Source organism: Pseudophryne corroboree, chromosome 6 (assembly GCF_028390025.1).
Source record: "Pseudophryne corroboree isolate aPseCor3 chromosome 6, aPseCor3.hap2, whole genome shotgun sequence".
NCBI lineage: Eukaryota > Metazoa > Chordata > Amphibia > Anura > Myobatrachidae > Pseudophryne > Pseudophryne corroboree.
In genome coordinates, this window is record NC_086449.1 from 685768653 (window position 1) to 685840741 (window position 72089).

Below are 72089 nucleotides of genomic sequence, written 5' to 3' on the forward strand. Positions count from 1 at the left end.
GCTATGGGGCCCAGAGCTGAGAGGGGCCCATGTTCTCTGTCAAAGTTACATGTTTTATATACATTTTTCACCATTGGGAGGTACATAGGGGGCCTTACAAACTGTTGCCTTGGGCTCCTACAATATATATAGGTATGCCCCTGGACTTGCTCATTGTAATATAAAATGAACTGGAATGGATTATAATGTTACATAATGTGCACTTGGGCACTGTAATGTTGCACAATATAAAGTGGAGGCACTATAGTGTGGCATAATATGAACTGTGTTGCATAATGTGTACAAATGTAACATAATTTGACATATGTCACTACTATGCTTCATAAAATAAACTAGGGCACTACCATGGGGCATAAGATTAACTTAGGCACTACTAAGGTTTAATAAATGAGCTAGAACACTATCATGGGGTATAAAATGTACAACTGCTGCAGAGAGGTGTCTCTCTAGAAGCATTGGGACACGGAGGGGCCTGCTTCAAAATGTTGCTATGGTGCCCACAAAGTTCTGGCTACACCCCTGACCGCAACTATATCATAGTCACTGGCACTGTATGTGTGACAGGAGAAAGTGAGACAGGCTAAGCAGACACTGAATAACATCTCTTAATCCTTAACATAATGGTCTAAGTGAGAGGGACAGTAAGGGTTAATAGCTCAGACAAGATTTGACCCTCATTGCAAGTAATGTTCTTCATGTGCACCAACGTAAATGAGCTCAGCTGAACTGTATTGTATGGACAACTTGGGGTTTATTATCAGATATATATAAAAATTTGTTTATTATCTTTGTGTGCATTTCATTGTCAGAACTGAAGGTGTACATCTTATACTGTTTAAACTAATTGATGTTTGTTCTTACAACATTGATTGTTAAATGTTCTTTATTAAATTACAACTTGAAATGAAGATCGAAAAATAGTTCACTTGCATATGAAATTATATTGGGGGTAATTCCAAGTTGATCGCAGCAGGAGTTTTGTTAGCAATTGGGCAAAACCATGTACACTGCAGGGGAGGCAGATATAACATGTGCAGAGAGAGTTAGATTTGGGTGTGGTGTGTTCAATCTGCAATCTAAATTGCAGTGTAAAAATAAAGCAGCCAGTATTTACCCTGCACAGAAATAAAATAACCCACCCAAATCTAACTCTTTCTGCACATGTTATATCTGCCTCCCTGCAGTGCACATGGTTTTGACCAATTGCTATCAAAAATCCTGCTGCGATCAACTTGGAATTACCCCCATTGCTCAGGCCTCTGTGAAGAGCCAAAAAGAAGATCGTGCTACAAGAGAAAATAAAAGGTAACAATAGAGATACTTACCTGTTCCCTAACTGTGATATTTACCTGGGACATCACATTACAGACTTCCAGGTTTATGTCCCGTCATCCAGCGCTTGCGTGAGCAGTGGAAGACACTGAGAGGATCCTATTGGATCCTTCTCAGGGAAAAATGTGTAAAGAATCCAATAGGTGTTGCCTATCGGAAACAAGTTTTCTGGAGCTTTGTGCATATGGGAAATGTATACAAGAGAAAGGTCGCACTAGTCATCTAATATTATAGAACAAGGCCCCCTCAAATTCCAGATAATGTATAAATATGAATATTCTGTGTAGGGGTGCTACCTAGGCAAAATAAAGGTCAGTTACACATACAGAGAGAGAGAAATTTGCCTTATAGTGGTGCACATTGTTACCTATGAAACATAACTTTTCTTTTATATGGTGTATAAAAACTTGCGAAATATAGGATAAAAGATACATATAAGTGAAAAGATTAGGGAAAGTGTTTAAAATATGACTCCCCGTACACAGGGTGTCCGCTAAGTGCAGAAACAGTGGTATATTAGGTACAGTATATCACCATGTAAATACAGGTTGAGTATCCCTTATCCAAAATGCTTGGGACCAGAGGAATTTTGGATATCGGATTTTTCTGTATTTTGGAATAATTGCATACCATAACGAGATATTATGGTGATGGGACCTAAATCTAAGCACAGGATGCATTTATGTTACAAATACACCTTATACACCCAGCCTGAAGGTAATTTTAGCCAATATTTTTTATAACTTTGTGCATTAAACAAAGTGTGTGTACATTCACACAATTCATTTATGTTTCATATACACCTTTTGCACACAGCCTGAAGGTCATTTAATACAATATTTTTTAATAACTTTGAGTATTAAACAAAGTTTGTGTACATTGAGCCATCAAAAAACAAAGGTTTCACTATCTCAGTCTCACTCAAAAAAGTCTGTATTTCGGAATATTCCGTATTTCAGAATATTTGGATATGGGATACTCAACCTGTACCTGTATATGTTAAATAACAATAAATGCCATGCAGTATCAACCTTATTTGTGTTTGTCTTTATTCTACTGTATTGCCACGCTGGCCCTTAATAGACACATAAAAAGCAGCAATGTGTATTTCGTTTGATATCTGTCTGATTATATTTATATCTCTCACAATGCACTATGTGTGTCTTATTAATTATCATCAAAGGACAGAATAGTATACTATGAAATAATCCTACACTGCCTCCTCCTTTGGTATAGCTGTCACTCTATATCGTTCGAGTAGGTGGGGGAAAAGAACACTGATGTTAATATCCTATATGAGGTTCCTACAGTGAGTGTATAGCATTGTGCATATTGGCTTTAGAGCCGTGTCCCTATATATGTTTGTCCGACCTATCAATATATTGCTTTCCGTGTAAAACCACTTCTATAATTTTATGAGGATTTATACTGTCACGGATTAAACTCGGCTCGGCACAGAGATGGGGGAGAGCCGCGGGCAGACGGGGGAGAGCAGCGGCTATATAGCTGCTGCTGTAGCACTGCTCTCCCCCGTTTGCCCGCGCTCTCCCCCGTCTAAGCTCTTGCATCTCAGTTCGACTTTTTTTAAAATAGCCCAGGTCGGATCCATTCCGACAAATGAATGTCAGAATGGATCCGACTTCAATTGAATATACCCCTATATCTGAAACAAAGTGTGCTCAATGTGAAATCATATCGTGAACAGGTTGGGTTAACATCTGGCATGGTAACAGTGTTCAGTTACCAATACTTATGTATGAATTACAGAGAAGTGACCTAACAACGCTGCAGATAAGACACACTAATATATTGTGATAACATATCCCTGGATTGGGGGTTTTAGGTGATATATACACAGTTACAGATATATAAATAAGTGTTTGATATTGGGCACATTTGTGTATCCCTGATTATATCCAGTATATTGTTTAAAGTGGGGGAATACCGGGAAGCTACAGAGTATTATCCATTTAACAGTCCAGTATACTGGCGACATATTGAGGTATATAGACCATTATATAAGACCGTGATTAGTGATATTACATATACTGACTCACCATCTCTTTAGAAAGTATTGAATCAATATGAGCCGAGTTTAATCCGTGACAGACATCAGTATAAAAAATCATAAAATTATAGAAGTGGTTTACACAGAAAGCAATATATTCATAGGTCGGACAAACATATATGGGGACACGGATCTAAAACCAATACGTGCAATGCTATACACTCACTGTAGGAACCTCATATAGGATAATAACATCAGTATTCTTTTCCCCCACCTACTCGAACGATATAGAGTGACAGCTATACCAAAGCAGGAGGCGGTGTAGGATTATTTCATAGCATACTATTCTGTCCTTTGATGATAATTAATAAGACACACATAGTGCATTGTGAGGGATATGAATATCATCAGACAGATATCAAACGAAATACACATTGCTGCTTTTTATGTGTCTATTAAGGGCCAGCGTGGCAATACAGTAGAATAAAGACAAACACAAATAAGATTGATACTGCATGGCATTTATTGTTATGAAACATATACAGGTATTTACATGGTGATATACCATACCTAATATACCACTGTTTCTGCACTTAGCGGACACCCTGTGTGCGGGGAGTCATATTTTAAACACTTTTCTTAATCTTTTCACTTATATGTATATTTTTAAAATATATATTTTATAGGGATGTGCACTTGAAATTTTTCGGGTTTTGTGTTTTGGTTTTGGGTTCGGTTCCGCGGCCGTGTTTTGGGTTCGACCGCGTTTTGGCAAAACCTCACCGAATTTTTTTTGTCGGATTCGGGTGTGTTTTGGATTCGGGTGTTTTTTTCAAAAAACCCTAAAAAACAGCTTAAATCATAGAATTTGGGGGTCATTTTGATCCCAAAGTATTATTAACCTCAAAAACCATAATTTCCACTCATTTTCAGTCTATTCTGAATACCTCACACCTCACAATATTATTTTTAGTCCTAAAATTTGCACCGAGGTCGCTGGATGACTAAGCTAAGCGACCCTAGGGGCCGACACAAACACCTGGCCCATCTAGGAGTGGCACTGCAGTGTCACGCAGGATTGCCCTTCCAAAAAACACTCCCCAAACAGCACATGACGCAAAGAAGAAAAAAAGAGGCGCAATGAGGTAGCTGTGTGAGTAAGCTAAGCGACCCTAGTGGCCGACACAAACACCTGGCCCATCTAGGAGTGGCACTGCAGTGTCACGCAGGATGGCCCTTCCAAAAAACACTCCCCAAACAGCACATGACGCAAAGAAGAAAAAAAGAGGCGCAATGAGGTAGCTGTGTGAGTAAGCTAAGCGACCCTAGTGGCCGACACAAACACCTGGCCCATCTAGGAGTGGCACTGCAGTGTCACGCAGGATGGCCCTTCCAAAAAACATTCCCCAAACAGCACATGACGCAAAGAAGAAAAAAAGAGGCGCAATGAGGTAGCTGTGTGAGTAAGATAAGCGACCCTAGTGGCCGACACAAACACCTGGCCCATCTAGGAGTGGCACTGCAGTGTCACGCAGGATGGCCCTTCCAAAAAACACTCCCCAAACAGCACATGACGCAAAGAAGAAGAAAAGAGGCGCAATGAGGTAGCTGTGTGAGTAAGATAAGCGACCCTAGTGGCCGACACAAACACCTGGCCCATCTAGGAGTGGCACTGCAGTGTCACGCAGGATGGCCCTTCCAAAAAACACTCCCCAAACAGCACATGACGCAAAGAAGAAAAAAAGAGGCGCAATGAGGTAGCTGTGTGAGTAAGCTAAGCGACCCTAGTGGCCGACACAAACACCTGGCCCATCTAGGAGTGGCACTGCAGTGTCACGCAGGATGGCCCTTCCAAAAAACACTCCCCAAACAGCACATGACGCAAAGAAGAAAAAAAGAGGCGCAATGAGGTAGCTGTGTGAGTAAGCTAAGCGACCCTAGTGGCCGACACAAACACCTGGCCCATCTAGGAGTGGCACTGCAGTGTCACGCAGGATGGCCCTTCCAAAAAACACTCCCCAAACAGCACATGACGCAAAGAAGAAAAAAAGAGGCGCAATGAGGTAGCTGTGTGAGTAAGCTAAGCGACCCTAGTGGCCGACACAAACACCTGGCCCATCTAGGAGTGGCACTGCAGTGTCACGCAGAATGGCCCTTCCAAAAAACACTCCCCAAACAGCACATGACGCAAAGAAGAAAAAAAGAGGCGCAATGAGGTAGCTGTGTGAGTAAGCTAAGCGACCCTAGTGGCCGACACAAACACCTGGCCCATCTAGGAGTGGCACTGCAGTGTCACGCAGGATGGCCCTTCCAAAAAACACTCCCCAAACAGCACATGACGCAAATAAAAATGAAAGAAAAAAGAGGTGCAAGATGGAATTGTCCTTGGGCCCTCCCACCCACCCTTATGTTGTATAAACAGGACATGCACACTTTAACCAACCCATCATTTCAGTGACAGGGTCTGCCACACGACTGTGACTGAAATGACGGGTTGGTTTGGACCCCCACCGAAAAAGAAGCAATTAATCTCTCCTTGCACAAACTGGCTCTACAGAGGCAAGATGTCCACCTCATCATCATCCTCCGATATATCACCGTGTACATCCCGCTCCTCACAGATTATCAATTCGTCCCCACTGGAATCCACCATCTCAGCTCCCTGTGTACTTTGTGGAGGCAATTGCTGCTGGTCAATGTCTCCACGGAGGAATTGATTATAATTCATTTTAATGAACATCATCTTCTCCACATTTTCTGGAAGTAACCTCGTACGCAGATTGCTGACAAGGTGAGCGGCGGCACTAAACACTCTTTCGGAGTACACACTTGTGGGAGGGCAACTTAGGTAGAATAAAGCCAGTTTGTGCAAGGGCCTCCAAATTGCCTCTTTTTCCTGCCAGTATAAGTACGGACTGTCTGACGTGCCTACTTGGATGCGGTCACTCATATAATCCTCCACCATTCTTTCAATGGTGAGAGAATCATATGCAGTGACAGTAGACGACATGTCCGTAATCGTTGTCAGGTCCTTCAGTCCGGACCAGATGTCAGCATCAGCAGTCGCTCCAGACTGCCCTGCATCACCGCCAGCGGGTGGGCTCGGAATTCTGAGCCTTTTCCTCGCACCCCCAGTTGCGGGAGAATGTGAAGGAGGAGATGTTGACAGGTCGCGTTCCGCTTGACTTGACAATTTTCTCACCAGCAGGTCTTTGAACCCCAGCAGACTTGTGTCTGCCGGAAAGAGAGATCCAAGGTAGGTTTTAAATCTAGGATCGAGCACGGTGGCCAAAATGTAGTGCTCTGATTTCAACAGATTGACCACCCGTGAATCCTTGTTAAGCGAATTAAGGGCTCCATCCACAAGTCCCACATGCCTAGCGGAATCGCTCCCTTTTAGCTCCTCCTTCAATGCCTCCAGCTTCTTCTGCAAAAGCCTGATGAGGGGAATGACCTGACTCAGGCTGGCAGTGTCTGAACTGACTTCACGTGTGGCAAGTTCAAAAGGTTGCAGAACCTTGCACAACGTTGAAATCATTCTCCACTGCGCTTGAGACAGGTACATTCCACCTCCTATATCGTGCTCAATTGTATAGGCTTGAATGGCCTTTTGCTGCTCCTCCAACCTCTGAAGCATATAGAGGGTTGAATTCCACCTCGTTACCACTTCTTGCTTCAGATGATGGCAGGGCAGGTTCAGGCGTTTTTGGTGGTGCTCCAGTCTTCTGTACGTGGTGCCTGTACGCCGAAAGTGTCCCGCAATTCTTCTGGCCACCGACAGCATCTCTTGCACGCCCCTGTCGTTTTTAAAAAAATTCTGCACCACCAAATTCAAGGTATGTGCAAAACATGGGACGTGCTGGAATTTGCCCATATTTAATGCACACACAATATTGCTGGCGTTGTCCGATGCCACAAATCCACAGGAGAGTCCAATTGGGGTAAGCCATTCCGCGATGATCTTCCTCAGTTGCCGTAAGAGGTTTTCAGCTGTGTGCGTATTCTGGAAACCGGTGATACAAAGCGTAGCCTGCCTAGGAAAGAGTTGGCGTTTGCGAGATGCTGCTACTGGTGCCGCCGCTGCTGTTCTTGCGGCGGGAGTCCATACATCTACCCAGTGGGCTGTCACAGTCATATAGTCCTGACCCTGCCCTGCTCCACTTGTCCACATGTCCGTGGTTAAGTGGACATTGGGTACAACTGCATTTTTTAGGACACTGGTGAGTCTTTTTCTGACGTCCGTGTACATTCTCGGTATCGCCTGCCTAGAGAAGTGGAACCTAGATGGTATTTGGTAACGGGGGCACACTGCCTCAAGAAATTGTCTAGTTCCCTGTGAACTAACGGCGGATACCGGACGCACGTCTAACACCAACATAGTTGTCAAGGCCTCAGTTATCCGCTTTGCAACAGGATGACTGCTGTGATATTTCATCTTCCTCGCAAAGGACTGTTGGACAGTCAATTGCTTGGTGGAAGTAGTAAAAGTGGGCTTACGACTTCCCCTCTGGGATGACCATCGACTCCCAGCAGCAACAACAGCAGCACCAGCAGCAGTAGGCGTTACACGCAAGGATGCATCGGAGGAATCCCAGGCAGGAGAGGACTCGTCAGAATTGCCAGTGACATGGCATGCAGGACTATTGCCATTCCTGGGGAAGGAGGAAATTGACACTGAGGGAGTTGGTGGGGTGGTTTGCGTGAGCTTGGTTACAAGAGGAAGGGATTTACTGGTCAGTGGACTGCTTCCGCTGTCGCCCAAAGTTTTTGAACTTGTCACTGACTTATTATGAATGCGCTGCAGGTGACGTATAAGGGAGGATGTTCCGAGGTGGTTATCGTCCTTACCCCTACTTATTACAGCTTGACAAAGGCAACACACGGCTTGACAAATGTTGTCCGCATTTCTGGTGAAATACTTCCACACCGAAGAGCTGATTTTTTTGGTATTTTCACCAGGCATGTCAACGGCCCTATTCCTCCCACGGACAACAGGTGTCTCCCCGGGTGCCTGACTTAAACAAACCACCTCACCATCAGAATCCTCCTTGTCAATTTCCTCCCCAGCACCAGCAACACCCATATCCTCCTCATCCTGGTGTACTTCAACACTGACATCTTCAATCTGACTATCAGGAACTGGACTGCGGGTGCTCCTTCCAGCACTTGCAGGGGGCGTGCAAATGGTGGAAGGCGCATGCTCTTCACGTCCAGTGTTGGGAAGGTCAGGCATCGCAACCGACACAATTGGACTCTCCTTGTGGATTTGGGATTTCGAAGAACGCACAGTTCTTTGCGGTGCTTTTGCCAGCTTGAGTCTTTTCAGTTTTCTAGCGAGAGGCTGAGTGCTTCCATCCTCATGTGAAGCTGAACCACTAGCCATGAACATAGGCCAGGGCCTCAGCCGTTCCTTGCCACTCCGTGTGGTAAATGGCATATTGGCAAGTTTACGCTTCTCCTCCGACAATTTTATTTTAGATTTTGGAGTCCTTTTTTTACTGATATTTGGTGTTTTGGATTTTACATGCTCTGTACTATGACATTGGGCATCGGCCTTGGCAGACGACGTTGCTGGCATTTCATCGTCTCGGCCATGACTAGTGGCAGCAGCTTCAGCACGAGGTGGAAGTGGATCTTGATCTTTCCCTAATTTTGGAACCTCAACATTTTTGTTCTCCATATTTTAATAGGCACAACTAAAAGGCACCTCAGGTAAACAATGGAGATGGATGGATACTAGTATACTTATGGATGGACTGCCGAGTGCCGACACAGAGGTAGCTACAGCCGTGGACTACCGTACTGTGTCTGCTGCTAATATAGACTGGATGATAATGAGATGAAATCAATATATATATATATATAATATCACTAGTACTGCAGCCGGACAGGTAGATATATTTATTATGTAATGACTGATGACGGACCTGCTGGACACTGTCAGCTCAGCAGCACCGCAGACTGCTACAGTAAGCTACTATAGTAGTATGTATAAAGAAGAAAGAAAAAAAAAAAACACGGGTAGGTGGTATACAATTATGGATGGACCAGCGACTGCCGACACAGAGGTAGCTACAGCCGTGGACTACCGTACTGTGTCTGCTGCTAATATAGACTGGATGATAATGAGATGAAATCAATATATATATATATAATATCACTAGTACTGCAGCCGGACAGGTAGATATATTTATTATGTAATGACTGATGACGGACCTGCTGGACACTGTCAGCTCAGCAGCACCGCAGACTGCTACAGTAAGCTACTATAGTAGTATGTATAAAGAAGAAAGAAAAAAAAAAACCACGGGTAGGTGGTATACAATTATGGATGGACCAGCGACTGCCAACACAGAGGTAGCTACAGCCGTGGACTACCATACTGTGTCTGCTGCTAATATAGACTGGATGATAATGAGATGAAATCAATATATATATATATAATATCACTAGTACTGCAGCCGGACAGGTAGATATATTTATTATGTAATGACTGATGACGGACCTGCTGGACACTGTCAGCTCAGCAGCACCGCAGACTGCTACAGTAAGCTACTATAGTAGTATGTATAAAGAAGAAAGAAAAAAAAAAAAACCACGGGTAGGTGGTATACAATTATGGATGGACCAGCGACTGCCGACACAGAGGTAGCTACAGCCGTGGACTACCGTACTGTGTCTGCTGCTAATATAGACTGGATGATAATGAGATGAAATCAATATATATATATATATAATATCACTAGTACTGCAGCCGGACAGGTAGATATATTTATTATGTAATGACTGATGACGGACCTGCTGGACACTGTCAGCTCAGCAGCACCGCAGACTGCTACAGTAAGCTACTATAGTAGTATGTATAAAGAAGAAAGAAAAGAAAAAAACCACGGGTAGGTGGTATACAATTATGGATGGACCAGCGACTGCCGACACAGAGGTAGCTACAGCCGTGGACTACCGTACTGTGTCTGCTGCTAATATAGACTGGATGATAATGAGATGAAATCAATATATATATATATATATATATATATATAATATCACTAGTACTGCAGCCGGACAGGTAGATATATTTATTATGTAATGACTGATGACGGACCTGCTGGACAGTGTCAGCTCAGCAGCACCGCAGACTGCTACAGTAAGCTACTATAGTAGTATGTATAAAGAAGAAAGAAAAAAAAAAAAACACGGGTAGGTGGTATACAATTATGGATGGACCAGCGACTGCCGACACAGAGGTAGCTACAGCCGTGGACTACCGTACTGTGTCTGCTGCTAATATAGACTGGATGATAATGAGATGAAATCAATATATATATATATATAATATCACTAGTACTGCAGCCGGACAGGTAGATATATTTATTATGTAATGACTGATGACGGACCTGCTGGACACTGTCAGCTCAGCAGCACCGCAGACTGCTACAGTAAGCTACTATAGTAGTATGTATAAAGAAGAAAGAAAAAAAAAAAACACGGGTAGGTGGTATACAATTATGGATGGACCAGCGACTGCCGACACAGAGGTAGCTACAGCCGTGGACTACCGTACTGTGTCTGCTGCTAATATAGACTGGATGATAATGAGATGAAATCAATATATATATATATATATATATAATATCACTAGTACTGCAGCCAGACAGGTAGATATATTTATTATGTAATGACTGATGACGGACCTGCTGGACACTGTCAGCTCAGCAGCACCGCAGACTGCTACAGTAAGCTACTATAGTAGTATGTATAAAGAAGAAAGAAAAAAAAAAAAAAACCACGGGTAGGTGGTATACAATATTATATATATATTATATACAATTATATATATATATATATATATATATATTAAACTGGTGGTGACTGGTGGTCAGGTCACTGGTCACACTATCAGCAACTTGCAAATAGTACTCCTAAGCAGACAATAACAATATATATTATACTGGGGGTCAGTGTGGTCACAATGGCAGTGTGGCACTCTGGCAGCAAAAGTGTGCACTGTACGTTATATGTACTCCTGAGTCCTGCTCTCAGACTCTAACTGCTCCCCACTGTCAGTGTCTCCCCCACAAGTCAGATAATATACAGTCACACTATCTATCACTTCAGCAAGTAACTAGTACTCCTCCTAATGCTCCCCAAAATTACTACTGTGTCTCTCTCTACTGTCTCACTCTCTTCTCTATAAACGGAGAGGACGCCAGCCACGTCCTCTCCCTATGAATCTCAATGCACGTGTGAAAATGGCGGCGACGCGCGGCTCCTTATATAGAATCCGAGTCTCGCGATAGAATCCGAGCCTCGCGAGAATCCGACAGCGGGATGATGACGTTCGGGCGCGCTCGGGTTAACCGAGCAAGGCGGGAAGATCCGAGTCGCTCGGCCCCGTGTAAAAAAACATGAAGTTCGGGCGGGTTCGGATTCCGAGGAACCGAACCCGCTCATCCCTAATATTTTATCCTATATTTCGCACGTTTTTATACGCTATATGAAATAAAAGTTATGTTTTATAGGTAACAATGTGCATATGGGAACTTTGGAGTTTTGACTGCATTTTGCGGTTAGTACATCCGGCCCTAATGGCTTAAAAATAAGGATAAAACTACAACTAGCACCATGGCTGAAAGGATTGGTTCCTTGAATAAGTTTGTCACATGTGTACTCATTTCTATTATAGTATACGCTATACTTAGGGGGACATGTACTAAGCAGTGATAAAAGTAGAGAAGTGAGCCAGTGGAGAGGTTGCCCATGGTAGCCAATCAGCATTGACGTAACATTTATAATTTGTATAACTATAAAAGTATACAGAGCAGCATCTCCACTGGTTCACTTCTCCACTTTTATCACTGCTTAGTACATGTCCCCCATAGTTACTAGTGACAAAAGAAAAAATATATTTCTATCCAGAACCAGATTGGGATTGAAAAGCACACAGGCCCACCTCGACAAAAGGGAAACTTTTTAATTATGTTATTAATAGAACATACAAATGTACATAATTCCCTGTATTAAAGGAATCAGTAGAATTTACAGACAATCGGGATGCCGGCTGTCGGTATACCAACAACGGCTTCCCAATCGTCAGTATGCTGGCAGCGGGGCGAGTGCAGACTCTGCTTAAGGGCTTGCTGTGCTCAACTTCTATTCCCACTCTATGGGTGTTGTGGGGTAGCCGACCTGTGCCGACATGATGGTGTCCCGCACCCCAGAACCCACACCTAGTATTAGGGACCCCCAGAGACAGAGATGACTTGTCATTTGGCCTGGGGGCTTAACCCTATATCTGCAGATACAGTATACGCAACTAAGATCTCTGTATTATCTGATTATTATGTAGTGTTACTTCTCACTCTGTGTGCATTAGGAATAGCTATATGTTTTTCTCTTACCCAGAATTACCCCGCCCTTTTAGCACCTGAGTGACATCACAATCTGATTGAGCAGCTTACAAATAAATGTGCATTGTATTTCAGAGAGGCATGGACGGGTCAGCATTAGGAGGGATTGCCGACTCCAGAGTGCCATTGGAGAAGTTAGGGGTGTCTCCAGGTAAACTGGCTCTCAGATGCTGTAGGAGCCATTATCATGTGGCCTTACACTGGGCAATTAGACCCAGACATATTTGTCATTATTTATGGGGTGGGTTTGGGGTGCGATTTTCCCTGTGTTGGTATGGCTAGGCTGCTTCAGGTTGGCACACCCTAACACTTTATTAACACTTATGATTTTCCCTGTCACATTGTATATATTTTTGTATTATTTTAATCACATCTCACTTACATAGCTCTTATGTGCTTCTTATTAACCCTTACTAATTTTCACATGTGTGCTGCCCTGGGGTAGCCGACCTGTGCCGACATGATGGTGTCCCACATCCCAGAATCCACACCTAGTATTAGGGACTCCCAGTGACAGACACCTTGCCGTTCGGCCCGGGGGCTTAACGCTATATCTGCAGATATATGCAACTAAGATCTCTGTATTATCTGATTATTATGTAGTGTTACTTCTCACTCTGTGTGCATTAGGGATAGCTATATGTTTTTCTGACACCCACGAGTGAGAATAGCCCCTGCCGGGATTCCATCTTTCGCCATTTTCAGCGGTCAGGATCCCGGTGTTGGTATCCTAACCACCGGGATCGCAACTGCTGGCAACATAACTGTATGCCATATTAAAAATACATCATATAGTTGCTCACACTGCAGAGGATTCACATTCAAAACCATATGTTATAGGGCCTAATTCAGACCTGATCGCTCGCTAGCTGTTTTTTTGCAGTCCTGCGTTCACATCAGGGGCGGATTGGTCCACCGGGGTACCATGCAAGTCACCTGTAAGCCGGTCCTACCCTACTTCTGCTGGGCAGATGCACATAGTGTGCTGAACCAGGGATAGGCACTACCACGATGGGAGCTCTCAGATTGGGCAACTACAGGGGGCTTCTGCTCAGAAAACGGCCGTGGTAGGTCCCGCCTGCAAGCCGCTGCCAGCTTATGTTAAAATCAGTGGGATGGGGTTTAAATCCATCGGAGCAGTTATCAGGGGACATTTAACTCGCGCCAATTGGAGGTGTAATGTGGGTGAAGCAGGAGCGCTGGACTCCCTGATGTCCGCACCTGATGCCAAATGCGCGCCGTTAGTAAATCTGTGTGCCATGAGAACTTGTGCTGCACGCTGCCTTTTGAAATAGCAAGGCAGCGTACAGCCTTTAACATCAGTCAGCATTTGTTGTGCGCTGCACTGTGTATGTGTGGCTGTGGCCCCGCTCCTGCCTCGATACTTGCTATGATCACTGAAGCTGCAGCATGACCACAGAGTCTGCAGATGTCTGCTGTGGAGCCTTGTGCACTGCACTGGGAATGGCCAGTGGCAGTAGAAGAGGAGGTAGGTGATCAGAGACCAGTCTATCTGCCCTATTTCTCCAGCCCACCCCTTACTTCTTTCTCTCCCCCATGTTGTGTCGGTCTCTCTGACTCCTCCTTTTCCTCACCATGTCTCTATCACCCCCTGTCTCTCTCACCCCACATGTCTATCTCTTTTGTTTGTCTCTCTGACACCCCTCCACCTGTTTCTGTCTCTATTACCCCTCAGTCTCTCTGACACCCCCCCTTCGCCCAACTGTGACTATTTCTATTACCCCTCTGTCTCTCTGACACCAACCCCCTCCGTGACTATTTCTATTACCCCTATGTCTCTCTGACACCAACCTCCCATGTCTGTCTTTATTAACCCTCTGTCTCTCTGACACCCTCCCGCCTTGTGTCTGTCGCTATTACCCCTCTGTCTCTCTGCCCCCCCCTCCCCCCCGTGTCTTTATCAACATTCATTTCTGCTGCGGGGTACACTGGGCTCCACAAGGATGGACAATGGGGTGTAGAGTAGGATCTTGATCCGAGGCACCAACAGGCTCAAAGCTTTGACTGTTCCCAGAATGCACAGCGCCGCCTCCTCTATAACCCCGCCTCCCTGCACAGGAGCTCAGTTTTGTAGTTGGTGCTGCAGTAAGCAGGCACTTAACAGAGGGGCTACTCCAGGCAGCCCTAAGAAGAGCTTTTTTATGAAGAAAAAGTGAAGACTTCAAGGGCAGCAGCGGTGGTAAATGTCAGGAGACAGTCACTGCTGCAGCTCCAGCTCTCCCCAGCGGCGCTGTACACTCCCGAGCCCTGGTTGCCGGGTAACTACAGCAGGAGGCTCCGATTTTCTTCACATCAGGCACACACGACGGGGGCTCTCCGGGATCGCGTGGCCGTGCTTCGGGAGGTGGTTAGGTGGTGAGAGGGTCCCGCTTGTGATACCCGGTCTTTATCGCGATCCGGCGCGGTCAGTGGGAGGCGGGCCGCGTGCGCTGGCGGTGGACACTGTGGCAGTACAGGCGATCCCACTAGATCACCAGGGCATGGGTGCAGGTCAGGTTTTCTCTCTAAACCAGTTTACTAAGAGCCCGCAGTACCCGACGGTTCTGTCAGTGTCTGTGTGCCATTATCTCTCAGCTTCACTGTTCCTGGGACTGCTTGGGCAAATCCTCCTGTGTAAAGCCGCCTGGTTGTCAGTGCTGTGCCTTTACATGACACTTAAGTATTCTACCTGCCTTTTTAGTCAGTGATAGTTAAGAAAGAGTGCATTTAGTCAGGGTTTTCTAGTACAATTACCCTGTGATATGCATCCAGTTCTTACTGTGTAGTGTTATATCTATTGCCTATATAGCTATATATATATATAAGCTAGTCCAGTGCAATATTATTGTTAGTAATAACCTCTGCATTGTACAAACTGTGACTATCTGTGTGTGCATTTGATTGCTGAGCGGCGTCCATTTCGTGTCTTTCACTCAACCTGCTATCCCTATATTCTATAACCTGAGGGCGCTTGGTGCGTCAGGTTTTATATTGATATAGGTCTTTCACAAAGATATACTCTAATACATATTTTTCTCTGTGATTTAGTCACCATATCTCTCCTGTATGCCTGCTTGTGCTGACTACACTGCGCAGGGGTTTGGGTAGGAGGTATTGTGCTGCTACCAATTGTACTGTGTTACCTGATACTGCAAGTTATATCATGTCTGCTTCTGAGGGTAACGGTTCTGGGGCTGAACACACTGCCAGTGTTGCTGACACCACAGATCACTATGAGGAGAGTATAGCAGCTGTGGGCTCTGGTTCTGGGGCTCCTTGCCCCCCAGTGGGACTGTGGCAACGGAGGCATATAATGACCCACCGTGGGCCGCTTTTTCCATGCATCTGCATACGCTAGTTCATAAACTAACACCCCCTATGGGACCCCCGATGCCGGTACAACCGTATGTGGTCCCTGCAGCTAACCCGCCGTGGGCGGACGATTTATCTGCTCAATTGAAGAAGTTGAACCAGTCCCTGACTACTAAAAAGTCTGACATCGCTCGCCTAAGTCCAGGGGGTCCTCTAAGCGAGCGCTTGTCTCCTCACAATCCACTGCTGTCACCGATGTCGTCTGATGAAGACAGCACTTACACTGACCCCACAGGTTCTGACTCAGATACGGCTGATAGGGAGGGTGGTTAACATGTGGATGTTCCTGATTTTTTGGAGGCTATTAAGTTAATTCTACAGATTACAGATGATCCCGAGCCATCCTTCCCTCCTAAGAAACCTCATAGGTTCAAGCGTCAGAAGGTGGTTAAACAAGTTTTACCTCACTCTGATCACCTAGTTCAGGGCTGGCCAAACCGGTCCGCGAGATCTACCAACCGTGCATGTTTTCCAGGCCTCCTGGAGATCTGTAGAATAGTCAGTTAGGAATGAATGCAGCACATCTTAATTAGTAATGACTACACCTGTGCACCAGCTAGGTAGTCTGGAAAATGTGAACTGTTGGTAGATCTCGAGGACCGGTTTGGCCAGCCCTGACCGAGTTGATATACGTCAGGAAAACAACAAAAAAGTGGCTGCGCTGTGTGTCAGCAGCTATGTATCAAACAGAGAGCACAACGTGTAATAAAATTGTATATTTAATCTCATAATTAGAACAATTAAAATATATAATTAACAGCACACCTATATCTGTCTCAGGTGATATAGCAAAGTTCAGCCTTATAATCAAAAGTGGCTATCCAAAATGATGCTTCCTATTACACAGTGCAAAGGAAACAGGAGGATTATTGGGTGCAGTTCCAGATGGTAAGTTCTATCATTCACCGGATAGATAATAAAGCATATAATACCTCTCCAAAAGGGATGGTGTATACTAGCCGAGCGTCCCTGGCTAATAAGTCCTGCGTTGCCGGTCAGCACTGGTGGAGATGAGACGGTGTGGATTGCACAGGGATGAATCACCTGGACCAGGTGTGCAGAAGGACTCCGCCTTCTGCACACCTGGTCCAGGTGATTCATCCCTGTGCAATCCACACCGTCTCATCTCCACCAGCGCTGACCGGCCGACTGCTGCAAGAGGCCGCTGTCCATCTCACCTCTGCGGCTTGTCACTACCGCCGGTCAGCAATTACGGAAACAGGAGACTGCCGCACACTCTTCCACAGCGGCAAGTGCATAGCATCGGACACCCGATATTTCCTCTCCGTTGTGCAGTACATTGTGCAACGCAGGACTTATGAGCCGGGGGGGCTCGGCTAGTATACACCAGCCCTTTTGGAAGGTATTATATGCTTTATTATCTATCCGGTGAATGATAGAACTTACCATCTGGAACTGCACCCAATAATCCTCCTGTTTCCTTTGCACTGTGTAATAGGAAGCATCATTTTGGATAGCCACTTTTGATTATAAGGCTGAACTTTGCTATATCACCTGAGACAGATATAGGTGTGCTGTTAGATATATATTTTAATTGTTCTTATTATGAGATTAAATATACAATTTTATTAAACGTTGTGCTCTCTGTTTTATACATAGCTGCTGACACACAGCACAGCCACTTTTTTGTTGTTTTCCAGTTCGTTCATCCATCCTCACATAGTGGTTTTGGCAAGCGCCGTGTCTCAGGAGCCTATTTAAAAATGTGCTCGGTTATATCAATTTATTCATTTGGGTGAGGCGCTGTACAAGTAGTTTTCTCTGTTGCTCTATATACGTCAGGAACCCTGGGAAAACCCGGGTACGAAGTTTGTGCCTCAAAAGAAGATGCTGGCTCGCTATCCCCTCGTGCCAGAGCTGTCTAAGAATTGGGAAACGCCTCCTCCAGTGGACTCACATGTGGCTAGGATGGTGGTTTCCTCAGCTCTGCCTGTCACTACCGTCACGTCTCTAAAAGAGCCTACGGATAAACGTGTGGAGGGTTGTCTTAAAGCGATTTACACCCTCACGGGTGCTGCACAAAGGCCCACTATTGCAGCTACATGGGCTGCAGAGGCTATTGAAGCATGGGCCTTGGAGTTAGAAGCTGAAATCTCCTCTGACCATGCTAGACAATGCTTGTCATATATTGTCACAGCTTCTCGCTATATTAAAGAGGCGGCTTCTGATGCAGGTATCCTAGCAGCCAAGGCCTCTACCACGTCAGTCCTGGCTCGCCGGATATTGTGGCTGAGATCCTGGTCTGTGGATCTGGACTCATAGTGGCGGACTTGGCTAGTGCCAAAACTGCCTGTCTGCCAAGTAACGCTCCTTCTGTGCCGAAGGCTAAAGGTACTTCCTTTCGCCACATTCGTCCTTCAGGTAAAGCAAAAGATCAGGCGTACAACAAGCAGGCCCGCACTTCCAAACCTGGTAAGCCGAAGCCAAAAAGAGCCTGGGCGGCCCGTCAGCCAGCTTCCAAGACCGATAAGCCTGCCGCATGACGGGGCGAGCCTCCACCTGGGGGATCCCAGGGTGGGGGGCCGGCTTATAGGGTATACCCAGGAATGGTTGAAAACCACTTCAGATGCCTGGGTACGGGAAGTCGTCACTCGAGGTTACGCCATAGCCTTCAAAAACCGACCCCCTCATCGATTTTGCCAGACAGACGTCCCGTCGGACCAGACAAAGGCAAACACTCTACATTCGGTGGTACAGACCCCCCTGGATACAGGAGTCGTAGTACAGGTGCCTCTTGTGCAGAGGGGCCGGGGGTACTATTCTCCGCTGTTTCTAGTCCCGAAACCGAATGGGTCCTCCCGGCCCATTCTCAACCTCAAGGCATTGAACAGGTTTGTGAAGGTTTCCAAGTTCCGTATGGAAACCCTTCGCTCTATAGTTCTAGCCTTGGAACCTGGGGATTGCATGGTCTCCCTGGACATACAGGATGCTTACCTGCATATTCCTATAGCAGCGTCACATCAGCAATTCCTGAGGTTTGCTATTGGCAACCTCCATTACCAGTTTCGGGCGTCACCTTTTGGTTTAACAACGGCTCCGAGAGTCTTCACCAAAGTAATGGCGGTGATGACCGTGGTACTCCGCCGTCAAGGGGTCAGGATTCTGCCGTATCTGGTGGACTTGTTAATCCTGGAAAATTCCCCAGAACTTGTCCTTCATCATCTGGATATGACGGTCCGGTTTCTACAAGCCCACAGGTGGCTCATCAACTGGAAGAAATCCTCCCTGATTCCTGCTCAGAGCATGGTGCATCTGGGAGCGCTATTGGACACTCACAACCAGAGATTGTTCTTGTGTCAGGAGAAGGTCCTGAAGCTTCAGGACAGGATTCGTTGCTTCCTTTCTCGCCCGCAAGTGTCGATACATTCGGCGATGCAGGTGCTGGGCCTCATGGTATCAGCATTCGACATGGTGGAGTATGCTCAATTCCATTCTCGCACCCTCCAGAGGCTGATTCTAGCCAAATGGGACAGCCTGCCTCACCGGATCAGGTCTCAAATCATCTCATTGACTCCGAAGGTCCGTCTGTTGCTGCTCTGGTGGCTCCAGGACCAACAATTAGGCAGGGGCCGTCCCTTCTGGATATCCAACTGGGTCCTGTTGATGACAGATGCCAGTCTAAGAGGTTGGGGCGCGGTGCTGGAGCAACACTCCCTTCAGGGTCGGTGGACCAAGGAGGAATCTCTCCTCTCGACCAACATTCTGGAATTGCGGGCGGTCTTCAATGCATTGAACCTGGCCCAACATTTAATTCAGAACCGTCCTGTTCAAGTGCAGCCAGACAACGCCACCACAGTGGCTTACATAAATCATCAAGGTGGCACTCGAAGCCATTTGGCAATGAAGGAAGTCTCACGGATTCTACATTGGGTGGAACGCCATCTACCGGCCATATCGGCAATCTTCATTCCGGGTGTCCTGAATTGGGAAGCGGACTTTCTCAGTCGTCAGGATGTGCATGCGAGTGGGGCCTCCATCCAGAAGTGTTTCAACTCCTAGTGGAAAAGTGGGGTCTTACAAACGTAGATCTGATGGCGTCTCGACACAATCACAAGGTTCCGGCCTTCAGAGCAAGGACAAGGGATCCTCAAGCAGCATTCGTGGATGAGCTGGAAGTGCCGTGGAGGTTTCGGCTGCCGTACGTGTTCCCTCCGGTGTCACTCCTGCCCAGGGTAATTCGGAAGTTCAAGCAAGAAAGAGGAATTCTGCTTCTCATAGCTCCAGCATGGCCCAGACGGCACTGGTTCTCAGACCTGCATTGCCTATCGTCAGAGCGTCCAATTCTACTTCCACAACGCCTAGACCTCCTCGTTCAGGGCCCCTGTGTCTACCAGGACCTAGCCCGGCTGTCTTTGACGGCGTGGCTCTTGAAGCTTCCATCTTGAGGGCTAAGGGTTTTTCTGAAGAGGTTATTAAAACTATGTTGCGGGCCCGGAAACCGGCTTCTGCTCGGAATTACCATAGGGTCTGGCATTCCTACTTTGTTTGGTGCGCATCTAACAATTATGACACTTCCAAGTTTAGTACAGCCAAACTTTTGGCTTTTCTGCAACAGGGCCTGGATTTAGGCATGCATCTGGCCTCCCTCAAAGTTCATATTTCTGCCTTGTCGGTGTAGTTACACAGAAAAATTGCGACTTTACCTGATGTTCACACTTTCACTCAGGGTGTGTTGCGTATCCAACCTCCCTATATCCCGCCTGTAGCTCCTTGGGACTTGTCGGTGGTTTTGGAGGTGTTGCAGGAGCCTCCGTTTGAACCCCTTGGTTCAGCTGATCTTAAGTGGCTTTCCCTTAAGGTGGTGTTCTTGCTGGCTATTGCCTCTGCTAGAAGAGTGTCGGATTTGGGTGCCCTTTCCTGTAGTTCCCCATATCTGATTTCTCACCGTGACCGGGTGGTTATTTACCGAAGGTGGTGTCCTTGTTCCACCTTAATCAGGAGATTGTGGTTCCAGCCTTTGTCTCTCCTGATTTGTCTCCCAAAGAGCGGTCTTTGGATGTGGTACGGGCTCTCCGTATCTATGTGAAGAGAACTGCTTCTATTCGAAAATCTGATTCTCTCTTTGTTTTGTTTGGATTTCACAAACGTGGCCCGGTGGATTAGAATGGTGATTGCACATGCTTATGTGAAGGCTGGTCTGTCAGCTCCTGCTCACATTACGGCCCATTCTACTTGGTCTGTTGGACCTTCTTGGGCGGCCCAACGTGGTGCGACCCTTGACCAATTGTGCAAGTCGGCTACGTGGTCCTCCGGGAACACGTTCATAAGGTTCTATGCCTTCGATACTGCCGCTTCCCAGGATGCTTCCTTTGGACGCCGGGTTCTTGTGCCCGCTACATTGCGTCCCCTCCCATAAGGAACTGCTTTAGGACATCCCCATTGTCCATTCTTGTGGAGCCCAGTGTACCCCGCAGCAGAAAATGAGTTTTATGGTAAGAATTTACCGTTGTTAAAACTCTTTCTGCGAGGTACACTGGGCTCCACAAGGCGCCCACCCTGACGCACTTAGCTTCTTTGGGTTGGTATGGCATTAGCCGCTGACACTTTTCCTGTCGTGAGAGTGTGGTGTATGTGGCTACTAACCGTTGTCGTCTCTTTTCCTGCTACTGCATTGGGCTGGTTAACTAAAAACTGAGCTCCTGTGCTGGGAGGCGAGGTTATAGAGGAGGCGGCGCTGTGCATTCTGGGAACAGTCAAAGCTTTGAGCCTGTTGGTGCCTCGAATCAAGATCCTACTCTACACCCCAATGTCCATCCTTGTGGAGCCCAGTGTACCTCGCAGAAAGAGTTTTAACAACGGTAAGTTCTTACCATAAAACTCGTTTTTCAATTATGTTAATTAACATTACCGCCCGCTAATTTTGTTTTTACCTGAATTCAGCATTGAAGATGCAGCCTGAAACACCAGGCAACACTGTTTGTCACATTCAAACAGTGCTGACGAATAAAGAGAAAGCTGTGATTTTTTTCTTCATAGATTGGCGCATGCGCAGTGCATCTTTGTTTCTGCCACTGCATGCAGAACTTCAAGTTGCCTGTACCCCATCTCCAGCACTGCCTGAGTGATATTCCCAGGCATGGTTCTATCTCTTCCCTCTGTCTTTATCTTCTGTCTGACTGTCCCTCCCTTCTGTCTGTATCTTTACTGTCCATCTGTCCCTCCTCCCTCTGTCACTCTGCTCTCTGTATCTTTCTTCTTCCTGTTGGTCTCTTAGATCTGTGTCTCTTTTCCCACTGTCCTCTCACATCATCTGACTGTCTCTTCCCTATCTGTCTATTTCTCCCTTCTGCCTGTCTCTGCTAGTATTGTGTATCTGTTGGATATATGTGGGTATTGGAGGTTTCAGGGTACTCTGTCTGTGCGGGTTCATGCATTTATGGTATTGTGTTTCATTTGGATATATATTCATTGGTGGTTTTAGAGTACTCTTCTGTGTATTCTTCGTTACTGGATGGTTACAGGTGGTTGGCTAATCAGACATAAATGTAATGTAGTATGGGTGTGTTACTGGAGTGACTCAGGCTGATAGTGGTTGTGTGCAGAGATGATGCATTGCTCACATTGGAGGCCATACTCAAATGGATGATCTGCACCTAGCATAGGGCTGGTGCAAGTTTCATGGTGTGACTGATGATGGCATCCTGCGATGCACAAAGCATGACTACAGCATCTGTAGACATTGACAGTGGGTGTCTCAATCCTTGCATATTTAGATGCACAAATGTACACCAGGGAAAAGCTTTGTGGCAGTGCAGCACTGCAATAAAATCGCAGATGTGACTGCAGCAAAAGGTGCAAGGAAGACCGCAACTCAGTCCAACTCAGAATCAGGCCGGATGAGGAGTGATCCCACCCCCCTTCTCAGACCCCACCCCCTCTACAGACCATGCCTCTATTAGGGCTGCTTCCAGAAATTTCCCAGGCTGGTTTTCCATCCCAATCCGCCCCTGGTTCACATAGTTAGCACCCACCAGAGACTGTATTTTATCTGTGCAAGTGTGCGATCGCATGAGCAGCCGAGAGGTACAAAAAGATTGTCAAAGTCAAAAAATATTACAGATCACACATCACGTACAAACTGCACACACATGCCCACTGCGCGTGCACTTGTTCTGCAGTGCGTGCACATATCCGCAATTTGCGTATGGTCGCTCCCGCGGACCTGCGCATCGGCGCGTGGTATGGGTATTTACGGCAGAGTTTGTGTATGCATGGAGAGCCATCAAAACACATCACATATTTAATCCAAATAGTGCACAATGTACACATAGTCTCCTTGCACCACATCAGAAAGTTATAGCTGTTTAAATGGTTGCAGAACAAAGGGATTCACCTTTACAGGATAAGAGGGGACAGACTAAGGTTATAAGGTGGTATTTGGTATCCAGCTGTAGGGTATTTTAAGGGTAACATTCCGGTGTTGGTCTGCGGAAGATCGCATGTTCCTGCGGATAGTTATGTGCAGAAGCAGAATATAGATATAAACTGCATTTACTGTATATTATGTATGCGGCGGGAATCCAGAGGAGACCACCCACAAGAGCAGTTGAGAAAGACATCGCCTACCTTTTCAAATCAACCTATGACCTCTCCTGTACTGTAAAAGTGCATCCCTGTGTCCAATGGACAAAGGGATTACAGTATCCATTGTATTTTTTTATGGAAGACTTGTATAAATAAAGCCTGCTGCAGGCCGGCCAGACACAAGACTCACAACGTTATCTATTTGATTACGGAGGACTGGACCAGGAAGCACACGCGAATATTCTCACGTATGTACATTGACTGTAGCCATTATTCTGTTATATATATTGTCTTGTATTGTAGTGTATAATTTGTATTGTAAACCCCCTTTCAGAAATAATCCACTGTGGTGTCGGAACCTAGCGGTTAATCACAACTGGTGTCGTATGCTCATTGCCCTGCTAAGGTTTAAAGTTTAATAGCATCACATTGCATTGCTGCATAAGGTTTAAAGTGTATTATCATTGCATTGCATTACTGTGAAAGTTTAAAGTGTATCTCTGGGTGTGTGCGCGCTGTGTGTACTTTGTACCCCCAGCACGGCGTTTGTACGCTAAGTCCGTACAGTGATACAGGACTCTGTACGCAAACAGTGTATAAAGTACGTAGCATGTGTACTAGGTTTAGCGGCCGCAGCGGCTCCATGGTAAAGTGTATTCTAAGTGTGTACAAGGTATAGCTTTTATTCCTGTATTGATAATCGACATTATGAATTGGGGGCATCGTCCGATTTTCCACATTTTTACTGCTTAACAGGTCACTAGCAGACATAATCTATCAGCATAAGGGTGGACAGTAGGTATCCTACGTATCCTTTTCTTGGTCGGTGGATACACTGAAAACCCTACTTAATTGCTGATTAGATGGTGTCTGCACTGTATGGTTTGTAGGGATGCTGGTAAGAACTAGTAAGGTAAGCAGGAAAAAAGCTATTTAAAATCTGTGAATTTATTTTTGGCGCCAAATGCATACACAACAAAAGCGTACACCCATACTCTGTGCATACTCTCCCACATTGTTGCCATAACATTCAGATTAATAGATTCGTAATATAAATATTAAGGAAGTAAGTGTAAAACACAAACGCAGGCTGGCCTAGTTATAAAGGTTTATACAGAAAAGAAACTGTGTGGCGTGTTAAGTGAGCAATTATAGTTAATATTGCTCACATTTATAGAAATTGTATGATTTGTGCTGCTGCGGACGTACGGTTTTGTACACGTGTGTCTCGGACAAGGTATGGAACTGCACACGCGGCGTAAGCACGGTCGCGTGTTTACGCAAATTGCATAAGAATACGGTCGCTAAGTACAAATTACACAATAGTTCGTTTAGTTTAAAGGTGAGACAGTAGCCATGCTACAATAACACAAGATTGCCCAGCTTCCAAAGTTTAGTATAAAACCCTTATTTACTGTATTGCCTCTGGGAGTATAGCTGCTTGTCTGAATGAAAGATAATTTTCTGTACAGAAAAAACCAAAGTGTAATTGAGTGAGCGAACGCAGGAGCGAGTGGGAATTTAAACCACGGAATTTGGAATCTCGGTGTGTGATATGTCAAGTGAGTGGAGACTTGGTGGCGTGAGGCGGCTGACTCACGTTAATATAACGTTTAATACGTAAGTCGTGAGGAGACTTACACAGGAGCGTGGTAGGGAATTGTGAAGTGTTGTGACCCATATAGTTTTTTTTTATATGCTCCGGCTGAGGTTTCGCAGCCTGAAAATCGATTCCAGTGGTCGTACGGCAGATAAGTAACAAGTACCTATACGCTGTGCGATTGGACCGTGCGTTTGTGGGTGCGATATATAGTGCAACGTGATATCCTTTTTACAAGCTTTTGCGTAAAATCGCGGTATCATCAGCGCTTTATAGAACATACGCAAGCGTGATTTGTGTATAATAAAGTGCATAGGGAGTTTTCGCTGGTCTCTCTCAGGAAGATCTCCAACGGCCGATACTTTACTGGAAAGGGTAAGTTATTCCTAAAAACTTCCAGTAAATATAGGTCACATAGGGCCCTAAGTTGGGTACATTGCCTTAGCTATCGACAGTGTATGGTAGTACTGGCCAATGTGAGCGGTGAGCGAGTGAAGAGCGCTCGGAGAACTTTCACCGTTACCTTATATTGAGTATTTTGGTGTTTGTGGGAAAAGGCCCACAATTATGGGAGCCAGTTGCTCAAGTAAGGGACGTTTAACCAGGGTTCAGGTTGTAGAGCCGCGGCCCATGGGGTCAGCGGAGTTTAAAGAAAAAAGTATTGAAGACTTTTTGTCTGAATGGGAACGTGCGACTGACAAAGATAGGGAACCATTCCCTAAGGTGGGCAACTTTGAACCAGACGTACTGCAGAATGTAAGCAGTAAAATATGTCTTCAAAAATCCAGAAAACAAAGGATTAGACATAATGATTGTTTAAAATTATGGCAACAGGAGGGGGATATGCAAAGAGAACAAATTCGCAAAACAGGTTCAAAACCTAGCGGGAATGAGAACACAAACACACCAGTGTCGACACAGGTCAAAGGGGAAGAGATGGCTACAGTCAATGATATATCCGTAAACGATAGTAGTATGCAAACACAATGTATTAACCCTAATTTTTGCAAGATGTATCCTGTTTTGAAGTCTTTTCCAGGTTATAGGTCACAGGAAGAGGAAGGATCCAACCAAATCGCAGCTGTCCTCCAAGCAGTCACTTTGCAGGATAATCAGGTGGGGCCTGTCCAACCAGGTAGTGCAGTAACAATATTCCCCAATGAAAGAACTGGTGAGGTCACAGCTACCGGTAAGTGTGAGACAGCTCATTGCACAGAGACAACAACACCTCACAGTAAACAAATCAGGAACGGAATGGTAGAATTACACCCTGTCTTGGGAACAGTAACTCCCAATGGGGGAACTGATAGTCAGGGAGTAGTCCTCACCAGGAATAATACAATGTATTGCCCGTGGCCCAGAGATGAGCTGCGATCAATCATTGTAGAATTCCCCGACCCTCGGAAGGATTTAGCTAGATGTCAGAAATTTATCAGAGATCTGGGTAATGCGTATGAACCGACAAACAAACACTGGTGGATACTTTTGAAAGCGTGCCTATCCCCTAATATTGACACCCAAAAAAATATATCACTGATTGTAGATTAGAGTCGGATAGTCTTATGACTGACAAACACAATCAGGAGAACTTAGAACAAATTAACAGGCAAGTAGAGTTGTATTTCCCCACAACTGTTAAGTGGAGAAGAATTTTCTCCATAAAGCAGAGGGAAAATGAAATGACATCTGAATATTTCCATCAGGCCCTGCAAATAATGGATAGATACATGGGGGTATCGGATACAGGGAACGATACGAATTACAGGGAGGTGGCTGTCTCTGTGCTAATGGACGGACTCGATAAGACAGTAAGGGACAGAGTACAAACATCTTTGCCTAATTGGAGAGGAGTCACAGTAGCTTGCCTTAGAGAGTGCGCAATTGTACACCACAAAAATATTGTTAGGCTTAGAAAATAACAGGAGGAGAGGCTGAGGATTGAAAGTATACAGGCTCTTACACCAAAGTCTCATCACCCTAAACCCCAGACACCTGCTGTTTGGAAAAAACCGAGAACATGCTACATTTGTAGGAAGAAAGGGCATTTTGCCAGAGATTGTAGGTATAGTAGAACACATAGCCAATATAGACCCCTAGACAGAGAAAACAAGCCACGTTATTAAACACATAGACGGGATCAGGGAACATATAGTAAGGAATCACGATACAGTATAGAAAAACACAGATTCGGTTAATGGGAAGAACAGAATAAATGCAACTTTACCCTTTTGACAGAACTTACTGGGGTTAGGAGGAGGCCTCTAAACTTCTGCTACTCTCTCTCTAGCAGAAGTGACCTCTAAGTAATTTAACAGGAGTTTTGTTAGAGATGGTATACATATAGGGGGTGATTCCGAGTTGTTCGCTCGCAAGCTGCTTTTAGCAGCTTTGCACACGCTAAGCCGCCGCCTACTGGGAGTGAATCTTAGCTTCTCAAAATTGCGAACGAAAGATTCGCAATATTGCAAAAAGACTTCTCTGTGCAGTTTCTGAGTAGCTTGAGACTTACTCTTCCAGTGCGATCAGTTCAGTGCTTGTCGTTCCTGGTTTGACATCACAAACACACCCAGCGTTCGCCCAGACACTCCTCCGTTTCTCCAGCCACTCCCACGTTTTTCCCAGAAACTGTAGCGTTTTTTCAAACACTCCCATAAAACGGCCTGTTTCCGCCAAGATACACCCACTTCCTGTCAATCACATTACGAACACCAGAACGAAGAAGAAACCTCGTAATGCCGTGAGTAAAATTCCTAACTGCATAGCAAATTTACTTGGCGCAGTCGCACTGCGGACATTGCGCATGCGCAATTAGCGGAAATCGCTGTGATGCGAAGAAAATTACCGAGCGAACAACTCGGAATGACCACCATAGAGTGCTCCCACCCAGGAAGCACAAAATATGTTAGATACCCACAAAGACTAATGTTGCATTTCACTGTTTTAGATGCATGTCCATCACAGGTAGAGAAAACTATCTCAAAGATACCGGGTTCCCTGTGAACTTAGAATGTACAAGACACTGGATTGATGGCTGGGATAGTCCCAGTAGAGATATAACACACACAGAATTTTTTTTAGGGGAACAGACCGATTAGGGAATCATTCCCCGTAGTGCCCAATCCAGATGTCAAACTTTGTAAAATCTTCTTTGCCTCTACAAACTTATCTGTTACTAAACTCTGTGATTTGTCTTCAAAGTTTCCTCTTCATCTCTTAAGTTCACCGACAAGATTACAGTTCAAACGTCACATGCCTACTCTGTCTTTTCAGAGTTCTGCCCAAACCCAGTATATCTCATCAGCATAGGGACACCAGTATCAGTGTGCCTGGCCATGCACAAAGGGTGGAGAATGGGTATACTGGTGAAGGGAGACTGTGCATAGATACCGATATACATGATGGTGTGACAGCCTGATGGTGAACGCAAATCTGACAAATTTTCTTTTTCTTATTTCCCCTCTCTTTTCACTTTACAAAGATGGTTCATTTCACACAACTGATAATACACAACAGTTAAACACATTGAAAAGCAAGATTTATGTTCCCAGAGAGAACCCGTGACAAAGAGCAGAGTATAGAGAACATCGTATCACTGGAGTGTCTGTTCCGGGAAGGTTGAGAGGCAGTACTGTTGAGACGGCACCTGAGCGCGGAGAACAACAAGACCAGAGGCGGTTGTCGCACCAGTTTTTTTTTTATTTTCTCCATTCCCCACTACCCCTCCTTCTCTTCCTCTCTTTCTCCCCCCTTCTTGTTTCCCTTCTCTTCCCTTGACAAGATGGACTTACCCCAAGAGACTGCGTTCCGGGTTTTCCTGTTAATCCTGTTGTTGACCAGGACAGTCTGTTTCGGTGAGGGTCCCAGAGAGGTCGAGTAAGGGTCTGGAATGGGTTCTGATGGCGGGGATGGATTTGTAGAATCTCAAGAGCAACACATCACTCGAGCAAAGGCGAGTATCAGAAAGCGATCTGGTAGTCAGGGAGCTCGGAGGCACTGTGAAGGGTTATTGGCTGAGGAAAATTGCTTTTGTAGGAATTGTGAGAACATAGTCGAGGATGGGTGCATCCAGAGATGTCAGTCCAGCCTTAATATCAACATGGACCGTCATACATTGAGTGATTACCACTCACTAGTGGGTAAGGTCTTAAACCAGTCAGAATGCTGGGTGTGCTCGCAAGTACCTCAAGGTCAGAGCAAGTCAGGATTAGTACTGTACCCTTTAGCAATAGATGAGGTACTCAAATTATGGGGTGGGAGACCGGTGGACAAGAAATTCAATATTTCTAGGCCCCCTAGTTTGAAGCTCCACCAGTATCATGTAGATAGATCCTTATTGTGTTTCAATATTTCCAATTACCTAAAACCGGGAAATTGGGAAGGGACGTGGAATAACCAGACAATGGCCTTTTCACACAGAGCTGATAGGATACCCATAGACTCTGAACTTGTACGCCAAATAGCCAACAGTGGAAGGTATTTTCGGTATAGGTATACTCGAGGAAGCAAGACCATGTGGGTTGGAGAAGTATCACCAGGGTACTGTGCTCATATCATCCAGCCTGATACTTGTACAGAGCAGATGGGAGAACTAGGGATTGGGTTTTTCACTTGGAAAGTTTGTAATATGGTAATGTCATATTCTGTCCCCTATGTTCTCCCCGATGATGCCTATTTCATATGTGGGAGGAAGGCGTATAAGTGGCTTGCGCCGAACTCAGAGGGATTGTGTTATGTTGGAAGAGTGTTGCCAGAGGTCATGACCATAACCCATGATAAGATGAAAGATGTTCACCGCAGTGCTCAGGCTCCTTATACTCATACTCACTATGAACACATCGTCAAGAGACACCTCATAGAGAGGACAGAGCACGTAGCCTCTGATTTGATCCTTGAATCCACCGGGATTCAATTCCTTCTCGAATTAGATATCACCCGTACTGCCAGAGGAATGATAAATTATAGGTATATCCATGCGCTAGCGAACTTGATAGATAATATCACTGAGATGTATGACGACACCTTCAGGTATACGGGAAGGGAGTTACAAGCTTACAAGACGGAACTGATCCATCACAGGATGGTCCTTAATTATATCACTGCCGTGACGGTTGGGTACTGTGTCACTTTGGCAACTCAGTATGGTGTGAAGTGCTGTACGTATATTACAAACAGCACTGACGACCCCACGGAGATCATCGATCAAAAGATGGACGATATCTTGCAGTTGAAGTGGGAGTTCCGGAGGAGACACAACCTTACCCTAACCGTTGTGGGTAATGAGCTGACCGGCTGGGTCTCATGGTTGAACCCACGAAATTGGTTCTCAGGATTAGGAGAGTGGGCTCAAAATGTTATTATGAGTGTAGGAAAGTTTCTCCTTTGTATCCTGAGAGTCGTCATAATTATTGGCTTGATATTTAGGTGTGTTCGAATTCTGACGCGGCACAAGCACGGCACAAATTTGATGAGTTTAAGGAGCGAGGGCATTGCTATAGCAGCAGATTTAATTTACGACCCATCCATAGAGACAGTGTTATGATAAGGATTGCAAATGAATTCCATGGCCTGTTTCTTTCACCCGTTTTTCCTTTGTCTCCCCCTCTGCCCAGATACACCCATCCAGAAAAGACATCAGCCCTACCCAAGAATGTTTATGAAAATGTTATGTGAATGTATTTTAGATATGTGTCTTATCTTCATCTCTGCAACCTTCAGTTAATGACACACATAGTCGACAGGTGATATCCACATATACTAGCACTCACATATGTCCCCCCTCCATGTATCATCAACTAAATGTGCACCCCATTTGTTGGAACAAGAAGCCGAAAAGAGCTCGGTAGTGTTTGTTGGCCCACTTACAGACCCTTAATATGGGATAAGAAGGATTTAATGTATACTTCGCAATACCTCGAAGCTTATCTAAAACATATACGGCACGATGATACATGCCCCTCAGACATGGATTCATACATACATGCTTTTTACTATCCCACTAGGTCATACATTTCCCACCTACAACTCTCCTCCGACCATCCAATCGTCTGTAGATATTGTATTGATAATTTTCTGTTTAGTGATTAGATAGTGGCAGTTATTGGTGACTGCCAAAGGGTGGACTGTCAAAGTCGAAAAATATTACAGAACACACATCACATACAAACTACACACACATGCCCACTGCGCGTGCACTTGTTCTGCAGTGCGTGTACATATCCACAATTTGCATATGGTTGCTCCCACGGACCTGCGCATCGGCACGTGGTATGGGTATTTACGGCAGAGTTTGTGTATGCATGGAGAGCCATCAAAACACATTACATATTTAATCCAAATAGTGCACAATGTACACATAGTCTCCCTTCACCACATCAGAAAGTTATAGCTGTTTAAATGGTTGCAGAACAAAGGGATTCACCTTTACAGGATAAGAGGGGACAGACTAACGTTATAAGGTGGTATTTGATATCCAGCTGTAGGGTATTTTAAGGGTAACATTCCGGTGTTGGTCTGCGGTAGATCACATGTTCCTGCGGATAGTTATGTGCAGAAGCAGAATATAGATATAAACTGTATTTACTGTATATTATGTATGCGGCGGGAATCCAGAGGAGACCACCCACAAGAGCAGTTGAGAAAGACATCGCCTACCTTTTCAAATCAACCTATGACCTCTCCTGTACTGTAAAAGTGCATCCCTGTGTCCAATGGACAAAGGGATTACAGTATCCATTGTATTGCTTTTGGAAGACTTGTATAAATAAAGCCTGCTGCAGGCCAGCCAGACACAAGACTCACAACGTTATCTATTTGATTACGGAGGACTGGACCAGGAAGTGCACGCGAATATTCTCACGTATGTACATTGACTGTAGCCATTATTCTGTTATATATATATTGTCTTGTATTGTAGTGTATAATTTGTTTTGTAAACCCCCTTTCAGAAATAATCCACTGTGGTGTCGGAACCCAGTGGTTAATCACAATTGGTGCCGTATGCTCATTGCCCTGCTAAGGTTTAAAGTGGAATAGCATCACATTGCATTGCTGCATAAGGTTTAAAGTGTAATATCATTGCATTGCATTACTGTAAAGGTTTAAAGTGTATCTCTGGGTGTGTGCGAGCTGTGTGTACTTTGTACCCCCAGCGCGGCGTTTGTACACTAAGTCCGTACAGTGATACGGGACTCTGTATGCAAACAGTGTATAAAGTACGTAGCGTGTGTACTAGGTTTAGCGGCCTCAGCGGCTCCATGGTAAAGTGTATTCTAAGTGTGTACAAGGTATAGCTTTTATTCCTGTATTGATAATCGACATTATCAAGATTTTGTGCAATTTCTGAGTAGCCCAGGACTTACTCAGGACTCAGGACTTACTCAGCCGCTGCGATCACTTCAGCCTGTCTGGGACCGGAATTGACGTCAGACACCCGCCCTGCAAACACTTGGGAACGCCTGCATTTTTCCAACCACTCCCAGAAAATGGTCAGTTGACACCCACAAACGCCTTCTTCCTGTCAATCACCTTGCGATCGCCGTGTGAATGGATTTTTCGCATAAACCCATCACAGAGCAACGAACCGCTTTGTACCTGTGTGATGTGCCTGCACAGTTCTGACCTGATCGCAGCGCGGCAAAAAATGCTAGCGAGCGATCAGGTCTGAATTACCCCCATTGTCTGTGAATTACCCCCATTGTCAGACATTTAACAAGAGAACTCTCTGTATGTAATATGTGCAAACTGCTGGCTTACACCACAACCAGTGCTGACATGGTCTCTACTATTATAAGTATTCCACTGCAGCATGTTATACACCCAGAAGATGGAGGCTGACAGGAATATCATAGTAAGACCTTGTGAAATGTAACTTTAACCCAATTATTTGTAATTTTACATAGAAAATGTATATCTTGATATTTTGAAATCTAGATTTTAGATTTACACACTGATAAATAATGTCATTATTGTACACTGTAAATTCCAAGATTACAATGTTATACTTTAGATTTTTTGTGAGCACCATCTCTACCAGGAATATACTGTAGTGTCTGCAATGTTATAGCATGGTGTTGTATTATAATTATAAGTAGTTTCACATTCCAGGTCAGCATATCTTGCTCGGAGAAGCCAAAAAGCTAGAACACAGTTTTAGGAAGGAACAGCAGTGTCCAATGTATCCCGAGGGAAAACATTTGTTTGACAAGACTCAACGGATACCAACACTTTTCTAAAGCTTCCAATTTTTACAGAATCCATATTTCAGTTACCTACAGTATAAATATGTAAGCTTCCAGTTTTCTGCGATCAACAAAGTCAGCATTTACTTTGTTTTTGCTGTGCCATGGATTTCTTTAAGATTTTTACCAATTCTCATTTCCACACTGATATTTTTAACTAGGTATCTTTTACATGAATACATATATATTCCCGGAGGATGGGGGCAGTAAGCATTGTTTTATAGCGGCATAATTATCAATAATTGGGTTTTAGACCCAATAATTGTAATTTCCCATTGCTGCTGTTCACAGCAATTAGAAACTAAATAGCACCTGAGTGTATCAATATGCACCATCTGGAACAAGGACTAGGAATGGAACCCATCCCTGCACTTCTTCAAAGTGAAGTTACCTCATTAGCTCTCTCGTCACTCCTCTTTCAGGACTCCTATGCATGTTATGGAGGAATCCCCTTCAGATAATTTTTGTGAAATGTAGCCCATAGGTTACAACAGGCTAATGTTATATGCCGGGGCCAACCAAGCAAGTTGTCAGCTCAAGTGGCACATTACATGACAACATCCCCTCCTTCAGTTTCTCTGGTAACTGATGCTGCCAGAAAAAAACTGAGCTTTCCGAAAATGATGATTGATGATGCAACACAACATTTTGACATCTGGTTGGGTCTAACAGAATTGCCCAAAATTGACACCCTGCTGCAACTTTATCTGACACAGTTAAAATCCATAGAATGGTGGAGGATTATTTTAATGAAAGGCAATTTGCATTTCTTAAGCTGCCCACCCAGCAGCGTGTACTCGGAAATAGTTTTCAGCACAGCCAGGAACCTTGTCAGCGACCATCATATGAGGATACTTCCTCAAAATATGGTAAAGATGATCTTCATCAAAATGAACTACAAATTTCACGAGGAAGACCTTTACCAGCAATTACGTCAAAGTACAGAGACTTCTGTAATGGTGGATTCAAGCAGGGATGAATTTATATTGTGTGAAGAGGATGTAAACACTGATGAAGATGAGGATAATAAAGACGATCACATCTTGCCACTGTAGAGATCATTGACAGCACTGTTATCTGTCTTAAGCCCATCATTGACAACAACACTGTTATCTGCCTTAAGCCCTGTGAAGATAAGGCAAGGGCTAAATCAGGACTTAAACCAATTTCCCTGTCATTGTTCCTTCTGTTTTAATTTCCCTATCATTTTTCCCGCTGTTTACTTTCCTCTGTTACACCCTGGGCTCTGACAGACAACTCGGAGCCTGACCCAGAATGTGGTCAGCAGGAGAAGGCCAGCTGTGGGAGGGAGGAGAGAGATACCTGAAATGGGATCCCACCAACCAGGAACCTGTGCATCCTCCCCAGGTGAGCACGGCATCATGGGCATTTAGAAGGTTATAAAAGAGGTTGCGCAGGTCAGCTCCTCATGTTAGTCACAGGACTTTGGCTAAGCGGTGATTCTCTGCCAGGGTACCTTGTGGAACACATCACCAGTGCTGTGTGGACTTTTACACCTGCAAAGACTTATACAAATATTCTCTTATGGACTAAACTGTGATCACTGATGTGTGGACTGAGTGATAGTTCTGCTGTGTGGCTCTGTTTATCTGTAACTTCTATGTGGAATTGCTGTGGACCTAACTCATCTACTGGGACTTACTATCTGGACTGCTACCTGCATATTGTTTCTGGACTATATTTACCTCTGTTTCCTGTGAATTATCTACTCCTGTGTGCAGTGAGAAATAAACCATCACTTTGTGTCTGAGTGGTTAGATGAACCCCATATCCTCACAAGCCCATTGATAGCTTGTTTTGTGGGGGCCCAAAACAAACTAAACAGTTCAGCCACAAAAGTGGCAGTCCCTGTACCTGAAGTGCTTGGTTTGTTAAACTGTGCATGTCCTTAGCTGTGCTATAAACTGCTGTGTGTTCGTGTTGCTGCTTTGTCACTTAGTAATCATCCAGCTTGCTGCAGCCTTCGGTGAAAACAATATCATGAACTGTGTGGTGGTCAATATTGACTGGAAATCACTGGACATCAATGTTACTGAGGTTAATACTGAAGGAACAAAAAAAAAGCCGAAATTATGATTTTAGAGTTTTTTTTATACATTTAAAAAAAAATACAGCTTCAAAACCAAAACACGTGAGAGTGGTTTTGGCAAACTAAAACCCAACAATGAAATTGAACCAAAACTCGGGGCCGGCACACATCTCTACTCATTATGACGCTCATTGTGAATAAGAGTTGATAACTACTGTAAAATAAAGCATTTAAGCTCATACTTGCCTTCTTTTGAAAAAGCATTTTTGAGAAATTGTGAAAGTAACACCCATATGAGTGGCCATGTACTGCTACAGTATGTCTGAGAGGCAAGTCATAAAAATGAGTTACTTACATCCAAATGTAAATTAGTACCAAATCAGTTCGTAAGATCTACTTGTTGATGAAAAGACACTTACACTTTTCAGGGTTGCTCGTGTATTGTTTTACAAGTGGTTCCATATAAGTGGCAATGAGAATCCTTATTTAAAAAATGCATGTAGCCAGAGAGATCATTTTGCCTATGCAGTGCCAATGCAGAGAAATGTCACTGATGATCCCAATTGAATGTATATATCTCTGATTACCTTTTTATTCCCAAGAACAGAGCAGCTATATAATGAGGGTAGGGTGCAATCACAGAGATTTCTAGAATCTTCATAGAGTCAGTGAGATTGCTGCTATTTCTGAGAGTCTCCCTGACAATCAGGGAGAGTTGGCAAGCATGTTTTAGGTACCATCAGTAGATTGATGTCTACACTATACAAGCTATACTACCAGCCAGTGTTAATTATTATTGCTTGGTTATTATTTATTGACAGTGATTGCTATGCATACCAGTGGCGGGCAGTCAGAGAAGGCAGAGTCTTACCTGTTATACTCCAGTATACTCCAGAGTTTTGAGTATAAAAATGATTAGTATAATACAAATAAGATATTGATAATTTACAATATTATCTTTTATTATTCACATAATTGTTGTGTTATTCAAATAATTTTTACATTCAAAACTCACCACCAAATCATACAGTATATGTGTGTATATATCTGGCTGTAATATCAACTTCACGAGTCACTGACTTCACCCCACCTCACTGATGCATACTACGCAGGAATAAACATACTTTCAGTCACCATTCAAATCCTGTTGTCAGTCACATGATAAGTTTGCAGGCCAAGTTTTCATTATATAAAAAAAAAATTAAGAACAGTAATCCAATCAATTCTAGTAAATTATATTTACATTTCAAACAAAAAAAATGTAAGCAGATGTCTAGTACTAACTTACAGTATTGCAGTTGTGTTCATTTAGAGTTGTAATCATAAACACAGACGACGCTCACATAATTATGTAACATTTTAGAAAGCGCTAGTGGGATTTAGGAATCAGGATGATAACTTCATTAATTTAATTAATTAAGTCATCATCTCTCTATCATCAAATGACGCATGAGCATAAACAAATTCTTAACACTCTATTATTGTCCGATCTGGCTGGTTGGAATGAAAAGCTGGAAATGTATGAAGGCTGACCATTTGCTCCCAAACACTGGAAAACAGACAAAAATGGTCAATCAGACAAATTGGTTCAATTTATTAATTGGTTGATTTAGTAATCAAACGTTTTTGGCAGTTTTACGGCATTTAGGAGAAAATGGTTGATTGTCATTTGCTCCCATACATTACCAGATTTTCGTTCCAACCAGACAAATCTGAAATCTTTAGGTGTACGGCCAGCTTTAGACAAATTATGTCACAAGTTGCGAGGACCAACTATCCCAATGTCAAAGGCAAGTGTGAAATTACAGCTTGCAAAGGCCATCTATCCTTTTCTAAGTAAGTGATGAGGTACTATTCAAGCCCTCTTGGCTGAGAGCTGCCAATGACCCCAGTAGGCTGAAATTAGTCTAACCAGTGCATTGAAAGGGAAATGCATCCCCATACTTCAACAATATGGACGCCATGTTGCCGGTCTTTCCGCGTCATGAAATAAAGCAGACACACAAGACACGAGAGAGAAGGGAGGGTGGTAGATCAGCAACAAAGAGGCAGCACAGGGTATTAAACTCCTATCTCTCCTAAACCCGATATAATCTGCCCCTAAAATAACACACCACTAATTCAATAAGACCAACTAAACTGTCACTCAAGCAAAAAAAATAAAAATACCTCTGAGATCTATTAACGGATTCTGTCCCCAACTACAGCATTATGTGACTTCAATTCTATGTGAACCTCCATTATCTATATTACAGCATCTAAAGCATTCCATATCTGCAGTAAACTTACTCTACATCTGTAGAACTGCTCTTTAAGCACTTGTCAATTTAAAATGTCAGTTCATGAGTCTGCTAACTGGAATTAGTACAGCAGGGTTTCAGACCTGAATAAAGCACTGTGTGGCTGGGTTGGAGTCACCATAACAGGTATTTGTTGTTAATGTGAGATCACAGTTTTTCTATCAGGTCAGCATAAATTAACTCAAGTCCCCAGTTATGGGAATCAGTGGGGTGACATAACTGATTTGACTTAATTTCATAAGCCTTCTTGTCTTATGATTGATAACTACCTTTTAAAAGCAATGGGGTAAATTTACTAAAGCTTCTAAAACAGAGAACTGGCAATGTTGCCCATAGCAACCAATCAGATGCTGTCTATCATTTCTCTATTGCCTTTTAGAAAATGATAGACAGCATTTGATTGGTTGCTATGGGCAACATCACCAATTCTCTGTTTTAGAAAATGCGTAAAATTTACCCCAGTGCTTTTAGACGGTAGTCATCAACCATAAGACACGAATGCTTATGCAATTAAGTCAAACAAGTTATGTCACCAACCCGTAAGTTCATTATCTCTTTACTATCACTCTTGAAAAGTCAGTGGCCTATTTCCACTATAAAAACTGCATTAACCACTCACATAACTCTGTATATAGTGTGCCAGGGCATTACTACAATAACCAATATTCAAAAAGTTACTTACAATTGGAGTAAACATCATTGGCAAACTTCTTTAATAAATCTTACATTTATAATTGCCTTTTCAATTAGCCTTGAGAAATGTACCGCAAATTTTTCACAATTTTTTTTTCCGGGCAATTCAATTGTAGCCCGTTTTTTTCTCCCCAAAAATTACCCATTTTCAAGCAAAAACATATAGAATCCATGATAAGTTCATGGATCTATGTGTATTTGTAGCCACAATCATGAAAATGGGGCTGTTTAGTGGGGAAAATCCCTGATCAGTGTCAGCTATAATTAAATAGCCCTAGCGGGAGGGGGGCAGGGGGAGGGGGGGTAGAGAGAGGAGAGTCAATTAGCCACACTAAATTGCCATGGCTAATTGAATTCCCCCCTATATCTCAGATCATATTGACATTTCTTCATTGTCGAATTCAAATAGCGATTAATTCTTCTTGCTCTGTTGTTTGCAATTTGCAAAGCAACAAAAATCAATAATTGTTTTTCATAAAATGCTATAAAATTCTGTACCCTAATTAATCACGTCAGTGAATAAAATAACATTTAAAAAAACTGAAATATATCTTTTTGCATCCTACCTTTGAAGAAACAGTCTTTGCTATGGACGATGTATATTTTCTTTTCATGTAAGCAGGAAGTCCGGTGAAGGTCACAATGATTTTCATACAACTTGCCATCAGATCCACATACTGGCATGTATCTAGGCTTGCATTTCTCCAGACACACACACTCAGGAAGTCCAGATTCTAAATTGACAATGCATCTTCTTCCTTGTCCACAATATTTCTTTCCACACAGTGAGGATAGTTTGTCTTGTGTCTGGTGCACTAAGAAAAAAATAAAACAAATAAGATTAAATGGATAGCTAAATAATGTAAACACATACACTACATAAAATATCAATGTCCAATAATTGGTTTCACTGATAAAACATTGTCAAAGTAATATATTCATGAATGAATGTTTTTAATAGCTCAGTGACCTGTAGGGGATTATACAACGAATGTACATTTTAAATCACTGTTGTTTTAAAGAATGTATCTGGCAGTAAGTGATAATGCCAATTGAAAAGGGTAGGTGGTATAAAGAGGTAACATTATGACTTTCTCAAGTCATCGACAGACACTGTGGGGGATATTCAATTGTTTGAAAAGTCAGTTGGTCGTCTATTTTTTCCTATCTAATAGACAGGAAAAAACTGACACCCAACTGACTTTTCTAACATTTGAATTCCCCCTGTGAATTTACTGTAGCACTACCTGATGCCAGTGGCTTTTATTTAATGACTTTCACAAAAACCAGGCCGTGTCAGACTATATTAGGGTCATTCATTGTGGATGCCCCCATATCCCAAATTGCCATGTCCACTTTCCTATACTTCCCCTTTCTCTACCATTTCCCTTTGTTTGTAATGTCCATCTCCCCTGTCTAGGTCTTATTCACAAAATTGATCAACTTATGGTTATAGGTATAATTGCTGGTCTGTTTAACCCTTTTACTCTTGTTGCTATAGTTTAAAGTCTGCTAGGTTTGGTTTTATTTTCCTGGGATGGAGCATGTTTGGTGCATAATGTTTACCCTCTCTTTGCTGATGGGGTAAAGGGAGTTCTTAATCTCTCTCTAGTACAGATTCCAGCAGTAAAAGCAGCATTAGTAAATATGTATAAAAGACCTATAACAAGTGGATCAGGAGCATGTACATGTTCTTATCCTATTAACTCCAGATGCAACTTTGTGTCATTTTTTTTTCATCTCTGCCTTTGCTGCTGGTGTTTACTGTTTTGTGCAGCCAGCAGGGGCTTTGCTTGATATCAAGGAGATGATCATGAAGGAGATGTGTCATAAATCATTATATACTCTATATGTTTAAAAATAATGTGCATTTGTAAAATTATATATTCAATATCATATGCTGTTTAAAAGAGATGTCTATCTGGAATGTTTTATTCTTTCTTTGTCACACAGTCTTCCCCTTCCTCTTACAAGCCAGTATGTTATGGTAAGGAATGTTTAATCATTCACATCAGACCCTGCCACAGTGCAGCGTACATTGTCATTTTCTAGCTTACAAACACTAACATTAACCTACCAGTATATTTTTGCACTGTGGGAGGAAACAGGGGCACCCAGAGGAATCCACACAAACATCAGTTGTTAAATCATAGATTTGAAATATCTAGTTTTTTAAACCAGTGATTTAAAATCTTGGATTAAAGACTATGTTAGTAATCTATGTGCACTATTAATTTGACAAAAAAATCCTGCTTTCAAAATTCTGAATTATACATTATTACACAAAAAAACAAAATATAATTTTATTTAGCAAAGCAAAGCTTTTTCCAGCTTTTAAATAAATCCAGGTACTCTTCAAATATCTGCTCAGCAATAAATTGGTACTCAGTTTGGGCTCTAGTGATCTCTCATTTGTTTAATTTACATATTAACATCTTAAAATGTTAAATGTAGGCTTAAAGCTAATTAACAAAACTTTTAAAATTGGAACTGTATCTATTACAAATATCTAAAGGGATCTCAGTGACTATGGTGAGGTACAATATGCAGTATTGTAATTCAACAAATCTGCTGGCCTGGACAGAAACCAGCTTTCCTGACTAAAAAAAAGGTATGAAAGATTTCAAGCATCTGGTCCCACGTATTAGTTGGTTTAATCCAATTACATAGTAACATAGTAACACAGTAAATGAGTTTGAAAAGAGGCAAAATGCCCATTGGGTTCAACCTGTATTCTGTATTAAGCTGTGCACATTATAATGTACCTGCTGAAGTAATGGTTTAGTACCAATTAAGAACTATAATTCGTATCACTCCCAGATATTTAATGTCAATATATTAAATGCTATAGCCTTGGACACTTTTTTCAGTTAGAAATTTGTCCAATCTGTTTTTAAATGCATTTACAGTCAGCAATTAACACATTCTCCGGCAGGGAGTTCTAAATCTTTATTGCCCTTACAGTGAAGAACCCTTTACTACGTTGTGTAAGTAATTTTCTCTCCTCCAGCCTCAGCGAGTGCCCACGTGTCCTATACAGAGTTCTTTTAATAAACAAATCCCCTGCTAACTCCATGTAATGACCCCTCACATATTTGAAAATATTAATAATGTGTTAGATGGGAAGCGCGTGTCCCGCCCATTGCCGTGGAGCCGGGATGCCACACCTCCCGCTGACCCCCGCCCAGCGCCTAGCAACAGGCGGACCACAGGTGCAAGGTTTTCTGGTCCCTGCTCAGTGCCTAGCAACAGGCAGACGCCAGGCGCAAAGTCTCCTGGTCCCCGCCCGGCGCCTAGCAACAGGCAGACGCCGGGCACTCTGAGCCACCGGACCCCTAGCAATGGGAATGCTGGAGACAGACGGCATTCCCCGTTGCTGGGTAACTAAGTACCCAGCTGTGTACAAGGACATGCAGCAGGACAGCTGCATGATATTTGCAGTTAAGGAGTTTCTTCTGTGATTGGTGCAGCACCATTTATATTCTCTTCCTGGTCACTCCAAAGATGCTGGTGATACAGTAGTTCTTACTTCTGTATGAACCTGTCAGCTCGTTGGAGTTCCTGCCTGTGTTGTGCTGTGCCCTGAAGACTTTGACTGATCGATTCTTGACCAGATCTTGCCAGCCGGTGTTCAGGTTTTTGTGGAGTATCCATGCTAACAGTTCTTTGTTTATATTTATATCTTTAACATCCCTGAGCATTGTTGCTCTCACTGTTTATTTGCTTATAACATCTAAGACCATTGTTGTTCTCATTATCACTCTTGCATTGGTGTTGCAGGGTTAGTTAGGTTCCCCCTTACTCACTCGCAGTCTCGGATGGTGCCTTGTCACTTAATAAGACCGGGGGGCATCTGAGTTTGGGCGTACCTAATTATCCTATTCAAACGTGGCTACCGTGGGTAGAAGAAAATTAGCACTGCAGGCACCATTCGACCACTAAGAGGGGTAACGGAGTTAGGGGTAGAGCACGATTTGCTGCAGACATCAATTTTAGCTGCAGCTTTACCTGTGAGTACTGGAACTTCCCAGTTGTTGCAAACTCCCCTGAGTTCCAGGTACTCATCCATAACATAGGGGTCTATTTACTAAGCCTTGGATGTAGATAAAGTCTCTGGAGATAAAGTACCAGCCAATCGGCTCCTAACTGCTATGCCACAGGCTGTGTTTAAAAAATGGCAGTCAGGAGCCGATTGGCTGGTACTTTATCTCCAGTGACTTTATCTCCATCCAAGGCTTAGTAAATAGACCCCATAATCCTCTTAGACGCCTCTTTTCTAGTGTATACATAGTTAACCTAGAAAGCCTTTCCTCATACTCCAGTGCCTCTAACCCTTTAATCAATTTAGTATCTCGCCTTTGAACTCTTTCGAGTTCCCCAATATCTTTTTTATAATGTGGTGCCCAAAATCGAACACAATATTCCAGGTGCGGACATACCAATGATTTGTACAGCGGCATGATTACATCCTCGTACCTTGTCTCAATACCATGTTTTATGCACGCAAGCACCTTACTTGCCTTCTTTGCTGCATTTTGACATTGTGTACTGTTATTAAGCCTGTTATCTATGAGCACCCCCAAATCTTTTTCCACTACTGTTACCTCTATATTTTCCCCATTTAATGTGTAGGATGCAAGTTTGTTTTTCATCCCAAAATGCATAACTTTGCATTTTTCTATATTTAACCTCATTCTCCATTTAGATGCCCAGGTTTCAAATTTAAATAAGTCATTCTGTAGAGACTCCACATCAATTTCTGAATTAATTACCTTACACAGTTTAGTATCATCTGCAAAGATTGACACTGTGCTTTCCAGGCCTATTCCTAGATCATCAATAAATATATTGAACAGTAGCGGGCCGAGTACTGACCCTTGTGGTATTCTGCTGACTACTGGTGCCTAGCTGGAGAACATCCCATTGACCACTACCTGTTGTACCCTGCTATCCAGCCAATTACTTATCCATGTACAAATAGTATTTCCTAGGCCAAGATCCCTTAATTTGATGACCAGTCTCCTGTGAGGCACTGTATCGAAGGCTTTTGCAAAATCTATATTGACCACATCCACTGCTTTTCCCTGGTCAAGGTTTTCACCAGTGGCGTAACTACTTTCTCCCTCAGTCCTCGCGGTGGCTTGGGGGCGAGGGGCTGCTGGGGCGCCACTGACTTTGCACAGATTGACATGCGGACGAGCGTCCGCATGTCAATCTGCGGTCTCCTCTCCCTCCTTCCCTCCGCTGCTGCCTCCTGTGTTGGAGGGACACGGAGCGCACATCACGCGCCCCCCTGTGTCCCTCCTGGCTCTCCCCCGGCCGGTCTAATAAAGGAAGTGCCGTTCGTGAGCTCTGATTGGCTCACGAACCGGCACTTCCTTTATTAGACCGGCCGGGGGAGAGCCAGGAGGGACACTGGAGAGGCGCGCTATGCGCTCCATGTCCCTCCAACACAAGGGAGGGGGGGAAGCAGGCACTAGGGGGGATATACCTGGCACTGGGGGCATATACCTGGCACTGGGGGGGCATATACCTGGCACTGGGGGCATATACTTGGCACTGGGGGGCATATATCTGGCACTGGTGGGGCATATACCTGGCACTGGGGGGGATATCTGGCACTGGGGGCATATACCTGGCACTGGGGGGGAATATATGGCACTGGGGGGGAAGCAGGCACTGTGGGGGAATATCTGGCACTGGGGGGGCATATACCTGGCACTGGGGGCATATACCTGGCACTGTGGGGGAAGATCTGGCACTGGGGGCATATACCTGGCACTGGGGGGGATATCTGGCACTGGGGGGGAAGCAGGCACTGTGGGGGAATATCTGGCACGGGGGGGGGCATATACCTGGCACTGGGGGCATATACCTGGCACTGTGGGGGAAGATTTGGCACTGGGGGCATATACCTGGCACTGGGGGGGAATATCTGGCACTGGGGGGCATATACCTGGCACTGGGGGGAATATCTGGCACTGGGGGCAAATACCTGGCACTGTGGGGGAAGTTTTGGCACTGGAGGCATATACCTGGCACTGTGGGGGAAGATCTGACACTAGAGGCATATGCCTGGCACTGTGGGGGAAGATCTGGCACTGGGGGCATATACCTGGCACTGTGGGGGAATATCTGGCACTGGGGGCATATACCTGGCACTGTGGGGGAATATCTGGCACTGGGGGCATATACCTGGCACTGTGGGGGAATATCTGGCACTGGGGGCATATAACTGGCACTGTGGGGGAATATTTGGCACTGGGGGAGCAGGCACTGAGGGGGCATATGTGGCACTGTGGGGGAATATCTGGCACTGGGGGCAAATACCTGGCACTGTGGGGGAATATCTGGCACTGGGTGCATATACCTGGCACTGTGGGGGAATATCTGGCACTGGGGGCATATGTGGCACTGGGAGCACGGCCCTAGCAACAAGCACTACCCCCTAGCAATGAGCATGACACCCAGTGCATGAAACCCCTGGCAACGAGCATGACACCCTGAGCATGAAAACCCCTGGCACTGTGCATGGAACCAAGAGCATGAAACCCCTGGCAACGAGCAGGTAATTTAAAAGTAATTGGAAGCCTTACTGTAGAACTTAATGTGTAATGGGCATTACGGTGTGTGGTATACTATATCACGGGCATTGTGTGGTATGTGGTATAATGTCTCAGGGTCACTGCAGTGTTTGGCATAATGTATCACGGACATTGCGGTGTGTGTCATAATGTGTCAGGCATTATGGTGTGTTGTATACTATATCACGGGCATTGTGGTATGTGGTATAATGTCTCAGGATCATTGTGGTGTGTGTCATACTGTGTCACAGACATTGTATGTGCTATAATGTATCAGGGGCATTGCAGTGTGTAGCATATTGTATAATGGGCATTGCGATTCCTGTCATAATGTGTCACAGGCATTACGGTGTGTGGCATAATGTGTCGGGGGCATTACAGTGTGTGCATATTGTGTCATGTGCATTATTGTGTGTGGAATAATGGCTAAGGGCCATTGCAGTATGTGGCATAATGTATACTGGGCAATACTATAAGGAGGAAAAATGACAAATAATGTAAGGGGCATGAATCAGGATTATTTTTCTTTCCTGTGGTGGCTAACGTCTGGGCGTGCAGGTTGCAAAACTGGGGTATAAGGTAGTCTTTTCCTGCAATACCACGCCCCTTTACGCGAAGCCACGCCCATTTCAATGAAGCCACACCCCCTTTTTGGCAGCATATTTGTCCCTTTACTAGTACCAATTATGGGGGGTATGGGGGGGGGGGGGGGGCGCCGAAGGATTTTTTGGCTTGGGGGAGAAAAATTTCTAGTTACGCCACTGGTTTTCACTCACTTCCTCGTAGAAGCTAATTACGTTAGTTTGACATGATCTGTCTTTCACAAACCTATGCTGACTCTTGCTTATATTCTTAGCAGTCTGCCAATAATCCTGTATGCTATCTCTCAAAATTAATTCCAATATTTTACCCACTATAGAGGTCAAACTAACCGGTTTATAGTTACCAGGATGATTTTTAGTTCCCTTTTTAAATAATGGCACTACCTCAGCTATACACCAATCCTTCGGTACCATGCCTAATCTAATTGAACTATAGAAAATCAAGTATAGGGGTCTTGCTAGCTGTGACCTAAACTCCATAAGAACCCTCGGGTGGAAACCATCTGGGCCAGATGATTTATTAATATTTATGTAGCTGAGTTTCTCCAGGACTACCTCCTCACTTAAACAAGCATCTAGCCAAGAGTCATTACCTTCACTGTCGTTATGAACTACTATCACCGTCTGATCCTCCCTGGTGAACACTGATGAAAAAAAATTGTTCAGTATTTCCGCTTTTATTTTGTCATCTTTTATCAAAGCTCCCAGTTCATCTTTTAATGGGCCTATGGTCTCCTTTTTTAACCTTTTACTGTTTATGTATTTATAAAACTTTTTAGGATTGGTTTTACTCTCTATAGCTTTTCGTTTACAATTTTAGCTGCTCTTATTACTTTTTTTTATTAATTAAATTGACTATTTCATTAATTAAATACTGCCATGCAGTCAGTGGCATAGATCTTAACCAAATCAATCAATTACCGAAACGTGTGTGATACTAAATTCCATAGAATATCACTGGCAAATCACAAATACAAATTCTGATTTCATACATACCAATATTGGAGATTGAAGAGCTGCTATACCAATGCACATTATAATAAGACATCCCGGTGGTCGGGATGCCAATGGTCACTTGACCGACTGCTGCATCCCGACACTGAAGATCCCAACATCGTAGGGAGTATTTTTAAGCCCACCTGCCCCTACCCTAACCGTTGGGGGGTGGCAGCTATGGCAAACTCTCCAGTGGTGTTTGCTACAGCTAACACTCGGGGGTTGTGCTAGGGCTAAGCACCCCCCAGTGCCTAACCCACCTAGTGCCTAATCCTAACCCTCCCCAACTCGGGCCCAACACTAATCCTGAACCCTGATACTCACCTTTAGCATCCACGCTGTCAGTGATCCAGCACCGGTCTTCTGAGTGGCACTGGGATTCCAGCATCGGTTACATGACCGCCAGCATCTAGACAGTCGGGATGCTGAACGCATCACATACCAGCAACACTACACATATGCCCTCCTGTCTGGAGATGCATTGGGGGAAAGTACATTGATCCATTGATCCAATACAGAGTCAGTCCCAGCATATACCCATACAGAGCTTCTGGACAAGACAATGACAATCAGACTGTAATATCCACCACTTACAATACACAATAGCTGCCAATACAAATTTGTAATTTGAACATACAAAGGTTGGCACAAGTTCAGAACACGGGCCCCTTCTGGGTCAGCATAACTAATTTGCTTCAGAACATTATTAAACTTGTTCAGAACACATAGAGGTCTATTAATAAAGCAGAGAAAAGCCCTGTTTTGGGGAAAACAGGGCTGTTCTCTGCTTTGGACTATTCACAGAGTGGGTTACCATGGAGAAGTTCCTGACTTCTCCAGAGGCACCCACACTCCATGTCTGAATCTCATCACCATACTTTTGTATGGTGAGCGTGATTCATGAAGGAATGGAAAGCTCAGCTTTCTGCTTATCCATGGAGTTCAGATTTGCTATTTCAGGATGGAGTAATGTGAACTTTGTTGCGGAAACAGCAAGAAAGCTCATCCGGTGCTAGCTCCACCTCCTGACCTCTCAGGAGCTCCTGTAGCCTCTTGGGAGATCAGCCAGTGCCACATGTGCAGAAGGGACCCACCAGCTGACTTCACCCTGCGCAGAGGGACAACAGCTGAGGAGCCCAGGATACCAGATCGCATCATCGGAAAAGTGAGTATATATGAATTGCTACTTACCAAATCTATATTTCGCATCTAACTGATGCGATGTATAGTGATAACTAAAAATTAATTTTTCATTTTCTACATGAATTGACCCCTAAAAAACGTACACGTAATTATGTACAGAAGCTGTAAATACCTGTATATAATGTTCCCATTGCAATTGGTGTTGAGTCTGAAACTTACTTCACCAATTTTCATAGCTTCTGTCTGTATCCCCCAGCATTGTAACAAGCAGTGATGTAACAAGGCTGAGGCAGGCAGGCCATGCGCTCTAGGCAACAGGGCAGAGGGGGTGCCTGTGCAGCTTGCCAGACTGTGCCCCCACCCCACAGGGGCAGATGGATTAAGTCTGGAGAAGTGATAAAGCAGTGATGAGTGCAAGGTGATAACGCACCAGCCCATCAGCTCCACTATGTAAATTTACAGTTAGGAGCTGGCTGGCTGGTGCGTTATCACCTTCCGCTTAGCACTGCTTTATCACTTCTCCAGGCTTAATACATCTGCCCCACAGTCTCAGAGTCATGGCCTCTATTATAATGGGAAGGGGCTCAAATCATCTGCAAATTACTGCAGCTACTCTCACTGTAGTCCTTGACTCCTCTTCTACATTGTGCTTCCCCAGAAATAGCGTGAGAGGAGGCAGAGACCGGATTGAACTGTTTTGCTTCAGTTGAGTTAAAAACATTTTTTTTATTTTGGAACATAAGGCAACACCAAATGAATAAAGTGCAAATGTGTCATCCCTTATTTCTTGATACAGTCACGAGGACAAATCTGTCATATAAAGCCTCTGTCACTATGTACAGTACCATGATATCAGAAGCTGTCGACTGCTATTTCAGTGTCTAAAATTATAGAATAATCCAATTTTAGGTGATAGAAAGCATGGGTATGTGTCGTCAACATGTGTAGATCGTCTAAAAGTGATGTTGCTGCAGAGTCGGTTAGTGAGTTACTGCGATTAAGAGAACTGTGTAACATACATGTAGCTGCTGGCTGGTTATTTATTAACATGTACCTCAGAGCTATGGGCACACATGTCAACCTACCTTTGGCTTCCAACTCTCTTCTTTTACAAACCAACCTGTAATCTCCTTGACAGCCCTTACATTTTTATAGCCTGTATATTTAATGTGTCACTTCAGTATATTCCTAGCATGGGCAGAGGTGGTGACCTGTGGATTCTGCACTTGCAGTGGAACTATAAGTCCCAGCTCTCCCTGTGGCTGGAGAGCTGCATGCTGTCTCATCCTGTTTAAGACATTGAAATGTTTGCTTTCTTACTTGTGGTTAGGTAGTATTGATTACTGTCAGAGGCGGATTGGCCATAGGGCCCATAGGGAAGATTCCCAGTGGGCCGGCGCACCCGCGGGGCCTGTTTTGTTTGAGGACATGTGGTCCTATTTATAGACATAATGAATAAGATGCCAAACAATTTGCATATATAAAATTACTTTGCCACTTAGCCTGTGATTGCAGATGATCTAGTGTATGCTCTGTCTGCCTGCTTGGCTGACATATAAGATTGAGTGAATAGTGATTGGGATACGGTTGGTGTAATAAGCAAGAAAATATATATTTCTAAAGAATTATATAGTTTCCTAAATTCTAAAAGTGTATCATATAATGTGCTCATAACATTTAATTTTATTTCCTTTTAACTTCCCTTGATGCTGGACATGCCCACTAACTGGAAAGTCTTGGGGGGAGGGTGCTGCCGCCATGGCCCGTGGCTAGACCTTACACCTCTGGTGCTGTCCAAGTGGGGCCACTAGTACAAATTTTTCCAGGGCCGCTTTTTGTTCCCAATCCGCCCCTGATTACTGTGTTATATTCTGTGGAATATTTGTGTATGTACAGTATGTAGACAATTATGAATTAGTTTTGCTCATTATGCACACCAGTGAGACTTCACAATTCCACTGGTACTCTGACCGCCGAGCTGGTATTTTGAATGTAAGGTGCGATGTGACATCATGTTATCACATTGCGCATACTGAGGGAGCTGTTTGAGGAACCAAAGTGTCTTAAAGGCACACCAGGCTACCTGTGGCAGAGGATGATTCACATCGAATCTGTGCGGACTTCCACAGGAAGAGAACATGTTCTCTGTTAAACACAGGTAAAGTGGTGGCTGGTGACTGAGCAGGGAATAGTAGGCAGTTAAAGTTGGTACATGAGCTGGGAATGGCAGGTAGTGGAAGTGGAGACATAAACTGGGAATGGAAGATTGTGAAAGTGAGGACATGAGCTAGGAATAGCAGGTAGTGAAATCTTTCAATGCCTTTAGGTAAAGCACTCCCTAGTATAAATCTTCCTGAGAATTATCATCATGCTTTATTTTATACCCATTTTACATTTAAATCCTTGGTCCAATAGTGTGTTGTGTAAAGTGAGCTACAATTGAATTTTGTCATTTTATTGAATTTAAAAAAAATTGCATTGTAGAAAGATTTTGTTTATTATGTTCAGTATGATCTTGGCATGCACTGTGTTTTCTGACTTGGGTTATTGAAGAATAATGTAGAAACGTCTGACTATATCTTGTTTACTTAGATATGAGTTTCTAAAATGGATTTTATACATTCTGTCACGCTCACGTTTGTGGTGTTAACCAGTGCATGGGGTGATACCAGTACAGGGTCCAGTAGTGAAGTAAAATCTGCATAATCAGGACAGGTCCTTTCCAAATTTTAGATAAGTGTGTGTGCGTGTGAGTGTGTGTGTGTGTGTGTGTGTGTGTGTGTGTGGGGAGGAGGGGGTGTGTGTGTGTGGGGGGGGGGGGGGTTGGAGGTCAAGAGACTACAGTGGCCCCTACCTTGCTGTATTCCACTCCTGGGGTTAACGCTCCATTTCTTACCTTCTTGAAAAAAAGATAACTGACCATAGAACCCACTGAGGACCAATTTTATATTTTTCTACCCCTTAGTAATTATACAGTAGAGGTTACCGCAACTTGTACACTTTTTGACTAATGTTTGCAAAAGAAGGAGCTGTGAGAACTATAGTGAATGTTAATACCTTCAAAATATGTGTTCACTATGAAAAAAATCTTGCATTTCCCAAAAGAAGCAAAATCTGCAAAATGTCAAAGCTGAGTTAATATCTAATATACAAAGCAAGACGACCAGATTCTGCTGGAACTAATAAGTGTTCATTGTGTTATTGAAAGTGTCCTAACTGTTTGTATCTCACTTTGGTACGGAAACTGCACTATATCAGACCATTATTTGTTAGAGCTGGTGGTTAAGACAGCTGGGATCATCATTGGCGCTGTATTGCCAACTGTTGAAGAAGTATATATTAGGAGCAGCCTACAGAAAGGAAACAGCATTTTAAAGGATTGCGAACATTCGTACCACAGTATGTTTTCTCTTTTACCTTTGAAAAGGCATTTTCCCTGTATTTAATTTAGAACATCACAGTTTAGAAAGTTTTTTTCCCATCTATTGTAAGAATGAATCTAGCTGGGGAGTTAATATAAACATACACACTGTCTCTAGATTTTGTATGTGTTTGCTTTGGAGTAAAATTTCGATGTTCTGAACAATTTTTTATTGTTTTGCAAAAATAGGATTTTAATTACCTACCGGAAAATCCTTTTCTCGTAGTCTGTAGAGGATACTGGGGTCCATTTAGTACTATGGGATATAGATGGGTCCACTAGGAACCATGGGCACTTTAAGAATTTGATAGTGTGGGCTGGCTCCTCCCTGTATGGCCGAGGAGACGGACATACTTTGAGAGAAGGATAGACAAGGATAGTGGTGAGATTTTGAACCAGCACACACAACAAGTGGAAAGCCAAGCTAACCAAACTTGAAACAGGAACAGCAACGGCTGAACCAACATTACTTAACCAAGTAACAGTGCAGGAAGAACGAAGCACTGGCGCCCAGTATCCTCTATGGACTACAAGAAAAGGATTTACCGGTAGGTAATTAATATCCTATTTTCTCTTACATCGTAGAGAATACTGGGGTCTATTTAGTACCATGGGGATGTACCAAAGCTCCCAAACTGGATGGGAGTACTGAGGTCCATGCAGAACTGATTGACCAAATTGAAGGTCCTCAGAGGCCAAAGTATTGAACTTGTAGAACTTAGCAAACATGTTCGAACCTGACCAAGTAGCTGCTCGGCCGAGCTGTAAAGCCGAGACACCCCAGGCAGCCACCAAGGAAGAACCCACCAACCTTGTAGAGTGGGCCTGTACAGATTTTGGACACAACAAACTTGCCATGGAATAAGCATGCTGGATAGTAAGTCTGATCCAGTGTGCAATTGTCTGCTTTGAAGCAGTATACCCAATTTTTGGGGGATCATAAAGAACAAACAGCGAGTCCGTCTTTCTGCGATGAGCTGTTCTTTTCACATAGATATTCAAAACCCTCACAAACAACATCCAAAGACTTTGAAGTAGCAGAGGTGTCGGTGACAACCGGAACCACAATAGGTTGGTTGATGTGAAATGCGGACACCACTTTAGGAAGAAATTGCTGATGAGTTCTGAGTTCAGCTCTGTAATCATGGAAAATTAAATAGTGACTTTTGTGAGACAAAGCCCCCAGCTCTGACACACGTCTTGCTGAAGCCAAGTCCAACAGTGTGACGGTCTTTCACGTAAGATATTTTACGTACATCTCCTGTAATGGTTCAAACCAGTCCGACTGGAGGAACTGCAGCACCACATTGAGATCCCAAGGCGCCATGGGAGGCACAAAGGGAGGTTGTATGTGCAGAACACCTTTCAAGATCATCTGGACCTCAAGGAGAGAAGTCAATTGTTTCTGAAAGAAAATGGACAAGGCCGAAATCTGGACTTTTATGGAGCTCAGACGCAAGCCCCCATCCACGCTTGCCTGCAGAAAAAGCAGGAAGAAACGTCCCAGATGAAATTACACTGCAGAATAATTTCTGCTCTCACACCAAGAGATGTATTTCTTCCAAATACGATGGTAATGCTTATAGGTTACCCCCTTCATGGCTTGGATCATAGTCAGGATAACCTTGTTAGGGATCCCTCTTCTGGCTAGAATCAGCCATTCATCTTCCATGCCGTAAAACGTAGCCACCGTAAGTCTTGATAGACGAACGGGCCCTTTTGCAGAAGATCCTCGCGAAGAGGTAGAGGATACAGATCTTCGAGGAGCATTTCCAGAAGGTCCGTGTACCAGGCCCTTCTTGGCCAGTCTGGAGCAATGAGTATTGCTTATACCTTTTCCCTTTTTATTTGTTTTAGAATTTTTGGGATCAGAGGAAGTGGAGGAAACACAAACACCATCTGATAGACCCATGGAGTTGTCAGGGCATCTATTGACACCACCTGTGGGTCTCTCGACCTGGAACAATACCGCTTGAGCTTCTTGTTGAGACGAGAGGCCATCATGTCGATCTGTGGATATCCACATCAACTTGTCAAGCACATGAACACTTCCGGGTGAAGGCCCCACTCCCCCGGGTGCAGGTCGTGTCTACTGAGGAAGTCTGCTTCCCAGTTGTCTACTCCCGGAATGAAGACCGAAGACAATGCCACAGCATTTCTTTCTGCCCAGAGCAGGATTCTTGACACCTCTGACATTGCTTCTCTGCTTTTCGTTCCGCCCTGTCGGTTTATGTACATTACTGCCATCACATGGTCCGGCTGGACCTGAATTGCCCGATCTTGAAGAAGATGTGAGGCCTGCAGAAGGGCGTTGTATATTGCGCTGAGTTCCAGAATGTTGATTAGAAGGATGACTTCCTGACTTGACCATCTTCCCTGAAACTGCACCCCCTGAGTGACTGCTCCCCAACCTCTGAGGCTTGCATCTGTGGTTAACAGAATCCAGTTCTGAATACCGAACCTCCATCCTGCGATGAAGTAAGAAAACTGTAGCCACCAGAGAAGGGAGATCCTAGCCTTTGGCGACAGACGGATCCTTTGGTGCATGTGAAGATGCGATCTGGACCATTTGTACAACAGAGCGAGCTGGAAGGGTCTTGCGTGAAACCTTCCGTATTGAAGTGCCTAGTAAGGGGCCACCATTTTCCCCAGAAGGCGAATGCACAGATGCACCAACACCCGTGTTGGCTTCAGGACATCCCGAACCATTGACTGGATTACAATGCCTTTTCCAATGGAAAGAACACCTTTTGTGACTCCATGTCCAGTATCATTCCCAGGAATGGGAGCCTCCGTGTTGGCTCTAGGTGAGATTTCGGAGGTTCAGAATCCACCCGTGATCCTGGAGAAGTTTGGTTGAAAGAGCAATGCTGTCCGGCGAACCTTTCCCTGGACGTTGCTTTTATCAGGAGATCGTCCAGGTACGGAATTATTTTCACTCCCTGTTTGCGGAGTAGAAACATCATCTCTGCCATCACCTTGGTGAACACCCTCGGTGCCATGGAGAGACCAAATGGCAGGGCCTGGAACTGGTAGTGACAGTCCTGCAGTGCAAACCGGAGATAAGCCTGATGAGGCAGCCAGATCGGAATATGAAGGTACGTATCCTTGATATCCAGAGACACTAGGAATTCCCCCTTCCTCAGACCTGAGATCACCACTCTCAGAGACTCCATCTTGAATTTGAGCACTCGTAAGTACGGGTTCAAAGACTTGAGGTTCAGAATTGGTCTTCCTGAACTGTCCAGCTTCGGTACTACAAACAAGTTGGAATAGTACCCCTTGTTTAGGTAGGCCTTCCATGCCTTTCCTGGAGTCCGCATCAGCAGTCCACTGGTGTAGCCACAAGCCCCTGCGTGCTGACACTGCCATAGCGGTGGTGCATGTGTTAAGCACACCTATTTCTTTTATGGCTTCCACCATAAAGTTTGCAGAGTCCTGTATATGCTGCAGGAATAAGACAACATCCCCCCTAGATAAGGAATCTAACCCCTCAATTAGGTTACCTGACCGTTTAGAAATGACTTTAGTGATCTACGCACATGCAATAGTGGGTCTTCGGGCCACCTCAGCAGCTGTGTACAATGATTTGAGTATAGTCTCAATTTTACGATCAGCTGTGTCTTTCAGGGAGGCTGCACCAGGAACAGGCAACACAATTTTATGTGACAGCCTAGAGACTGATGTGTTCACTATCGGTGGATTTTCCCATTTTTTCATATCCTGCCGAGGAAAAGGAAAAGATGAGAGCAACCTTTTAGGGATCTGAAAATTCTTATCAGGATTAACCCATGGTTCTTCAAACAGGGTATTCAATTCCTTTGACACAGGAAAAGTAACTGAGGAGTAACAGTCTCTGTTCATAAACTCATTCACAGTCTGTTTTAAGTATTGCGTCTCTTTCTCATTGCGGGACAATTTTGTAGAAAGAGTGGAGATCATTCCTTTAAGAGAATTAACCCACTCCGGTTCAGCCCCACTATTCTGTGAACCCTGAGTACCCAGTAGGGAGCCCCCTGGTGAAGAGGAACACTCCGCTGTACAAGAATCACACTCTTTGCCTGACATAATGGAAATGTGACAGCACACACACACACAAAGGAACAGGTTAAGCACTAGTAACCCACAAAGAGTCAGGGAGACACAGAGTTGTTTGGAGCCAGCCCCCACCGCGCCCTTAACGCTAATGCCAAGCTTAGTCGGGTCACAGACTAAATTCCCTGATAGGGGACTTAGTACACTAATAGTCACTCCCCCCCTGCTATGACCCATTTCTACTGCTAAGGTAATTTGGAGTCACACCAGAGGAGCTGCACATCCCTTTCAAACAGCGTCTGTGTCCACTGCATAGGGAAAATGGTGCTGGTGAGCTGCTGGATCCTCTAATAGTGAAGCCCCGCCCCTTCAATGGCGCGCAGTCTTCCCGCTTTTTTTATACTAGCTGAGGTAATCTGTTGCTTAAAATGGAGCAGAACCGTTTTGCGGCTGTGTTTGCCAGTTTGGGTACTGTGTACAGTGTACTGAGATGCAGTTGTGTGCTGTGTCTGGAGACGCATTCCGCCCTATTTAGAAGCTGTGCGTCTCCATACCCTCGTGCCGCCATAATGGCCGGCACCCCGCTAACCGGGACGCTGGTTCAGTACTCACCACTCTTCATTCTTCTGGCTATGTTAGGGGTGGCGGCGTGCTGTGAATGTACGCTCGCAATGGTGGGGCTTGCGAATAGTTCCCACAGGAGCTCAGTGTCCTGTCAGCGGGGAATGGGACCATTAACCCTTCAAGTGGATGGGCCGTCCCTCCCCCCTAAGTCCCATGAAGCAGGCAGGTTGGTGCCAACCAGCCCTGCCTGAAAATAACAAACAGAGAAAAATAAATTCAGAAAACTCTTCAAGAGCTTCCTTCAGCATGACTGGCTCCTCCGGGCACATTTTCTAAACTGAGTCTGATAGGAGGGGCATAGAGGGAGGAGCCAGCCCACACTATCAAATTCTTAAAGTGCCCATGGCTCCTAGTGGACCCGTCTATACCCCATGGCACTAAATGGACCCCAGTATCCTCTAGGACTTAAAATAAATTACAAATAAAGTATCTAAGTCAAAAACTGTATATCATACCAAAGTCGTAGTAGTTAAGTGCCGCCAAGTTGATGCCGACTTCTGGTGACCCTATAGATAGTTCTCATGTACAAATTTTGATCTTCAGGTCAAGCCACCCAGTGTTGATAGTGTGGTATCCATAGTTGTCGTGATTGTATGAAGCCATCTCGCTGCTGGTCTTCCCCTTTTTCATTGGTCTTAAATTTTTCCAAGCATAATGTCGTTCTTTAGGAATGCTTTTCTTCACATGATCTGTCCAAAGTAGGAAAGGCACAATCTTGTCATTTGTACTTCTAGGAGAGCTTAGGTTGTACCTCATCTAAAACCAATTGATTTGTTCTTTGGGCAGTCCATGGTATCCGTAATAATCATCTTTTTGCACCATAATTCAAAAGCATCAATAATCTGGTCTGCTTGCTGTTTAAGTGTTGATTAGTGATCCATGTAGGCTAAAACGAAATACTGTTTCAATTTCTTCTCCATTTAGGTGAAAATGACTAAGGTTGCCAGTTGTTAAAATCTTTGTCTTCTTCACATTAAGATGCAAAGCCATTTTCAGACTACATTATTCACCATTTCTGATCTTCTACATTTTCTGCTAGCAATGTGGTATCATCAGCATAACAGAGGTTTTTGATAAGTCTTCCACCAATTTTTATACCCCGCTCTTCTTCGTATAGCCCTGAATCTCTGATAATTTGTTCTACATACAGGTTGACCAGATATGGTGGAAGGATGCAGCCTTGTCATACACCTTCGCTGATTTTAAACCAATCTGTTTCTCCTTGATCTATTCCAACTAAAGTTCATGATCCATGTAGAGATTCAGTATGAAGATAATCAGGTGTTCTTTTAGGCCCATATTTCTTAATATGTTCCAGAGCTTTTCATGACTGACACCATCAAAGGCCTTGCTATAGTCAATGAAATAAATGTAGATGTATATTTGATATTCCTTGGTGCCAAATTATACAGTGCCAAAAGATGCTGCATAGGTCTTTGTGATGGTGTGATTTATTTTTAAATATGAGTAAATTTGAAGAAATGGTATCACCTCTTTTATTTGAAAGGTTATTAATATTTTGGACTCAAAAAACTGTCTCATAAATGTTGTAGAGTGCAGGTTGAGTATCCCTTATCCAAAATGCTTGGGACCGGAAGTATTTTGGATATCGGATTTTTCCGTATTTTGGAATAATTGCATACCATAATGAGATATGATGGCGATGGGACCTAAGTCTAAGCACAGAAGGCATATATGTTACATATACACCTTATACACACAGCCTGAAGGTCATTTAATACAATATTTTTAATAGCTTTGTGTATTAAACAAAGTTTGTGTACATTGAGCCATCAGAAAACAAAGGTTTCACTATTTCGCTCTCTCGCTCAAAAAATTCCGTATCTCGGAATATTCCGTATTTCGGAATATTTGGATATGGGATACTCAACCTGTACTATAAAATCATATTTTATCATTGGCTTTATTGACCCCCTATTTGGCCTACTGTAAATTACTTATAGTACTTTTTTTTTACATTATCTAACTCACAAGTATATATCTAAAATACTAAACATCTATGAAAGAGCCACTCAGGCCACGCACCGGAAAATTCTACTCTACAGTATAAAAAACAACTTCACACATGATGTAGACAACATTCCTAAGGTGGGCCTAAAAGTGAGATACTGTAGATAGTAGAAGATCTAAGCATTCAAAAGCATTGCATCAACAAATGTGAGCAAAAAAAAAAGATGCAGCTAAGACAGGTGTGAGGCAGAGTAATCTCAAGAAAGTGAAATCAAATCTCAGAACAGCATAGTTACTGGCATTAGGACTGGAACAATGCACATGGCTCAGTGGTCTGCACTGCTTCTAAACCCATTAACAAAGTTTCACGCCTATTTGTTTTGGCTTTGTGAAATATAAAAATAAAGCTCAAGGGAAGGAGGTTGTGCTTTGTTTCCTGCATAAATCGCAGGTGTTCTAGTGAATCTGAGCTAGGATTTAGGATGACGGTGCCATGTGTTCCAGACAATTCCTACTCATTTTATGTCTCTTCACATTAGGAAATAAATAACTTGTTATGAAAATGACACTGCCAAAATAACATCAGGCCAATATTTGTCATAATTGCTAAATAAAGTCCTTCAATTTATATTTTGGCACAAAAAATAATGTTTCATAATTAATGTGGGCTAACTACTCAATAAATGTTTTTTTCCACCTTCGGATTTTTATTTATTGGTGAGTGCATACTCTACTGTCACTTTTACTAGATACATTGGAGGTTCTATGAAGTCTATTTCTGTGCTTTTTAGGTAAAATTGCATAATCAAGTTGTTTATTTGCATTGTTCTGGAATATGTCACAAAACAAGTACAATATAGCTGTGGCATATCCAAGAGCAACAACAACAAAAAAGAAACCTCACTAAAACAGTGAAAGAAAGTTAAAGAAATATATAAAAAAATAAAACCATATTCACCTAGCATTTTTGTGCCATATAATCCGAGACACATTGGTGTTACTAACATGTCATGCTATGGATAACTACAGTAGATAAGACTTGTGCACTTTAATGACTTTTTCGCTAGAGATGAGCGCCTGAAATTTTTCGGGTTTTGTGTTTTGGTTTTGGGTTCGGTTCCGCGGCCGTGTTTTGGGTTCGAACGCGTTTTGGCAAAACCTCACCGAATTTTTTTTGTCGGATTCGGGTGTGTTTTGGATTCGGGTGTTTTTTTCAAAAAACACTAAAAAACAGCTTAAATCATAGAATTTGGGGGTCATTTTGATCCCAAAGTATTATTAACCTCAAAAACCATAATTTACACTCATTTTCAGTCTATTCTGAATACCTCACACCTCACAATATTATTTTTAGTCCTAAAATTTGCACCGAGGTCGCTGTGTGAGTAAGATAAGCGACCCTAGTGGCCGACACAAACACCGGGCCCATCTAGGAGTGGCACTGCAGTGTCACGCAGGATGTCCCTTCCAAAAAACCCTCCCCAAACAGCACATGACGCAAAGAAAAAAAGAGGCGCAATGAGGTAGCTGTGTGAGTAAGATTAGCGACCCTAGTGGCCGACACAAACACCGGGCCCATCTAGGAGTGGCACTGCAGTGTCACGCAGGATGTCCCTTCCAAAAAACCCTCCCCAAACAGCACATGACGCAAAGAAAAAAAGAGGCGCAATGAGGTAGCTGACTGTGTGAGTAAGATTAGCGACCCTAGTGGCCGACACAAACACCGGGCCCATCTAGGAGTGGCACTGCAGTGTCACGCAGGATGTCCCTTCCAAAAAACCCTCCCCAATCAGCACATGATGCAAAGAAAAAGAAAAGAAAAAAGAGGTGCAAGATGGAATTGTCCTTGGGCCCTCCCACCCACCCTTATGTTGTATAAACAAAACAGGACATGCACACTTTAACCAACCCATCATTTCAGTGACAGGGTCTGCCACTCGACTGTGACTGATATGACGGGTTGGTTTGGACCCCCCCCAAAAAAGAAGCAATTAATCTCTCCTTGCACAAACTGGCTCTACAGAGGCAAGATGTCCACCTCATCTTCACCCTCCGATATATCACCGTGTACATCCCCCTCCTCACAGATTATCAATTCGTCCCCACTGGAATCCACCATCTCAGCTCCCTGTGTACTTTGTGGAGGCAATTGCTGCTGGTCAATGTCTCCGCGGAGGAATTGATTATAATTCATTTTAATGAACATCATCTTCTCCACATTTTCTGGATGTAACCTCGTACGCCGATTGCTGACAAGGTGAGCGGCGGCACTAAACACTCTTTCGGAGTACACACTTGTGGGAGGGCAACTTAGGTAGAATAAAGCCAGTTTGTGCAAGGGCCTCCAAATTGCCTCTTTTTCCTGCCAGTATAAGTACGGACTGTGTGACGTGCCTACTTGGATGCGGTCACTCATATAATCCTCCACCATTCTATCAATGTTGAGAGAATCATATGCAGTGACAGTAGACGACATGTCCGTAATCGTTGTCAGGTCCTTCAGTCCGGACCAGATGTCAGCATCAGCAGTCGCTCCAGACTGCCCTGCATCACCGCCAGCGGGTGGGCTCGGAATTCTGAGCCTTTTCCTCGCACCCCCAGTTGCGGGAGAATGTGAAGGAGGAGATGTTGACAGGTCGCGTTCCGCTTGACTTGACAATTTTGTCACCAGCAGGTCTTTCAACCCCAGCAGACCTGTGTCTGCCGGAAAGAGAGATCCAAGGTAGGCTTTAAATCTAGGATCGAGCACGGTGGCCAAAATGTAGTGCTCTGATTTCAACAGATTGACCACCCGTGAATCCTTGTTAAGCGAATTAAGGGCTGCATCCACAAGTCCCACATGCCTAGCGGAATCGCTCCCTTTTAGCTCCTTCTTCAATGCCTCCAGCTTCTTCTGCAAAAGCCTGATGAGGGGAATGACCTGACTCAGGCTGGCAGTGTCTGAACTGACTTCACGTGTGGCAAGTTCAAAGGGCATCAGAACCTTGCACAACGTTGAAATCATTCTCCACTGCACTTGAGACAGGTGCATTCCACCTACTATATCGTGCTCAATTGTATAGGCTTGAATGGCCTTTTGCTGCTCCTCCAACCTCTGAAGCATATAGAGGGTTGAATTCCACCTCGTTACCACTTCTTGCTTCAGATGATGGCAGGGCAGGTTCAGTAGTTTTTGGTGGTGCTCCAGTCTTCTGTACGTGGTGCCTGTACGCCGAAAGTGTCCCGCAATTTTTCTGGCCACCGACAGCATCTCTTGCACGCCCCTGTCGTTTTTAAAAAAATTCTGCACCACCAAATTCAAGGTATGTGCAAAACATGGGACGTGCTGGAATTTGCCCATATTTAATGCACACACAATATTGCTGGCGTTGTCCGATGCCACAAATCCACAGGAGAGTCCAATTGGGGTAAGCCATTCCGCGATGATCTTCCTCAGTTGCCGTAAGAGGTTTTCAGCTGTGTGCGTATTCTGGAAAGCGGTGATACAAAGCGTAGCCTGCCTAGGAAAGAGTTGGCGTTTGCGAGATGCTGCTACTGGTGCCGCCGCTGCTGTTCTTGCGGCGGGAGTCCATACATCTACCCAGTGGGCTGTCACAGTCATATAGTCCTGACCCTGCCCTGCTCCACTTGTCCACATGTCCGTGGTTAAGTGGACATTGGGTACAACTGCATTTTTTAGGACACTGGTGAGTCTTTTTCTGACGTCCGTGTACATTCTCGGTATCGCCTGCCTAGAGAAGTGGAACCTAGATGGTATTTGGTAACGGGGGCACACTGCCTCAATAAATTGTCTAGTTGCCTGTGAACTAACGGCGGATACCGGACGCACGTCTAACACCAACATAGTTGTCAAGGACTCAGTTATCCGCTTTGCAGTAGGATGACTGCTGTGATATTTCATCTTCCTCGCAAAGGACTGTTGAACAGTCAATTGCTTACTGGAAGTAGTACAAGTGGGCTTACGACTTCCCCTCTGGGATGACCATCGACTCCCAGCGGCAACAACAGCAGCGCCAGCAGCAGTAGGCGTTACACGCAAGGATGCATCGGAGGAATCCCAGGCAGGAGAGGACTCGTCAGAATTGCCAGTGACATGGCCTGCAGGACTATTGGCATTCCTGGGGAAGGAGGAAATTGACACTGAGGGAGTTGGTGGGGTGGTTTGCGTGAGCTTGGTTACAAGAGGAAGGGATTTACTGGTCAGTGGACTGCTTCCGCTGTCACCCAAAGTTTTTGAACTTGTCACTGACTTATTATAAATGCGCTGCAGGTGACGTATAAGGGAGGATGTTCCCGAGGTGGTTAACGTCCTTACCCCTACTTATTACAGCTTGACAAAGGCAACACACGGCTTGACACCTGTTGTCCGCATTTCTGGTGAAATACCTCCACACCGAAGAGCTGATTTTTTTGGTATTTTCACCTGGCATGTCAACGGCCATATTCCTCCCACGGACAACAGGTGTCTCCCCGGGTGCCTGACTTAAACAAACCACCTCACCATCAGAATCCTCCTGGTCAATTTCCTCCCCAGCGCCAGCAACACCCATATCCTCCTCATCCTGGTGTACTTCAACACTGACATCTTCAATCTGACTATCAGGAACTGGACTGCGTGTGCTCCTTCCAGCACTTGCAGGGGGCGTGCAAATGGTGGAAGGCGCATGCTCTTCACGTCCAGTGTTGGGAAGGTCAGGCATCGCAACCGACACAATTGGACTCTCCTTGTGGATTTGGGATTTCGAAGAATGCACAGTTCTTTGCTGTGCTGCTTTTGCCAGCTTGAGTCTTTTCATTTTTCTAGCGAGAGGCTGAGTGCTTCCATCCTCATGTGAAGCTGAACCACTAGCCATGAACATAGGCCAGGGCCTCAGCCGTTCCTTGCCACTCCGTGTGGTAAATGGCATATTGGCAAGTTTACGCTTCTCCTCCGACAATTTTATTTTAGGTTTTGGAGTCCTTTTTTTACTGATATTTGGTGTTTTGGATTTGACATGCTCTGTACTATGACATTGGGCATCGGCCTTGGCAGACGACGTTGCTGGCATTTCATCGTCTCGGCCATGACTAGTGGCAGCAGCTTCAGCACGAGGTGGAAGTGGATCTTGATCTTTCCCTAATTTTGGAACCTCAACATTTTTGTTCTCCATATTTTAATAGGCACAACTAAAAGGCACCTCAGGTAAACAATGGAGATGGATGGATTGGATACTACTATACAATTATGGACGGGCTGCCGAGTGCCGACACAGAGGTAGCCACAGCCGTGAACTACCGCACTGTACTGTGTCTGCTGCTAATATATAGACTGGTTGATAAAGAGATAGTATACTCGTAACTAGTATGTATGTATAAAGAAAGAAAAAAAAAACCACGGTTAGGTGGTATATACAATTATGGACGGGCTGCCGAGTGCCGACACAGAGGTAGCCACAGCCGTGAACTACCGCACTGTACTGTGTCTGCTGCTAATATATAGACTGGTTGATAAAGAGATAGTATACTCGTAACTAGTATGTATGTATAAAGAAAGAAAAAAAAACCACGGTTAGGTGGTATATACAATTATGGACGGGCTGCCGAGTGCCGACACAGAGGTAGCCACAGCCGTGAACTACCGCACTGTACTGTGTCTGCTGCTAATATATAGACTGGTTGATAAAGAGATAGTATACTCGTAACTAGTATGTATGTATAAAGAAAGAAAAAAAAACCACGGTTAGGTGGTATATACAATTATGGACGGGCTGCCGAGTGCCGACACAGAGGTAGCCACAGCCGTGAACTACCGCACTGTACTGTGTCTGCTGCTAATATATAGACTGGTTGATAAAGAGATAGTATACTCGTAACTAGTATGTATGTATAAAGAAAGAAAAAAAAACCACGGTTAGGTGGTATATACAATTATGGACGGGCTGCCGAGTGCCGACACAGAGGTAGCCACAGCCGTGAACTACCGCACTGTACTGTGTCTGCTGCTAATATAGACTGGTTGATAAAGAGATAGTATACTCGTAACTAGTATGTATGTATAAAGAAAGAAAAAAAAACCACGGTTAGGTGGTATATACAATTATGGACGGGCTGCCGAGTGCCGACACAGAGGTAGCCACAGCCGTGAACTACCGCACTGTACTGTGTCTGCTGCTAATATATAGACTGGTTGATAAAGAGATAGTATACTCGTAACTAGTATGTATGTATAAAGAAAGAAAAAAAAACCACGGTTAGGTGGTATATACAATTATGGACGGGCTGCCGAGTGCCGACACAGAGGTAGCCACAGCCGTGAACTACCGCACTGTACTGTGTCTGCTGCTAATATATAGACTGGTTGATAAAGAGATAGTATACTCGTAACTAGTATGTATGTATAAAGAAAGAAAAAAAAACCACGGTTAGGTGGTATATACAATTATGGACGGGCTGCCGAGTGCCGACACAGAGGTAGCCACAGCCGTGAACTACCGCACTGTACTGTGTCTGCTGCTAATATATAGACTGGTTGATAAAGAGATAGTATACTCGTAACTAGTATGTATGTATAAAGAAAGAAAAAAAAACCACGGTTAGGTGGTATATACAATTATGGACGGGCTGCCGAGTGCCGACACAGAGGTAGCCACAGCCGTGAACTACCGCACTGTACTGTGTCTGCTGCTAATATAGACTGGTTGATAAAGAGATAGTATACTCGTAACTAGTATGTATGTATAAAGAAAGAAAAAAAAACCACGGTTAGGTGGTATATACAATTATGGACGGGCTGCCGAGTGCCGACACAGAGGTAGCCACAGCCGTGAACTACCGCACTGTACTGTGTCTGCTGCTAATATAGACTGGTTGATAAAGAGATAGTATACTACTAATATTATATATACTGGTGGTCAGGTCACTGGTCACTAGTCACACTGGCAGTGGCACTCCTGCAGCAAAAGTGTGCACTGTTTAATTTTAATATAATATTATGTACTCCTGGCTCCTGCTATAACCTATAACTGGCACTGCAGTAGTGCTCCCCAGTCTCCCCCACAATTATAAGCTGTGTGAGCTGAGCAGTCAGACAGATATATAATATATATAGATGATGCAGCACACTGGCCTGAGCCTGAGCAGTGCACACAGATATGGTATGTGACTGACTGAGTCACTGTGTGTATCGCTTTTTTCAGGCAGAGAACGGATATATTAAATAAACTGCACTGTGTGTCTGGTGGTCACTCACTATATAATATATTATGTACTCCTGGCTCCTGCTATAACCTATAACTGGCACTGCAGTAGTGCTCCCCAGTCTCCCCCACAATTATAAGCTGTGTGAGCTGAGCAGTCAGACAGATATATATAATATTATATATAGATAATAGATGATGCAGCACACTGGCCTGAGCCTGAGCAGTGCACACAGATATGGTATGTGACTGAGTCACTGTGTGCTGTGTATCGCTTTTTTCAGGCAGAGAACGGATTATAAATAAAACTGGTGGTCACTATCAGCAAAACTCTGCACTGTACTGAGTACTCCTAATGCTCCCCAAAATTAGTAAATCAAGTGTCTCTCTAATCTATTCTAAACGGAGAGGACGCCAGCCACGTCCTCTCCCTATCAATCTCAATGCACGTGTGAAAATGGCGGCGACGCGCGGCTCCTTATATAGAATCCGAGTCTCGCGATAGAATCCGAGCCTCGCGAGAATCCGACAGCGTCATGATGACGTTCGGGCGCGCTCGGGTTAACCGAGCAAGGCGGGAAGATCCGAGTCGCTCGGACCCGTGAAAAAAAACATGAAGTTCTGGCGGGTTCGGATTCAGAGAAACCGAACCCGCTCATCTCTATTTTTCGCACCAAATGGCATCTTTTTTCGCATTGCAGCTACACACAAACAGTATTGTAGAGTATTGAGTGTTTAGAATTTGTCATTTTCTCGCAATCAGATTCTACTTACCATTTATCTAGCTGCTTCTAGCAGATAATAGATATAATCTGATTGGTTGCTATGGGCAACATCACCAGTTCTAAAAATCTCCCACCTTAGTAAATTTACCCCATGGTGAGTTACACGCTGCAACTCAGTCATAGGGGTATATGCAATTGCCGGTGAATCGCGGCAATTTTTCACCCGATTTTTAATTCGACACAATTCGACCGTCGAATTCCGGCAGGTGGGTGCCGGAATTCTACATATTCAATAAAAAATGGAATTCGACAGTCCCGGTGTCGAAAAACGGCCGATTTGACGGATTTTGATTAGATTTAAAAAAATGGGAAAAAACAGTAAAAAACCCGAAAAAAATTGCGTGGGGTCCCCCCTCCTAAGCATAACCAGCCTCGGGCTCTATGAGCCGGTCCTGGTTGCCAAAATACGGGGGAAAAAATGACAGGGGATCCCCCGTATTTTAACAACCAGCACCGGGCTCTGCGCCTGGTCCTGGTGCAAAAAATACGGGGGACAAAAAGAGTAGGGGTCCCCCGTATTTTTCACACCAGCACCGGGCTCCACTAGCTGGACAGATAATGCCACAGCCGGAGGTCACTTTTATACAGCGCCCTGCGGCCGTGGCATTAAATACCAACTAGTCACCCCTGGCCGGGGTACCCTGGAGGAGTGGGGACCCCTTCAATCAAGGGCCCCCCCCCAGCCACCCAAGGGCCAGGGGTGAAGCCCGAGGCTGTCCCCCCCATCCAAGGGCTGCAGATGGGGGGCTGATAGCCTTGAGTAAAATGAAAGAATATTGTTTTTTTCCAGAAGAACTACAAGTCCCATCAAGCCTCCCCCACAAGCTGGTACTTGGAGAACCACAAGTACCAACATGCAGGTGGAAAAACGGGCCCGCTGGTACCTGTAGTTCTACTGGAAAAAAAATACCCAAATAAAAACAGGAGACACACACCGTGAAAGTAAAAGTTTATTTCATACTTGCTGACACATACATACTTACCTATGTTGACAGTCCGACACTGGCCACGCCCCCCTCGTCACTGAAGAATCCGGGGTACCTGTTAAAAAAATTCTACCTAAATCCAGTGTCCGGATCTTTTTTAATAATCCTCGTACTTGGCAAAACAACAAAACGGCAAACCGAACCAAACGGACTGAAAGGGGTCCCATGTTTACACATGGGACCCCTTTCCACGAATGCCGGGACCCCACGTGACTCCTGTCACAGAGGGTCCCTTCAGCCAATCAGCAAGCGCCACATCGTGTCTGAGCTGATTGGCTATGTGCGTCTGAGCTGTCAGACAGCGCATCGCAAAGCCTTACCATTATATTCAATGGTGGGAACTTTGCGGTCAGCGGTGAGGTCACTTAGCAGTGAGCGGCTGACCGCTAGTGACCTCACCGCTGACCGCAAAGTTCCCACCATTGAATATAATGGAGGAGCTTTGCGATGCGCTGTCTGCCAGCTCAGACGCACATAGGCAATCAGCAGAGTGTCACGACGTGGCGCTCGCTGATTGCCTGAAGGGACCCTCTGTGACAGCAGTCACAGGGGATGTCTGCATTCGGGGAAAGTGGTCCCATATGTAAACATGGGACCCCTTTCAGTCCGCCTGGGCACGGGTGTTCGTTTTTTTTTATTTTGACAAGTACGTGGATTATAAAAAAAGATCCGGACTCTGGTTTTTGGTGAGTATATTTTTTTTTGCAGGTACCCCGGATTCTTCACTGACGAGGGGGTCGTGACCAGTGTCGGAGTGTCAACATAGGTAAGTATGTGTGTGTAGGCAGGTGTGAAATAAAGTTTTACTCTCACGGTGTGCGTGTCCTGTTTTTATTTGGGTATTTTTTTTCCAGTAGAACTACAGGTACCAGCGGGCCCGTTTTTCTCCCGCATGCTGGTACTTGTGGTTCTCCAAGTACCAGCTTGCGGGGAGGCTTGCTGGGACTTGTAGTACTACTGGAAAAAACAATATGCTTTCATTTTTCAAAAGGCTATCAGCCCACCATCCGCAGCCCTTGGATGGGGGGAACAGCCTCGGGCTTCACCCCTGGCCCTTGGGTGGCTGGAGGGGGGACCCCTTGATTGAAGGGGTCCCCACTCCTCCAGGGTACCCCGGCCAGGGGTGACTAGTTGCGTATTTAATGCCACGGTCGCAGGTACCAGTATAAAAGTGTTCCCCGGCTGTGGTATTATCTACCCAGCTAGTGTAGCCCGATGCTGGTGTAAAAAATACGGGGGACCCCTACGCTTTTTGTCCCGCGTATTTTTTGCACCAGCACCAGGCGCAGAGCCCGGTGCTTGTTTTAAAAATACGGGGAATCCCCTGTCAGTTTTCCCCCCGGATTTTTAGAACCAGGAGTGGCTCGAAGAGCCCGAGGCTGGTTATGCTTTGGAGGGGGGACCCCTCGCATTTTTTTTTCTGATTTTTACCCCATTCCATTTAAAAAAAAAAAAAAAAAAAACATTTTTAAAATCTATAAATAATACTTGTGCCTCCTAAATAGACAAACCATGTACCTAATCCCTTCTAATATAAATAGATATGCTATTACCAATAAAAAAAAACACAAAAAAAACATGTTTTTAAAAAAAATTATTAGATTTCGCCAGCAAAGTGTGGCGGATTGAAAATGACGAATTTACTGTCTAAAAGCACTGTTGTCGAAATTGACAATCTTCAATTGAATATACTTTTGTCGAATTGCCGCATTTGTAGCATTGCAGAAATGTCGAATTTGACAAATGTCGAATTTCAAAAAGTCGAATTTGGAAAGTCCGTTTTTTTGACGAAAAGTACTGAATTGCATTGTCGAATTTTTTCTTGGGGCGAAAATGTCCCGTTTTTCAACATTTTCGGGAATTCGACTGCAATTGCATATACCCCATATTGTTCCCCCGATTTCTTGATTCTTTTTTCAGATTAGGGTCCTTGTTGCCTTGCTATAGCCTGAAAATCCACTAGTGTAATACTAAGTGACGGGATGCATCATGTGGCTTAGGCACATTTTTTGTGGCATGCCAATTGGAACTATTTGGCGAGATTTGAGGATAGGTGTAGGAGGACAAATATGTATTATATGGAGAATGACATCTAAAACCATAAAGCTAAAATAATCTCAACTTGAAAAACTCCAGTTTTACCTCTATAACTATACACTAAATGAATTAAAGTATTTACTGTGCAGTTAATTTATAAAGTAAACAATAATAATAATAATAAAAAAGTATGGTTCTACTTCTTTGGTTATAAAGAGCTACTTTTCACTGGTGAAATGCAACTAGTTTTGAGAATGTGTTAAATTGTAGAATGTATTGTATAACAGAGGAAATTGATAAAAATAGACAACAACATAATGAGAGCTATTCTAATTTATATACAGTATATACTGTATATATGTGTCTGTGTGTGTGTGTGTCTTAGTGTTGGGTTTGCGAGACCGGCTTCTGGGATCTCACCGGACAGCATACCGATGCCAGGATCCGAAACGCTAGAATGCTGACAGGGGGGCGAGCGCAACAAAGCCCCAGCAGGCTCACTGTGCTCGCCACGGGGTCTATTCCCACTCTATGGGTGCCGTGGACACCCACAATGTGGGAATAGCCCTTGGACTCCTGTCAGCATACCGGCGTTTGGGATCCCGAATGCCCGTCTCGTATCTACATCCCGTATATAATATATATCAAACTATCGGTGGCACTCAGGGATGAAAACATGACACCACTTTATGACAGTGCCTTATGTAGGGAGAGGACATAAAAAGGGGAGGTGCATACCCTACGCATGGGATCATCCTTGGCTGTATATATTTAAATATAGTAAGCGGATAGGGGAAGGATGCTGTCTCCTGGGATAGACGGATACATTTTCTTACAGCAGCCAAAATACTGACACTCCAGTCCAGGGTGCTTGGTGCAAATAGCCTCGGCTAATTCTATTTATTTGCATCAAAACTGAAACAAACATAAATATAAATCCTAGCCAGTCTGGGCACTAACTATATACAAGGTTATCCATTTGATGTGTGAGAAGGACCTATCATCCAGCTCACCAAACATCAATTCAACACCAGTGCCGTGACTAGACATTTAGAGCTGTGTGCATGAAACAGCATCGGTGCCCCCCCCCCCCCCCCCCACACACACATATTTAAAGTAGGGCCAGTCAGTGCGCACTAAAAATAGTGGGGGATGGGGCATGGCTACAAAATAATACCAATTCATATTAAGCTGCACAGTAGTCTCCATTGTTCATAGAAACATAGAAACATAGAATTTGTCGGCAGATAAGAACCACTTGGCCCATCTAGTCTGCCCCTTTTTTTTTTTTTAATATTATTTTTATCTCTAACCTTATTTGATCCTTATTTCTTTGTAAGGATATCCTTATGTCTCTCCCATGCATGTTTAAATTGCTCTACTGTCTTAGCCTCTACCACCTCTGATGGGAGGCTATTCCACTTGTCCACTACCCTTTCTGTGAAATAATTTTTCCGCAAATTTACCCTGAACCTCCCCTTCTCCAGTCTCAGTGCATGTCCACGTGTCCTATTGCTTCTCTTCATTTGGAGAATGTTTCCCTCCTGGACTTTGTTAAAACCCTTGATATATTTGAAAGTTTCTATCATGTCCCCCCTTTCCCTTCTCTGCTCCAAACTATACATATTGAGATTTCTTAGTCTTTCTGGGTATGTTTTGTGATGTAGGCCATGCACCATTTTAGTTGCCCTCCTTTGTACAGTTTCTAATGTATTAATATCCTTTTGAAGATATGGCCTCCAGAACTGAATACAGTATTCTAGATGAGGCCGTACCAATGACCTATACAGTGGCATTATTACTTCTTTCTTTCTGCTGCTGATTCCTCTCCCAATGCAGCCAAGCATCTGACTAGCCTTCCTCATTGCCTTGTTACATTGCTTACCTGCCTTTAAGTCATCTGAAATAGTGACTCCCAGATCCCTTTCCTCCTCAGTAGTTTCCAGTATAGTGCCATCAATACTGTATTTAGCTTTAGGATTTTTGAGACCCAAGTGCATGATTTTGCATTTTTTGGCATTAAACTGTAATTGCCAGACTCTTGACCATTCCTCTAATCTACCTAGATCCTCAATCATTTGTTTTACCCCACCTGGTGTGTCTACCCTGTTGCATACCTTTGTGTCATCTGCAAAAAGGCATACTTTCCCTTTAATGCCATTTGCAATGTCACCAATAAAGATATTAAAAAGCACTGGTCCAAGTACAGATCCCTGGGGTACTCCACTGGTAACATTTCCCTCCTGTGAATGCACTCCATTTACCACAACTCTCTGTTTTCTATCCTTCAACCAAGATCTTATCCATTCAATAATCCTAATATCCAATCCCAAACTTTCACGTTTATTTAGCAGTCTGCGATGTGGAACTGTGTCAAAAGCCTTACTAAAGTCTAGATAAGCTATATCCATAGTTCCACCTTTATCCATCACTTTAGTCACACAATCAAAAAAGTCAATAAGATTTGTTTGACATGATCTCCCCCCAGTGAATCCATGCTGTTTGGGATCCAGTAAATTGCCGGATTTGAGATAATCTACAACTCTTTCTTTTAAGAGTGTTTCCATCAATTTCCCTACTACTGATGTAAGACTCACTGGTCTGTAGTTGTTTGCCTCTTCCTTGCTTCCACTTTTGTGCAGTGGGACTACGTTTGCTCTTTTCCAGTCCTCTGGAATTACTCCTGTAGCTAATGACTGGTTGAATAATTCTGTCAATGGTGCTACCAGCCCCTCTTTAAGTTCTTTTAGTATCCTTGGATGTATCCCATCTGGCCCCATAGATTTGTCCACTTTCAGCTTTGAGAGTTCTGTTAGGACCTTCTCCTCTGTAAATGTACTTGTTTCATTTTCCTGAATATCCCTGCAACTTAACTGTGGCCCCTTCCCCTCTCTTTCAGTAGTAAATACTGAGCAAAAATAATCATTAAGATGATCTGCTATTAAATTGTCTCCTTCAACAAGACTCCCAGTGTCCGTCTTTAGTTTTATAATTCCGCCTTTTGTTTTTCTCCTTTCGCTTATATACAGCGCACAGTAGCGCCACTTACACAAATTACACCAGGTAGAGTCCCATCACACATTAAGCCAGGTAGAGCCCCTTTTTACACATTACTCCAGGCAGAGCCCCATCACACATTACACCAGGTAGAACCCTTTTACACATTATGTATGCATGTAAAGTACC